General features: G+C 36.4%; 2 protein-coding genes across 7 annotated transcripts; one reads left to right on the top strand and one right to left on the bottom strand.

Annotated features, from left to right (window-relative positions):
- The first annotated feature begins 14,672 nt into the window (after positions 1-14,672).
- On the top strand, positions 14,673-39,986 carry LOC104893576 (uncharacterized). 4 transcript variants are annotated; one of them, XM_057395118.1, is made up of 13 exons: positions 14,673-15,038; positions 18,924-18,992; positions 20,375-20,470; positions 23,381-23,499; positions 26,877-27,072; positions 28,681-28,856; positions 31,963-32,092; positions 34,288-34,448; positions 36,116-36,142; positions 36,231-36,329; positions 36,794-36,870; positions 36,953-37,055; positions 39,445-39,986. In XM_057395118.1, the coding sequence occupies exons 1-13, from the start codon at positions 14,769-14,771 to the stop codon at positions 39,665-39,667; spliced, it is 1,746 nt and encodes a 581-aa protein (XP_057251101.1). In that variant the 5' UTR covers positions 14,673-14,768; the 3' UTR covers positions 39,668-39,986. The 4 variants fall into 4 exon arrangements, with proteins under 4 accessions (XP_057251101.1, XP_057251102.1, XP_048500482.1 ...); XM_057395119.1 differs by lacking the exon at positions 18,924-18,992; XM_048644525.1 differs by lacking the exon at positions 36,116-36,142 and having other exon boundaries at positions 14,674-15,038.
- Positions 39,987-56,948: 16,962 nt separating this feature from the next.
- Positions 56,949-63,509, bottom strand: LOC104893577 (hypothetical protein). 3 transcript variants are annotated; one of them, XM_057395116.1, is made up of 11 exons: positions 63,322-63,508; positions 61,846-62,033; positions 59,927-60,022; positions 59,705-59,789; positions 59,404-59,525; positions 58,860-58,884; positions 58,665-58,748; positions 58,527-58,556; positions 57,880-57,985; positions 57,723-57,787; positions 56,961-57,637 (listed from the first exon to the last, which is right to left on the bottom strand). In XM_057395116.1, exons 2-11 carry the CDS (start codon positions 61,933-61,935, stop codon positions 57,633-57,635), a joined length of 708 nt encoding a protein of 235 aa, XP_057251099.1. In that variant the 5' UTR covers positions 61,936-62,033; positions 63,322-63,508; the 3' UTR covers positions 56,961-57,632. The 3 variants fall into 3 exon arrangements, with proteins under 3 accessions (XP_057251100.1, XP_057251099.1, XP_010678008.1); XM_057395117.1 differs by lacking the exon at positions 59,927-60,022 and having other exon boundaries at positions 56,949-57,637; positions 63,322-63,509; XM_010679706.4 differs by lacking the exon at positions 63,322-63,508 and having other exon boundaries at positions 61,846-62,308.
- Between the last annotated feature and the right edge of the window lie 8,580 nt (positions 63,510-72,089).

Genomic DNA, 72,089 nt, shown 5'->3' with positions numbered 1-72,089 from the left:
AAAAAATTAATTTCGGACTTATACGTTCGAGAAAAAAAAATTTGATTCTCAAAGGAAAAAAAAATTCGAGAATGTTTCAAAAAAAAAAAATTCGAAAGAAAAAAAAATTTTGAACTACATTTTTCGAATATAATTTTCGAACTTTTTTTTTTCTTTTTCGGACTTTCTAAAATTTTCGGAAAAAATTTCCGACTAAAAAAAATATTCCGAACCCAAAAATTTCGGAGAAAAAAAAATTTTCAAACCTAAAAAAAATTTTCGGACATAAAATTCTAGTTTATAATATTATAATGTAATATATTCCTATATAAGTTTTCAAAATGAATAAGTAAGAGCAATCTAAAGTTTCCTTCAAATAACTAGTAAGCTAGTTAGTTAATTAGGCGCCTATAAGTTTTAAGAAAACCTAAAGCTCTGATACCACTTTGTAACTCCCCGACAATTCTCTCTTTTTAGAAAATACTTTTATAAAATACAAGTACAAAATTACGCAAGTATTATCGCCCGTGTGATAACGTATCGGCTTATTCAGAATTTTGCAGCGGAAAACAATTAACTAAACTTTAACTTTATTAAAACTCAATAAGTAAATAAACAAATGTTTATGACTTAAACAAACCAACTTAAACAACTCAAATAACTGAAATAAAACATGTTCTTAATAATGCAGAAATTAAACTATGCTAGTTACACAATCTCTCCATTCCAGATTCTCAATGATGCACATCTGCGAACTTGTAATGTCAATGCTATACTGACTCTGCTCACCATAAGGATCATCATAGGATCAATAAGGCAAAGTCATGATCACACACACAAACAACGCATGCAATCAGCAAAGCTGAGTACTACATATCAAACATAAGCATTCCTAAACATGATACTAAATAATAACGTGCATAGATAAATAATAATATAATCATACAATATTTTGCAGATAACTTTTACTGAACTAAACTCTAAACATCATTTCTCACTTTAAATGGAATAGTTATTGGAACTGAGTTGTCTTATCTACTAATGCCTTCACTAAGAAGACGAAATACTGACGCGACTCCGTATTCCAGAATGACCTGCGATATCGAGGAACCTTTGAAATAAAAGAGGGATGGTGATCAATCCATTCCTAGAAAAGCCATGGGCTACCACCATGTATTCCAACCCTTAATGTCCAACTCTAGACGTGCACCAGTCTAAAGTCTATAACTATTCTCGTTACACTTTACGTTATTTACATATTATCACTTGTGTTGACACACATAAATAATAATCAAACAATCACAACTGAACTTCTTTTATCTTTGGATTTAACAAGTGATCACAACTTACAATCCAAGAATACTTTCCTTTTTAATCTCAACTTTCTTTACTTGTTGAACCTAGCTAACAATAATCTTACCTTTATATAGGCATAACTTGTAAACTTACCAAATAAGGTCCACAATCCTCATAAGATAATAAAATAATACTCATCAAGGAATACAAGAATAACATGATTCAATTTCTATAACATATATTAATTCTTCATGCGAATTAATAAATAAACTTTCTTTTCATGCTTGCATCAATTATTCCATACAAACATACAATCTAATATTCATAATAAATCTCAAATCACATGCTTGCATACAGGCATAAAACATGTAAATCAACTACTAGAAATCACATATATATGAACCAAATAAGTCCTATACATGATACTAAAATTTAATCCTCCTTAACACATGATACTAATCACATAGCACGTAATTATGCACGTACCTTATGTAAACTAGCCTCTAGGCCACTTTTAATCCTTTAAAAGTCTCCTACGAGATATTCTCCGCCTAGAAATCAAGATAATCGAAATTAATAACCTTAAATAAAAATTACAACAGCCTTAAAGTACTTAAAACCCCCTTTAAAAACGTGTAAAAGTCGATTTTAACAACAAATTTGAATTATTTTTAATTCCTAGCATAGTACTACCATACTAGCAATCAAAAACTCTTAAAAACTCTATAAATAAACCCTTTTTGAAATTACAGCAACTTTAAAAATTAATAAACCTCCTTAAAATATGTATAACATATTTAAAATCACATTTTAAGTTAATCTCATAGTATCTAATATGCTACTATGATTTTCTAGCAATTTAAAACCCTAAAAATTCATGTTTTCATGATTAAAACTAAAAATCTAATCATAATAACAAATCTGAAATTTTCTTATAATATAAACTATAGATAACCGAAATTACTTATTTAAAATAAAAAATTAAACTAATAAACATGATTAACAATAATAAAAAAAATTGTCTTTAATGGAATCTTAAGAAGGCAGAAAAGAAAACAACCAACAAAGAGGAGAAGGAAGAAGGCGCTGGCAAAGAACAGTCTACGGCAGCAACCCTCGTGCTGGTTGCTCGGTGGTTTCGAACTTTTGTGACATTTCTTGTTGAGCAAGAAACGGTACTTGAACAAGAAGAAAAGTGTTTGAGAGGAGGAATAAGGGACGCAAAAAGAGGAGAGAGAAAAGTCAAAGAGGGAGAGAAAAACGTGAATGGCGTGTGAAAGAGAGGAGAAATATAATTTGTGTGGGATAAATTAATTGGGTAATAAGGTATTTATATAAAGGCTTCCTTTTTGGGCTTAGGAAACAGAGATAAGGTTTAATGAAATTTGATGATGAACAAGATAAATAACTTAAGACTTTCATCATCATAATGACTCTTTTTCCTTTTTATCCTTTTAGGATTTTTAGGTTCCCCAGTTCCATTAGACTTCTTTTTCAATATAAATTAGTACTTAAAACTTTTATCAAAACATGCTTAATTAAAATATTCTTAATTTCATTAAGCCATGAAAAATAATTTCATTTGACTTTTAAAATAGTCAAATCATTTTAAAACTAACTTGTGTTTAAATATAAATATATAAATACTAAAATATATTTATGAAATCCTTTAAAATTGTGGGGGATTACAATAGATCAGCCTCATCCTTCAGATACAGCACAGCCTGACCCACTCTCATATTACCAGGGCAGTTAACAACCTCAAACAATTTCTCGAATTCCCTAATCCAATTCTCTAAGAAGGTCGGGTCAGATTGCCCCTTATAGTAGGGTGGCTTAACTTTCGCTAGTCTTTCAAACATTTCCCCAGCTGTCTTAGAACGCTCAGCTCTCTCCTGTGTCAATTTATCTGCCAAGAGGCGAGTAGCAGCAGCTAGATCAGTATTATTAGCCATTCTACTCCGGAACCTGAAAGTAATATAACTCTACTTTAGGTTCTAGCATAACTTATATGTTCATCTAATAAGGCAATATTTGATTTGAACATTAAAGATCGCATCAACAAACAATTTCTCAGCTAGTTTCAAGTTCACATGCATTAATGTCTAATAATCGTATAACATCCACGTAAAATATATCCACATTAACATGCAAGTAGAAATAAGCAAGCAAGAATATAATCACATAATGAAAATTTAAATAATAAAAATACTCCCATCACGTGTCCAGAGTAAATTCTTACTCGCTCATATAAACAAATAGAGAAGGTATTGGGTCAGACGCGTCCGACCATAATATTTGGTCGGACGACTTTCAGTTGGTTTCAATTTTTTTCAGTTGGTTTCAAATTTTTTTCAGTTGGTTTCTATTTTTTTCAGTTGGTTTCATTTTTTGTTCAGATGTTTCAATTTTTTTTCAGTTGGTCCATCATTTCTTTCAGTTGGCCCATTATTTCTTTCAGTTGGTCCATTATTTCTTTTAGTTGGTCCATTATTTCTTTCAGTTGGTACACATATTACGAAACAAAGTCCAACTGAAACAAAATAATAACTAACTGAAACAAAACAATAACCAATTGAAACAAAAAAATAACCAACTGAAAATGAAAAATAGGAAAAGAATGGAGATTGAGATTAAGAATTTCATGAAGATCTGGTTATCGAGCAGCAGTCCCGCTCGACCTCCAGCAACAGCGCGAACCTCCGGCGACGTGAAAGGAAGGACGATGAACTCCAGCCGACGTATAAGGAGAGTAGAGTAGTGTAGGAGAGAGAAACAGAGGAAAGAACCAAAAGGCTGGAGAAAGAAGATGACGTGAAAGAGAAAAGAGGAGAAAGAAAACTCTTTGGGGTAAATAAAATCTCACGGCTGAATGAAAGAAGTTAGGGTTTACTAATATTTTTTTCATTTGGGTCAGTCCGTCTTACAGTAAGTATTTGGTCAGATGGTTTGACCCAATACTTTCATAATAAATAATGGCTTTTATTCCTCAATCGATAATAAGAATATTTTTCAATCCAAAATAACCAACTTATTCCTCAATAATGTAAACATGCTAAAGAAGGAAATTTAAACCATTGTAACTTGACTACTTTCCAACAACTAATTTTAAAGCATAAATAAATACTCTTATGGAGTTCATTGTCTTTCCTATCCTTATTTCCTTTACACTTTTATGGAGTAACATTTCATCTTCAAAGTCTCTAGATAGAGTCTTCACTATAATAATAATAGTAATAATAATAACTTGAATTCCTAGATCTAGTATATCTTCAAATTCTTTTGGGTTGATGTCCATTTCCATCCACCTTTAAATCACTCACATCGTTCAGATAAGGTCTCCAAGTAATATTATAGATGTCTTTTCAGGTTTGCGCTATAGTACGATCAAACCCTCGAATTACCTCATATATCGCTAATAGGGATGCCTACTTTTAACACATAATGCATAATGATCTCCAGACTAATGTAACTATAACTTCCAGGCTCATGACATCGAACATTCTCATCATCACTCAATACAATTGGGTTATGATGCCTTCCTACTCTATTAACTTGTCTGACAGACATGGTTAGAGATCAACAACAAATAAATCTATTCAATAAATATACTTAGTACTCTCCTTGAACACATTCCCAACAATAATAATAATGAGTAAGCACCACATCATAGGCATGAAAACATAACATTTAGCACACAAGAAAATATAAACAGCTAGCGGGGAAGAAAAATAATCATGCATCCTTTGCAGGGAAGAAAAATAATAATGCATCATTAGCAGGGAAGAAAATTAATAATGCATCATTAGCAGGAAAGAAAAATAATAATGCATCATTAACAGGGAAGAAAAATAATATTGCATCGTTAGCAGGGAAGAAAAATAGTAATGCATCATTAGCAGGGAAGAAAAATAATAATGCATCATTAACATGAAAGAAAAATATAATGATGATGAACTAACTATTCAATGCAGACATATAATATTTCTATTTTATATGCCTTTCCTAAACTAACCATTCTCACAATGCAACACTTTAAACTTTAAAGGCATGAAAAATAATGCAAGCATCCTTTAAAAATAATATTAATGAAACACCGAACTAAAATTTTCGACTAAAAAAAAATTTTCGGACCTTAAGAAATTCGAAAAAATTTTCGATTCTTAAAAAAACGGTTTTTTCACCATATACCCCTAACATTTTTTTTTTGCACCGTATACCCTTTCAAATTCACCATATACCCCTCACGTTTCAAAAAATACATCAACATGCCCTTATGACTAACGGTGTTAGACTTCCGTTAGTCATTATACCCTAACCCTAATTAACAAACCCTAAACCTAAGCTAAACCTTTAACCCTAACCCCCTAATTAACAAACCCCCTAATCAAATAACCCTAACCCTAACCATCCTAACCACCACGCCTCCCCCACCCCTAGCCACACACTGCTCCACCACCCAGCTCCCCTCCCCTCCCCTTCCACGACCAGTCGCGCCGCCCCCTCTCCCCTCCCCTTCCCCGCCTGTCGTGCCGCCCCCCTCCCCTCCCCTTCCCCTGCAGTCGCGCAGCACCCCTGTCCTCCCCTTCCCTCGCAGCCATAGCGCGACCCCCCTCCCCTCTTCCCCGGCAACCGCCGCCAACCCCCCTCCCATCCCCTTCCTCCGCAACAGTTGTTTTCGAATTTTAGGCGTTTTCGATTTTTATTTTTCATTTCAGGGGAAGGGGAGGAGAAGGGGGTTGCCGACGGTTAGGTTGCAGGGGAAGGGAAAGGGGAAGGGGTCTACGGGGGGTGGGGGAAAAGGGGTGGTGGTGGTGGATGGGCTTCGAAAAACAGAGGGGGTAGGCGAGGTTACGGTTGGGTTGGTGGAGGAAGCCGAGGTTGCGGCTAGGGTGGTGGGGGTGGTGGTCTGGTGGGGGTGGGCAAGGTTGCGGCTAAGGTGGTGGTCTGGTGGGGCTGGGGTTGTTGGGGGTGGTGGGCTGAGGGTGGGCTGGTGGCCTGGGGGTAGGGGGTGGCCTGGGGGGTGGCCGGGATGGTGGGCTTTTAGGGTTAGTTAGGTTTTTAGGGTTTGTTATTGTTATTAGGGTTATTTAGGGTTTAGGGTAGTTAATTAGGATTAGGAGAGGATTAGGGCCTAATGAGTAACGGAAGTCTAACACCGTTAGTCAAAAGGGTAAGTTGATGTATTTTTTGAAAAGTGAGGGGTATATGATGAATTTGAAAACTTGAAAGGGTATACGGTGCAAAAAAAAATTTGTCAGGATATATGGTGAAAAAACCGTTAAAAAAATTCGATTTCTTTAAAAAAAAATTCGGATCATTCATCCTTTCGAAAAAAAATTTCGATTTCATTTTTTAAAAAAAAAAAATCGGACCTTATCCTATAAAAAAAATCGGACAACGTTCAAAAATAAAACAAAAATTTTGAACTTCCTCTACGAAAATTTTCGGTCCTAAAAAAAATAATATAATAATATATTCCTATAAGTTTTTCAAAATGAATAAGTAGGAGTAATTCTAAGAATTTCTTCAAATAACTAGTAAGCTAGTTAGTTAGGCGCCTATAAGTTTTGAAAATAAAGGTATTTATGAAAAGAGAGAATTACCGGGGTGTTACACTACGTGCTACTTCAATGCCAAGAAAGTAGTTTAGAGAGCCAAGATCTTTCATTTTAAAGTAATCACTCAAATAAGATTTGAACATAGATAATATAGCAAAATCATTACCAGAGATAATCAAATCATCAACATATTCGAGAACTTTGAGTTGCACATTGTTTTAGCAAACTAATTGTATTATTTTCCCCTATTTTATCCTCATTTGTCAACTCTTATATACTTTATCATTATCACGTACACAAACTAATATCATTTATAAGAGAAATGAAATTATTATTACTCAGTTTTATGTCATTTTTAATTAACCTTTATCATTTTCCCTTATTTCATAATCATATGTCAAAAATGATTAGTATTTACTCTATTTCATAATCATTTGACAAGATATATAAGAGCATGTACACGGGGATCTTGGAAGGACTTTCCAACTAGCTCTGCAAGGAGATAGAAAATGAAAAGCTACTTCTTACTCAACAATGGGGCTCTTGGGTGGGTCTTGAGTGTATCTCCATCAAGGCACTAGTGCCTCTTGGAGGAGATACCATTTGGGAGAGATGAGACAATCAGCCATATGAGAGTTGAATTGTGGTTGTCTGGTGATCAATGGAGAATCTCTTGGGTTGTCAATGAGACCAAATCAATCCCATTTTATACCTACATCTGTCCGTGGCCGGAGGAGAGAGAGAGAAAGAGGGAGTTTTGTAGGTTAGGAATTTCGCACGTGTGAATGAAATGCTACACCAGTACTTATGTTGTAAATATTACACCCAAGAATTCTGAAAAATGTTACAAAGTTAGACTCCTTTGGTTTACTTTTTGTTCTTCCTATCTAATATTGGGAAGAAAAAATAAGAAGCGCCATATGTGGGAATGAATCTTGGTATAAACTGTATACTTTTTGCTTTATGATAAAGTAAGAGAGAGTAAAGTGTAGTAAATTAGATAGTTGGAAAAATAAAGATTACATATGGGCCCATTTTTAAAACAAAAAGTAGGAAAAGTGTAGTAGATGTTAACTTCAGTGACGACATTATAGAAGAAGGAAACCATCCAAAACAGAAAAGATCTAAAGTAGGAAGAAATTTTTAGAACTGCCTAAAATGAAAAATAGGAAGAATAAAAAGAAGTAGAAGGTGGTCAAAAAGTGTAATAAATGTTACCAAGTCATATGCATGCTTTGACTAAAGTTAACATGTAGTCAACTAAAACCCTAATTTGTTCACCAATATCCAACATTATATTAGCACCTAGACCTCATTCACCAAAAAAAAAGTGAGGATTCCATTTGATTATAATATAACGTGATATGGGTCTTATCAATTACATTGCTTTTGGTTAATTACCGGGTTTGGGTCTCACCAGTTACATGAACTTTTGTCAATATACAACTAAGACTAGTATGGAGCTCATAACCTAACATTGATCACTTATAATTGTCAATGATGTTTATAGTACTTTATGATCTCATTAATGAATATGGCATCCTATTTTCTAGAAAAAAAATTGAAAAGGATTAAGAGCAACCTATTGTTGCATAGCGTAAAAAGGCTACACAATATTGAGTGTATGTGGTATGTGGGGATCATATTCTGCCACGTATTGTGAGATTATTGGCTACTAGATTTTGGCTCTCATTTTCCTTAACTTTGATTTTTTTAAATCTAAATTCAAATGAATATTTTGAATGAAATAACAAATTTCTACATTGCTATATTTTTTTTAGAAATAATACGAAAAGGTTAAAGTAAAATTTGTGAATAATGTCAAAAGTCAGTATAATATAACTAAAAGATAAGGAGGAAGTATAATATTACTATAAGGGGATGTTTGGTTGGAAGAGGAAAAAGGGAAAGGAATCAATTAAGAATTAGGAAATGAAATAAACCTCAAATCCTCCAATTTACCAAAATGTTTAGATAGGCAAGACTCAAGAGAAAGGGTTACAAAAACTGAACCCTTCTCCTCCTTCTCTCTTTTCCATCTCCCTTCCTCTCTCTCTATGCCATCTCTTTCTCTCACTAACATCGACACCGGCGTCGAGTGCAAGTAATTGACGCCGGCACCAACGTCCACCACGTGACCGCCGAACTTCTTTTTTTTTTTGTTTCCCTCCCGTTGACCGGTCGAAGGGTTTCAAATGATTTTTTTTTTCTCTTTTTTTATAGAGTCGATCATTTCGAGTGTGAGGTTGGTGTTTTCGATGGCGGTGATGGTTGTGGTTTCAGTGGGTAAAGGTGGTGGTTTCGGCGGGTGAGGTGGGGTTTCGGTGGTAATGGTGGTGGTTCCAAAGGCTGGGATGGGTTTGGGTGGGTAAAGATGGTGCTTCTAGAGTTTCGGGATTAGTTGGGGGTTGGCGGGGTTGGGGTCAAACGGTGGTGGCTCAGGTGGAGGGTGGTGGTGGCGGCTCAACTGTAGGAGTGGTGGCTTTAGTGGTAGGGTGCAGTTGGGTGTTGTGAGCCTGATGGTCGTGGTGATGGTGGGATGATGGTCAATAGTGGTTATGTTGTATTGGGATTTAGTATAAAACGTTCTTCACAACACATTATGATTGTCACAAGTTTAACAATATTGGTTTCATAAATACATAAAGTAATTACAAACTTGTTAATGTAAGCATATATAAAACTAAAACTTGTGAATCTAATAAGAATATTGTGCAAGCTAAATAAAGGAAATAGAAGAATTGAAATCATTCATGAAACCACCCTTAATATAATGTTTTATTGTTGAGATATTATAAAATAATAGTTACAACATCAAAATATTAAAAAACTTTTACAACTTATTTTATCACTTTCAACTAACACATTATCAATTTCATCATATTTTCATCTAATGTTGCCAAATACTTAAACAACAATTGTATGTGTATTCAATGTACACTTAATGTATATAAACTTAATGTAGTATGTTTAACATCTCGAGAAAGTGCTGGTAGTAGACGGATGGAGTCCCAAAGGGATTCAAACATCCAAAAAAAGACAACAACTATATAATGTGGGGCTGCAACAAAAATCTATGCAGTGAACATAATTGTAGGCGTGTGGCTTTATCTCCCCAAAATACATCGAAAAACATTTGAGTGGGACAATAGTGAAGAGAGAAAAAATAATGTTTGCTTTATCATCCAAAAAGTGGTATTGTGGCTAATTAGAGGCTAACGGTTTGTGAAAGTTACACAATTTGTAAATATGCGATTGAATTAGTTTGGGATTTATTAAGTCCATTGGTAAAATTTAAAGACGTGAATTGCGATAATGGTTGGGTGATATTTGCAATAATGTAGAAAGTACTTGAATTGCAAAAACATATGAACTATGTCAATTTTCTAAGTAAATTGTTAAAATTTGGAAAGCATTGAATGATAATGGTTGAGTGATATTTGCAAGAATGTACATAGTACTTGAACTATGTTAATTTTTAAGTTAAAATCAATAATGATATTTGCATGAATGTAGAAAATAGAAAATACTAAAACTTTTGTCAATTGCTATGTTAAAAGGAATTGTTATGTTGGAATATTTAGCGAATTTTTTATGTTGATTGCAAATGACACCAACTTAGTAAATTGATGAGTGCAATTGGTTTATGAAATTGACACCATTATGAACTTGGTTTTCATCTCCCTTGTCCGTTTTCGTTGTTGCTGGCATGCGCTTGCCACCACGAAGAGCCATTGTTCCTGCCCTCACCGGTGATATGTAGTGGTTCGAATATCTAGGAGGTCAGGGAAGGAGAGAGTAAGGTAATGTGAAGTGGTGGTTGGGGTAGATAGTGGAGGGTGTTGAAGTGGATGATGATTTGATGGACAAGAATAGTCGAACGTCATCGATGCATCGGCTGAATGCTAAATGGTGGTGGGATGTGATTGTGGCCCGAGATTTTGGAAAGGTGATAGAGAGAAAGGTGATAGAGAGAGACATTAGGTTTGGTCACTAGTAGAATAAATGATTATTGTTGCGGTCATTAAGTGGCCTATTGCGGCGGGTTTGGCCGCGCAGCAATTAAGGGCGCATCATTAGGTAAGTAATGTATTGCTGCGGTTCCTAGCCAAAACCGCAACAATAGGTTTATTTTTTATTAAAAAAGTACAATGTATTGGTGCGGTTTTGACTAGCAACCGCAACAATAGCTTGACCTATTGCTACGGTTGTTTCCCAAAACCGCAACAATAGGTTCGTAATTATTTTTTTTGCATTTCGCAATTAAATTTGAATTATTAAAACCAGACAACTAACCCATACACTATCCACCAAATTTCTAGACAAACTGAAGATGAAATGAAATATGAATCTCATTAATATATAAAGATAAAAAAATCTAGTTACATAAATATTACAAAAGATCAAAAAGTAAAATGAAAAAGCAAATTAAAAAAAAAACAGTTACAACTAAATGACTAATTACAAAAAAATAATAAATACAAAAGTAATAAAAACAAAAAATATACTAAAAAGAATAACAAACTGAAAATAAAAAATAATTCTTAAAAAAAGAAATCTAGATCTTAAAAAACGAAAAAAAACAGAAAGTTCTGAAAATGAAAAAATCGAAAAAGAAAACAGAAATTCACGTATTTTGATTCGTCGGAGGCCGAAAATGGAGGCCGAATTGCTGCGCGTTTCGCTATGGTGAGGATGAAAGAGAGGGAGAAGAAACGATTTCACCATGGTGGTTTCTCGTTGAACGAAGAGAGATTGAAGAATGAAGCGCCATGTTGGTAGCGTCATGGTCGATTGAAGAACGACGACAAGCAAATCTCGAGACGAGCCAACGCCGGCAAGCAGATGAAGAACAAGCCGCCGGTTCTTTAAAACCGTCGACGAGAAGATGAAGAACAACGTGAGCAGATGTCAGCGAGAATTGAGAGGCGTCAGAATTGCGAGGATGAGAGGCGTGTGAGAGAGAATGAAAAAACCCTAGCAGGCGTCTCAGAGGCGCACAACAACAATGATGTTGAAGGTTAGAGAGATGGGCTTATAACCCTAGCATCTTTAAATACTTTTTAAGGACCTATTGCTGTAGTTCTGGAAAGAATCGCAACAATATATTAAAATAATTTTTTTATATTATTTTAATATATTGCTGCGGTTCATGCCAGAAATCACAGCAATATGTTTGTGTAACAGCCCGAATTCTCCCGACCAGCTTACAAGGATTAAGCACAGCGAAAGAGACTGTAGTCGAGATAACCCGAACTATTACCATCACACTCACCGAACTACATCGGAGAGTATGGAACTCAATTCCCAACTCTATTCAAATAAATTAACTATTATAACTATGCTCTGATACCACTTGTAACAGCCCGAATTCTCCCGACCAGCTTACAAGGATTAAGCACAGCGAAAGAGACTGTAGTCGAGATAACCCGAACTATTACCATCACACTCACCGAACTACATCGGAGAGTATGGAACTCAATTCCCAACTCTATTTTATAAATTGAAATTACAACAGGTTCATATTATTTTTCGCTTTAGCGTTGTCCTATTTTCAAAGGAAACTCTGCCGGATTTTCTGTAGAAATTCATGAGAATAGAGTCTGAGAATCAGAGCATAGTTATAATAGTTAATTTATTTGAATAGAGTTGGGAATTGAGCTCCATACTCTCCGATGTAGTTCGGTGAGTGTGATGGTAATAGTTCGGGTTATCTCGACTACAGTCTCTTTCGCTGTGCTTAATCCTTGTAAGCTGGTCGGGAGAATTCGGGCTGTTACAGTTTGGTCAAATAATAAAAAAAATTCAAAAAAATTTCGTCGAAACTATATTGCTGCGGTTTCCGCCCGAAACCGCAACAATATGGTTATTTTATATTTTTTCTTTCCTTTTTACGTGATATATTGCTGCGTATGGGTAAAACCACAACAATATCACCGCAACAATAAGCAATTATTTTACTAGTGGGTTAAGGTAGGGGAATGGTGGCTTTGTGGGGGTCTATTTCGGGGTGGCCATGTGGACAAGGAAGGGAAGGGGTGGCAAGGGAAGGGGTTCGAGGGAGGAAGTGGAAGGAGAGGGCTACTGGTGGCAGGAATGAGGGAGGGGTGGTCCTGTGGTGGTTTAGAAGAGTTGGGGGCTTTCGTTTGGTGGAGAGACAGTGGTGGGGGCAGGGGTAGTGCTTTAGTTTTTTATGTTTAATTATATGGTTAGGGTATTTAAATTAGAACTTTGTTACACAATTAGGGTATTTGACCTGTATTTACAGGTTACGAAAAGTAATAAGCTATTTTGGGCAGATATGTGTCAAAGTTGGGATTATTCTGGGATTGTGAAAAGTTGGGACCATTTTCAGAAGAATTGATAATGGTGGGATTATTCCTATCAATTAATACTGGATGCTCTGTTGAAATTGCATGGTACCATTTTTTTCAAATATTTTTCTACATTGGTACCAATTGGTGGCCTTGTGGAAAACAAATGATAACAATAGGTACCACTGTAAGAATTTTAAGATACCAATGTGTACTAGTACAAGGTTCCATAAGTGTGCTAGTTTCTAACACTTCACAACCTTTTTGCATGTTTATATGAAGAGAGTAGGTTCCTGCCTACATCAAACATTTTGTTTTGGGTTTGTATAGTAGAGAGTATTAATAGTTTTTTCAATGGCTATCCTGACAAGTATACCCGATCGTATCAGTTTGGCTCGGGTTATATGAAAGTGAAGGAGTCAAGGGTAATGGGCACCTGGTGATGTGCTTGTTGTAAATATGTCAAAGATACATAAACTACCCAATATAGGGCAAGTAAAGAGTTCGAATCCACAAGGAAGCAAGAACCATGCAAAGATTAATTCACTAATTATGATGAGCTAAATATATTTTTGGGTTTTTGAAGGATTAGTAACTAGGTCTAAAATCTATGATAAATAGAAAATAAATAACTTCAATTAGCAAAAACAAATGAGGGAGATAAATCAATGATAAGGAATTAGGAGATTACGAAGGTTAAGCAACTAGTGGAAAAAAACGCAAGGGCAACGTTTTTAAAAAAAAAAACGCAAGGGTTGCGTTTTTTAAAAAACATTGTAGCATCAATAATTTAATATGAACAAAATATCTTGACTTTTTTTAGAAGAGAAGATGGTATATATGGCGTCCACATGAAAAGTCTGGAGTACTCACCACCTTTATACTCTTTAATTCAGTAAAACCAATTTATTATGTCTATTCTTTTTGTTCAAAATTCATTGACATAAAATTAATATTAAAAATCACTCACAACCTTTGTTATTTTTTTACATTAGCGAATTAATCTATCTAAATTCATGTAAACATTAATTTTTTACTTTTTAAGTGTAATCATAACAATCATATATATAGAGTGCGTATTAGAATAACAAGCTTATTTGAAATTAGAGTACGCATTGCGTGCATATAGCCTAGTTGATTTTAATGCGTAATGTCATTGGTATCTTAAAATTCTTACAGCTCCTTATTGAAACTCGTCCTTTAAATTAGCTTATATGCGTATTAGAATAACAGCTCCTTATTGATAACAATAGGTACCACTGTAAGAATTTTAAGATACCAATGTGTACTAGTACAAGGTTCCATAAGCTAACTTGATTTTGTTAGACCTAGTTAGACTCTATTCTTTTGGATTGAATCAATAAGAATTCAGTTCAATTTAGTTTAATTTAGTTCAATTCAATTCATTTCATTTCACTTCAATTTGTTATTCAATTAGTTTTCTTTCATAATTTTCATATCAACAACAAACAAAAAAATCTGCTCTCTCGATTTCAAAATATCGGTTACAATTCCCTTCTCGTACATCCTAGATTTGTCCTTGCCCTTTCACATAAAAATTTAGAATCATATTTGGAAGTTCTTCGGAGTCTTCAGATAAGCGGCAAAACACAACACAATGCAGGCACTTCACCTTGGCTGTTCAATTCCACCTTCTCTTTCTCACCATTTTCCATCAAATTCAAGTTCCATGAATCACAACTCTATTTACCACCACAAACCCAATAAACAGCACCAATTTCTATACCCCGTTATTCGTTTCTCGCGCCCCAAAAAACCCGGTATAATCACGGCGGTCTCGAAAGTTGATTATTATGATACTATGCATGTTAGCAAGAATGCTACCTTGGATGAAATTAAGACCTCTTACCGAAAGCTCGCTCGAAAGGTTTTTCTTTTGTCTTTCTCTGCTGTGTTGTTTTACTAGGAATTTATCACTTGTTTCGTGCTCCATTTTTTAATGGTTTGGATGATAGTAGTAAATTAGGACCGACAATCAAGTCGGATTGGGCTGGGTTTGTGTTTGGATTGATAATAAATGGGTTAATAAACAGATTGAAAAACTCAACTCTAACTTGATTTTGTAGATATTGGGGTTTAAGGTATTGTGTGGAATTGAATGTCTTGTACTTGCTCCTGGATCAGACTCGCATGGAGAGATGTTTTAAATGCGTAATGTCATTTGAAACTCGTCTTGTTAGGATGATACTATCAGTTCACCAAGACTTAGATGCTTAAAAAACCATAATTTCATTGGGTTCAAGAGTTATGCAGCTTGGCTGTACCATGCTGGCTCTGTTTATATATATATATCCGTGTTTTGAAGGCAAGTTCTGTGAGTAAAAGTTCTGGACTCTGAAGTGGTATCCTTACAACAATTGTATTGAATTTTTCCCATCAAGGAAGAGCAGAAGGAAACCTGAAGTGAATACTTAAGACATTCTACTGAAAAATGGCTATAGAAGGCAATAGGAACATGTACCCCTTTAGCTGTTTCTATGTTGTCCAATCAGCTCTATGGGTTTGTTTTCAGTGCTTCGATTTAAGGAGCTGAACTTGATATATAGTATAGTTGAAGCTATATTCATCCTTTAAATTATCACAGTAATAATCAACCTTTACAAGCTGAATAGAAAAAAAGAGCATCATATTGCCTATTAGAGCTAAATTTTGTCAAGTTGCTCATCTAGTAGCTCATCAGTGCTGGAATAGGGACTTTATCAGGGGCAAGGAATTTTTTGAATGCTCTATACTCCAAATAGAACACCAGGATCTATCCTTTCTCTTCACACTATGAAACCTGGGCTAGGCTAGAAACAGACTGCTAGACAAATGTATTAACCCCTCCATCATGCCGTGGACTAACATCTCAATCTCATCTTTTAGGCTCCAAGGAGTAAGGATATCTATAGGGTCTACATTGATCGGGTTAGTGTCCTCTTTGGGTGTAATGACATGCTCGTACCCTCTAGTTGGTCGTAGTCATTAGGCATCTGGAAACGCCCCTCGGTACTGGTACAGATTGGTACTTAAAGAATTTGGGAGCAGTTGCTGAAGGGCTTAATCTCCCCATTTCTGTCATCTCGTCTCCCTTTTAACCCCTTGAAAATCTTCAGGATCCAAGTGAGTGAAAGGCTTTTGTTTGATGTGCTTTCAAATATTTAAAAAGCAGCAGTCCCTTATCTTCTGAAATTAACTTGAAAGATCTAGATTTTAACCCTTAGTCCCTTACCGCTGCTTCAGTTGCTAGTAGGTCATAAGAAGAAAAAATTAGAAGGGTTCGAGGTACTCCAAAGGTTCTAGAGAGACTAACATGGTAATTAGGCATTTAGGATGCAACACATAGTGGAAGCTTTAATAGCTACTAGTAGTGGCCCCCACCATCAACGAGAACTGCCTAGAAATTGTTTTTTATGGAAGACTTGAGGTTACAACAACTACAGAAAGTATTGGTTCTTAATGTGTGCAATCCAGTGAATGATAGAGACATCAGTCAGTCTTTGGTGCCTGAAAAAGTCGATTGCAGCATAGTCTCTGGTGACAAGATGATCTAAGGGGGATCTAAAAGCAAAGCACTTGCAGCCACACAACAGCCAAAAAAGGAACACAGCTGACAGCAGATTCATAGGAGTTTGTGAGAAGGCTAGAGATTGAAAGAGAAAGATTTCCTAGAGTACACCCTGCTTAATTTCTATAATTAACAATTTGTCGCTTGATACCTTGTTTCCGTAGTTGCCATTCGTGTTTCTGTCGTAAGTTGAGCGTAAACAACCCTTTAAGCCTTTGACCTGTCTGGTGTGCTCTATAGGCTTGTTTGAAAGCTAAATGTTATATGCTAGGTTTGAGAAAAGCAGCAACTAAACTCAACAATGGAGAAAACTAAAGGACAGAATAAAGGCAGCAGCTTTCAGTAGATAATTAGAAAAGAGAAGAGAATAAGGATAGAAGAAGAGGAGAAGAATAGATAGGGCAAATAGTTTGTCATATTGATTAAGAATTGTAAGTTTGTAACCAAACAAATTCCACAGCTTTCAAGAGGCTCGGGTTCTCCCTTACAATGATATAATTACTCTCAATATCTCTGGATAATTACGTCTTCCCACCTTTCCCCTATTTATTTTAGTGCTGAAAGCTATGTCTCATTCTCTAATGGTCTCTTGTCCTTTTTCTGAATTTCTCTCACGTTCCCTCATGATTGCAAGATGTCCTTCTAATGATGGACAGGTGTCCTCCTAACCCATTCTCCCTTTCACGATGACTTCATTGCCCTTTTTGTGCTGGCGCGTTGTAAATCTTATGGGTGGTTTGAGTGGGTTCATTACACTAGAACCACAGTTCTTTACCTTGGTCTTAGTGGTGTGTCCTTTAGAGAGTGAATTGTGAACCTTAGTCAGTCGCATTGTACTAAATCTCATTCATTTCCTTTACGATTCAAGACTTTGATCTACGTTCCTCCTGTTTTCTTCTGTCTACTGCTTAATTATATAGAGCCAATATATAATTATTGTTTCTTTTCTTACCTTGGTGGAAAATCTGAATCTTGCTTTTTCCATATGCATCACGAACACTAGAAGCTGTGGCTTTCTACATTGATTCCTTTTCCTAACAAATTTTTCTTTCTTCTTGTCAAATGAAATCTTACTAAATACATGTATGATTGTTTCAATTGATTGGCAAACTCCAGTGGCTCCAATTTGAAATATAAATTGCTAATGTGCAGTAATGTTTCTCATACTGCTTCCGACTCATAGACCTTGTGCTTTTTCTGTAGTTCCTTAGTGGATTATGCTGTTTGAAGGAGTACTCTTCTAAATTGTGAATCTATTTTATTCATATATATGGGACAGCTTTAATCTGAAAATAATTTGAACAGAACTTCTTAATCTTGGAATTTTTAGCCTTTCTTTCATATCTAGTCATACATAACAGGACTTGATCAACTATCATGTATTTGCTGGTTTACTTATATGCTAATATTAGCAAAGATATTCCACTAGAAACAAGAACTAAATTTATAAGAATTAAAATGGGGATACAAAGTCCTCCATACTCGACAGGAATCAGTAGAAAGGGTAACACTAGGGAAAGGCCCATGACCATGAGCCCAAACAGAAGCTGAAGATACTACCATTTTACATAAAGGGAACCGAAGAAGTTACCTGACCACCAACGATATGTTTCATTCTTCAGTGCCACATAAATACAGTTCATCACAAGCTGGCTCCCCAGTCCCTCCCTTTAGTGGCCTTCCAGACCTCATATACTTTCCTGTTGATGACCTGAACAGTATACGGAGCTATGCTAGTAACCCAGCCACACCAGAGAGCTTTTGGCAAAAGTAAAACCTCCATGTCACAGCAAGAGTAAGTTTTTCCTTGTCTTTACCCTCTCCACAAGCAAGCTATGAGATAGAAATATGATAATTCACACTTTCTTTGGCCTGTGAACCTAGAGATTCTCACAAAGTACTTAATTTGGCCCAAGTATATCATGGACTCATAGTGTGCTTAAGATGGGTAACATTGACAAAATATTAGTTGCAAACTCTTTCTTTAGCCATCAGACTGTATTATCTACAGCTCGGTCCTTCTTAAGGGGATTATCCTTAGATATTATTAACTTGTTAAAATATTCTATAACACCATGGCTGAGGTACCTCAGTCTGCACTATTACTTTCAGCTTAGACTCCTCTTATTATATAAAGTTGCTGGTATGTCAAATTTTAATGTGACGTCCTATTTATTGGTTGCTAAAATTTCTGTATGTAAACAGTACCATCCAGATATGAACAGAACTCCGGGTTCAGAGGAAAAATTCAAAGAGCTTAGTGCTGCATATGAGGTACTTTTCCACTAATTAATCTATTTTCCCATGGTCTTGGAATACCTTGGTAAAATTACTTTGTTAGATTTTATTAGGTTGTCTGATGTTTTGCTTCCCTCATTCTTTAAACTGTGAAAAAGATGCTTATACTTCCTTTCAGAGATATGTACTATGTGGTTGAACAGTAACAGAGCAATTTTGGTAGTGAAGAAAGTCGGAATGTATTCTAAGAGACTTAGATGTTTTTGTCAACTTCACTTTGGATATTGCAATTCATAAGAAGTGGCTTCTTCTCGAGTGTATATGTAATAGACTTCCCATCTACCTACGAAGATTAGTTAGTGTAGCTACAAATATTACTTTTTGTACTTTTGTGTTCTATCTGATGTATCTATATTGTTTGCTTGATAACTTGTAGTAGCACTTCGATGTATTTGCATTTGGTACGTGATGTATGTGAATCCTTCTCACCTGATCTCCCCTCTCCTCTCTCTCTCTATATATGCATATAAGTTATGTTTTGGTAAAGAAGGTTAGCTTATAGAAAAAATGTACTTTACCCTACTATGCCTTTGTACCAGTTAGCTTCCACTTTGCTACAACATTAAAAGGCCACCATCTTTGTATATGCAATCACTCTATGTATTCTCTCCTCTTTTTCACCATTTTGTTGTTGTAGCCTCGTAGGCCCATTGAACTGCAATATTAGGAAGACTAGTAGTTTTGAGTGAGAGGGAGTGTAGAGAAGAAAAAAGGTGGGACTTAATCTTACATGGTGCTTAGAAACAACCTTTCTGCTTAGACAAGCTTAAGCTCTTTGGGGATATCTGAACCTCTCTAGTATGTCATGATCTTTCGTTGTTGTGTAACACCTTTGACATTGTTATATTTGTGAAGTTTATGAAACCCTGTCATATTGAGAAGATAAGGCATTGTATTTTTTATGTCTCATTTCTTGGTGTGGCCCTATCCTTTAATCATTGCAGAGGGGACCCATTAGGATCTCATTTCATCAATATCTTCACTGATTATCATCACAAGATATGCTTTAAATTATGCTACTAGGTGAAACATTGAATGTGCTGTGTAAGTGCAATCTCTTAGTCCATATATTGTCAAAGTAGAGACATAGGATGATATGTGGGCAATATATTAGAGATATATCACTAGATTTAAGACTACTGAAAGTAACTTTCCCTTGAAGTGGATGTACCTATTCCTTTACTTAGCTAGTCATAGAACTAGGTAACTGTTTGAGCTCACATTTATATGGGTTTTGATTTCTCTTTATATGTTTGTTTTTTATATATGTGTTTTTGGAAGCGGATGGTAGATAATGAATGAAACGCTTCTTGGAAGATACTTGTTCTTCTAATCCTTTGGGCGAACTCTTTTGTTAGGTTCTTTCTGATAAAGAGAAGAGAGCTTTGTATGATCATTTTGGTGAAGCAGGCTTGCAAGGAGACTCAGTTGGCCCTAACTTTAATGTCGAAGAAGTAAGATTTTAGTTGTCAAATGCATTTCCTATGTTTACTACATTTTCTTGAAGTGTTTATATTAATGGATATTGGATGCCTGCGTAACAATTAGGAAGAATCTTTGTGCATTTATGGCACAATATGATACCTATATGTGTACAATTTCTACTAATTTAGTTATGATAATTTATACTTCATACGATAGTTGTGGAGGAATAGGATTGTTTATTTTACTTGTTGACTTTAGTAGAGTATGGGAACTTGAATCCATAATCCCCATAACATATTGGAATACCCATAAATACAAAGTATAAGGATGTGAATAAGTCTAGTAGCAAATGAGACTTTGTGATTGCTAGAAACAACTCTATTTGATGAAAATCTGAATCAGTCATTAAAAATAATAGTAATGTTAATGATGGTTGTGGTGTTGGTTTTTGTCCTGATGATAATAGTTCAATTTTGGCTGCAGTCCTTCATTTCATTCCTACAATGAGCAAGGTCATCATTTTTTTGTTTAAATTGATGACGACTATTGGAGGAAATGTTGTTGGCATGTCCTATTAGCCTAGACCTTTTTAGTGGACTCCACCACAACTAATCACTGCCTACACACCCTATGTTAGAAATACATTATTCTCGAACGTTTTAAAGACGTACAACAAAAAGGCAAGTTTTGGTTGAACCGCAGTGTGAAATGGATTTTCTTAAGAAACGCTTTTGGAAATGGATCATCAATATTAAACCTCCAAGGTTAAGATGATCAAGAACCTTCCTACAACCTCATTGTGGAATACCATTTACAAGAATGCATGGATATAGATTTGGTTCTCGTGAACTACACTCCAATTATCAGCATCATAATGAACAACCATGACGCCATCAATTTTATGGGAATGTAAACTCTCATTAACGAACATATTAAGGTGGTGACCGTGGTAGTTGGAGTCAAAGTGAGCCATCATGGTAGATGGTGCCTAGTCGTACGTTTTTGGGGACTATGGAATATGGATGAGTTGCGATGATAAAGGTATACAACGAGATTTGCCACACCACTCCTGTTTGACTTTTAAACTTTAAGGATTTAAATATTCGATTATTCGAAAACCGTTAAAGCAATTATTGAAATGGTAACGTTTAAATTTGTATCATGGTTCAAAAATACGGCCCAATCAATTAGGTGAGCTAATATTGACATGATTTTCACCTTTGGCGAACTAAATCTGACCGTTTCAAGCCGGTGGATTTAAATAAGCCAAAATGTCGAGCAAACCAACCTTGACAAAACAATTTCGCCTGAATTTGTCGTATCAAGACGCTACTTTTCAAATTCTTTCCCGGAGACGACTGCTCCCTACCGTTTTATTTAAATGAGTTTTTTTCAACCACTCAAATAAGCGTTCTAATACTTTGCACTTTTCATACAGTAACTTTGACCATACTTTTTCTATTGATAGATGAAAACAAATGTTTGAGTGTAAGATGTCACTTGTTTTATTTCAATATATACTACATTCGATTCTCAATATGTGACACACTTCCTTGATACTGAAGTTTCACAATAAATAACACTGACACCAAGCTTGAAATGGAAAAAAAAAAGAACCTTTTTTATTACAAATATGCCACTAAAGCAAAAGGGGACCACTACTTATTTATTTCGTCCCTTGAATCACCTTACTTCGTTGTGGTCCCAACTTTCTCTTTCGTACTTTCTCTATGTTTCGCTGAAATATTTTTCAAGATTTCACCTTTTTTATAGTTTGTAGTTCCTCCGTTCCTCTTTCTTCATGGGTTGATCCTGCTTTTTTAAATTCTACTACTTACATGGACAACCATAAGCAAGGGAGAAGTTCCAAAAGTAAGAGAGAGGTTTTAAAAAGTAAGAAAGAGAGTGCAAGAAGTGCATTCTCTTCCGAGGTTCTTTATAAGAACTAATAGCTACGGAGGGAGTACTAATTAAAGATATCAATCGTCAAAGTTGTGTGTTGGAGAGAAAGTATTTGACTACTATTCCCGTAAGTAATTTTACATATTTGATTAGGATTCAATTTCCCAGTTACCATTTATATTTTTATAATAATATCTGGAGTATAATAGCTAAAATACCTAATGAATACTATAATACCTAATTCATGACGTGACAATCGTATTATGGTCCTTGATCAACCTGTCATTTATGTTCCTGCAACACTACGACCAGATTTTGATCGCGACTGAAACCGCAGTTTCAAACCACTTTATGTACGCTAATCATAGTTACGGTAAAGAATTATAAGCCTAAGCATAAGCTTTCATTCGAAAAAAAAGAAGCTAAAAGGTGCTCGCTCTGATTGAGGATGTTCTTAGTAAGATATAGTTGGATTTGGATTTTGCTTGGCATTCGTTTTAAAATATTTTGAGCAGCTTATTGCTTATTGGAAACGATAACAATATGACGATCCAAGTCACTTTACTCCCATTATATTGACCGTAAATAGTTGAAGATCACTCTAATACATTGTACACCTCATTTATGGAAGATTGCTAAAATTTAGACGCCCTTAAGGGCTACTTAATGTCACTTGTGGCATATGGGAGTTTCTCACTTATGCTTCAGTTAATTCCTTTCATTAATAAGCTACCAGCTAAGTAAAGTGCTAACGAACATTCACTTTCACAGATCCTGATTTGGCAGAACCTAGCTTAGCATCTTTGTCCATTTTAGGTCCCGGCCTGTCATATGTATGCTCAATGCATCTCTGGCAGCGCTAACCAGTAAGTTTGAGTAAGTGTTTCTGTTATTGCTACAAATTATGAAGGAATCTTCGTGGTTATGCTGAGATATTTCTGTTTTTGGTTCATTGTTTGATGATACTTGTGATACTGTCTTTTGATTCGTTGTTTCTCAATTATCTCATTTTTCTGGTTCTCTTTTTCATGTTGTAGGTGGATCCTTTTCAGGTCTTTGATTCAATATTTGGTGAAGAAGGTGGATTTTTTGGAGGTCAAGGCATGGGTGTTAATTTTGATAGGAGAAGCAGAAGCAGGCATAATATTGATATTTGGTAATGTTGCATATTACTGTGTGATTATTTTCAATTAGACTCAAGTGTTGTTTCGTTGCATTTGGGAAGTTACACTTCCCTTGTCTATGCAATTCCTGTGTATTCTCACTTCCTAGGAATTGAGTAATATTGTTTGTCTAAGTACACGAAGTTGGAATGCCCATGGGAAGTTCTACTTACCTATGGGGGCTAGGTAGCAACTTCCCCCACTTGGTGGGAAGTAGAACTTTCTAGGAAGTGGTGTGGTTCTAACTTTCTAAGAAGTTAGACTACCCTATGAATTAGAATGTCAACTGAAGTACTAAACAGCACCTCAAAGTGAACATATACTTGAATTCAAGAGTAATATTGGGTTTAGCTTTTAGAATGCTGCGCTAGAAATTCCCTTAATCTTATAAGTGGAGCCCGTGCTTGCTGGAATGGATTCTTCAAGGTAAGAACCATGCTTTTTATAATGATTTTCTGCAGTTTGTATCCTCAACTCTAGTTGTGTTTTTGACTTTGATAAAAAGAAATTAGCTTAGAAAGAAGTCGAATGTTAGAAATTATTCTGATATATAAATAGAGATACTATTTCAGAATTCACTAGTGTTAAACTCATGTGACATTGGTGCTTAATAGATTTTTGTAATTATGTTAGCAAAGGTCATTGTACATAATATAGTACTAAAAGGTCGCATGCATTAGAGTAAATTTAACATTGAAGTAATGGTTATCTTCGCAAAAGTTTATAAGTCTCTACATAAAAGCAAAAGCTTCACCCGGTATGTGGATTATGGTGGCAATCTCGGCTTGTTGGGCCAAATAGAGAAAGAAATGGTGATAACCATTGTGCCATGATGATGGTTGGTCGTGAAAAATTATGGTTGATCAAGAGAGGTAGTATCTAAGAATGGCATTGTTGCTTTTATCAAATATCAGTTTGCCCTTGGTAGAGTTGAGAAGATGGAAGTTATGGTCTTTTGAATAAGGCTATGGAATTCATTTAGCCTTCCATCAATGTCCATTACATAATTAAGTACTACCTCCCTTTGTTATTAGTTGTTCCACTTTGTATTTTGACACGTCACATATTAGTTTGACCATATTCTATTACTAATATATGAAATAAATGTCATTATGTAATATGTTTTTTGATTTTGTCTTGACGTATAATTTCACAATCTCAACTCTGTATCATACTCCATCCGTCTCAAAATATAGTTCCTATTTCTTTTTGCACAGTCTCCAAGACGTACCTTTGACCTACGATATCTTCTATTTTGTATTAGTAAAAAATATAAAAAGTTGATATTATGAATGTACATATTGAGACGTATCTAACAAGACCCCACATGAGTATGTTTTCTTCTATACAATAATGAGTCTATTTGGTCAAAGTTTGTAAAATTTGACTCCCAAAATAGAAACAGGAACTATATTTTGGGACGGAGGGAGTATTTACTAAGAGATAACAAGATATCAATATTTAGACTTGTGCACTGGTGAACATGAAAATCAAAGTGGAACAACTAATAACTAAGAAAGTACATATTTTTGGACAATGACTAACATCAAAGTAACATATAGCATACGATCATGTGATGATAAGCAAGAGGTCATGGCTTGAAAATTCATTGTCCTTTTACAAAATAAGGAGACACTGAGGAAATGACATGACAAATCAAATACCTGTTATCATGCTATTGCTGAGACGAGCACTACGTGGCAAAGACTTGTGTGAAGCTATGCCTTTCAGTTGTAAAAATATGGAAACTACAACAGTTGCTATTATTTTGATTAGCTAGACGGAACTGTTGGTCATTGTTGCACACTTGCACCAGTTCCATTCGTTACTTGTACCTTCTCCAGTTTCTGGTTTATGTTGGATAGTTTAATCTTTCTTCCCCTACCGTATTGTACAAGAATAGTTTCCGGGCTTCTTTTTTGTCTAGATTATGTGATAAGCTATCTATGGTTGAATATCATATTTCAAATAGATTTTCCTTTATAAGATCTTCAAAAGAAAAATTATAAAGGGGCGCAGTGCAGACCTATGGATTTTCACAATTTTCTGGACTGGATCTGGTTGTCGGGAATTTTACACTTGCAGCTTTGTAAACACGTAGAAAATCATTACATGCCCCTTAAATATGCAGGGATATATGGAAAAATTCCTTTTAACATAACAACTTTCTTACCTAAGTGCTGTTTTGCTAAACTTGAATGAGATAGGATCTCATAGAGAGACAATCATTTTAGGGTACCAGTACGTAAATGGCTGGCTCCAAGAATTTTCTAAATGAGTTTTGGGATTAATACAATGACACTTCTCTTACGACTTCTGCTACATCATAATGGTCATCTGGATTCTGGTACCAGTACAGAAATGAGCACTTTTCCTGTGCTGTTGACCTTACTTGCTGGAGGCTAATTCCACTTGAAGGACCAGTCACCTTGATGAAGCAGTATTTCAGTCACCAGTGCTCGGGAAAAGGCTGAAGTTTATGAAATAAGAAGTTGAAGTAAATTGTCACCTTGATGAGAAAAGCTGCCATTATTGACTGTACAAAACAGATATTATTATGACTAAAATGTGGCAGATCACCTGGATGCCTTATCTCTTTTGGCCATTCACTTTTGAGTGCTCAGCCCTCACCATCTTTATGGGATATACAGCTGGATTAACGAATATGAAAGAAGGGAGGAATTTTCAGTGATCAGGAAGCTAATTTGATAGGGAGCCAGGACGACCAAGGTATAGAAGCTAATTTGAGAAGACCTATGGAAGGCAGGATATAGGTCGAGATTTAGGAAAGAAGTCACTTGTTGGGTAGTTCTCAATCATGATTTAATCATAGTCAATGTAGATTATTGTACATAGGAGCCAAGATACTGGACAGTGGCAATACCAGGGGTAAAAAGATGCCTCTGACATGCTTGATGTTATCATCGTTGATGGTGATGACTGTTTTGTTGGCTATTGGCATTAGTGTGTTTCTTTTGACCTCCGTTTCTATCTAAATGGCACACTTTGATTTTCATGCACTCCAACCCATGACTTTGACCATTATATCTATAGTTATCTATTGGTAAATTAGTTATAAATGTTGTATTTTGAAATATACGTTGAGATGGATCGGACATCTTAGATACTATGCTGTTTTTATATATTAATACAATAGTTCAGTGAAGGTTAGTATACGAAAGAAAGTTAAAGTGTTGCAATAGAAAAGATATGGGGTAAGTATGACTTATGGCCTTTTTACATTGGATATTTCTGATACTTGTTCATATTGGAGACTTCATATGCAAAGTATAATGTCCACCTTGTGGTTTTTTTTTTCTCTTTTTTCAGAGTCTGTTGCTTACTATCCTGCAAATTCTTTTCCCTATAGGTCTGATCTATATCTAACCTTTGAAGAATCAGTCTTTGGAGGAACACGAGAAATTGAAGTTCCCTGTTTGGAGATATGTGCTGTATGTGGTGGTACAGGAGCTAAATCGACAGCTTGCATCAAATCATGTACTGAATGTGGAGGTAGAGGAAGGGTGATGAAAAGTCAGAGAACACCGTTTGGTGTTGTTTCCCAGGTAATACTACAGCTTTGAGGTCCTAAATTAGTACAGATGATTGAACTCAGATCTGTAGTTTGTAAATTAAATCTCACAGTTGCTGGGTTCAGTTTTTGTTGCTACGTACTGGTAACTTATATATTACAGCTGACGTCACTCTCCATAATTATAAGGTCCTATATTTAACATTATCTGCTTTTTGACTTTCTAATTGCTTCATTTGTGGTTTTCTTCACCTTGGGGGGGCGGCTGGTGTAGGGAATAGGTTAAATGTTTTACGAAGAGACAAATTAGTCATATCAACAGACTGCTAGAATCTGCAGTTCTAATCTTTGGGTTAAGTTATATACCTTTGAGCATCCCTGGATTCCGTTTACTGCATCAGTATTTTGTACTAGGCGTAATTTTTTTCTTTAAAATAAAGAGTAGGTGGTTTGTATTGGATTCAGAAAGTTTTGCGATGATGCTTGACTTGCAAATCTTTGCATTCATGATTGTCAATGTCTGGTTCATATTTTGACTTCCAAAATATTGAGTTGAAATGAGAAAAAGGTTTCAAGGAAAATATTCATGAACTAAAACTCCGCTAATGCTTTGCCAAATGACATGTCTAAATACTTTTTTTCCACGTCATCCATATGTTATGATGACTTGCCAATGCAGATTTATTTTTTACTCATAATGTCTATTCTTTGGGCAACGTTGACCAATGATATCTTACTAATCAATTATGAAGGTTATGAAACATTTCATTAAATTATAATCATTTGCCAAATATCTAACCCTCTCTTACTACGACAGTTTTGGTCATAATATTTTTAAAAAATGAAAAGTGCTTATTTACGGACTTTTCAAAAGCTGTGGAGTTGGAAAAAGAAATAGTACATTTAAACTTGAAAAATTCAAATGAGATTAAAATTGCATTAATATGAATTTTTAGAAATTCACACAGCATTGGGTGTGATCCATTATTCCATTAAGCCCATTACAAGCCCCTTTTGCGACACCGTGACCCTTACCATAAACACGATTTTAAGTGCGCTTTTTCTTTTTTTTCTTGGGGGATATCATTCACTTAAATAAATTTTGTAATCTATGGAATTCTGAGTTTTGTTAATATTAGAAGGAGGGGACTATTAGAAATGATCTTTCTGCTAGTAGGTAGCTACTAGCTACTAAATCGAAGATTTATGGCAGTTGAAAAGCTAGTAGGAGATTTGTTGTAGAATCTATGAATTTGCTAGGATCAATGTAAGTTTACATTTTCGTAATTGGTTGAGCATTATTCTAAAATTTGATATGGTTAAGTTAACAATTTGTAATTTCACATCAATATCCTACCTAAGTCCGGAGATAGAAGGCCACTTCATATGGTTAATCATATTTGGCGTTGTGCAAATGGCCTATCTATTCTACTTGGCATCATAAGTGTCTTTGGGGATTCTGTGTAATGCCTGCAGAAAAACCCCAAAAAGCTTATGCTACGTTGTCAGTTCATTACATGTTCATTATTGGTGTTTAATCTGATTTGTGTATACTATTTATGTAATTGGTTGGCAATTGTTTATTCAGATTTGGAATTATTGTCTAGTCCCTTAGAAATTGCATGTTATATTCATTTTGTAGGTGTCTACGTGCCTAAGTTGTGCAGGTGATGGAAAGGTTGTGACTGATGATTGTGCAAAGTGTGATGGCCTGGGAAGCATAAGATCAAACCGGAGTTTTGATGTAGTTGTCCCGCCAGGTGTTGCTGATGGGGCCACTATGCAACTACAAGGAGAGGGTAACATAGATAGAAACAGGTCTAGTCTTGCCTTATTCTTTTTGATTATTTACTCTTTTTTTTTTTCTATTTTTTCAAGTGTCTTACACAGTGGAATTAGAAAAGTTAGATTTCGAGTAAGAGTTGACGTAATTTTCTTCATTACGAGAAATGATGAGTCACCATTAATATGGACACGTCTGAGATCACCATTTGTTCGGGAGCTCTTCTGTTCAATCGTTTTTTTTCCTCTTGTTGCTAGATTTCTTATTCATACACAACCACTCTTTGTTCTCGGAGGCTCTACATATAAAGCTTGACTACTGTGCTCTAATTCAAGCTCCAATGAGGTATTGCCACATGATATATCACGCAAAACTAAATTAAATTCGAAATATAAGTGCCTCATAATTTGAAACTGATATATGCTTGGGCCTTCTTCACTTTGGCTTTAAGAAAACAAAGCCTTTGTCCCAAAATGATATGGGGTCGGCTAACAAAAAACCGTCATAAGAACCCGTATGTGAAAAGTGAAACAAGAAAAGTAAAGGAATAAGTTAAAGCAAGTAAACAAAGATAAGTAAGAAAGTGAAAGTCAGGGAAGTAAGACGAGAAAAAACATTAGGAACAAGAAAACAAGGGGAGTGTAAAGTGGAAACCAAATATGATGATTAAATTTACAATTTTAGGAAGCTTATAAAATGCTAGTACAAAGCTAGTAAAATTCAGTTTCAATTAGTCAAATATATATTCTGGAAAAATCAATTTTGATTAGTGTATACCAAATAAATCAATTTGACTATTTGTGCTGATAATTGCAATAACCACTAGCTCCGTCCTTTTGAGTTAGTCCCTTTTGCTTTCAAAAGTCGAAGTTTTCTAAGCTAGACCGTATTAAGTAACTTATACTTCCTCCATGTCATATTAATTGCAACATTTTTAGATGTTTCACTTTAATTGGAACATTACTTCATTTTGGTAATATATTTCTCTATCTCTATCCTATAACATGGGCCCCTCTTATTATCTCTCTCTCTCTTCTCTTCTCTTCTCTTCACATAGCTTCCTTAGAAAGTGTGCTAACCCTATATCTTGCATTGAATATGGAACAAATGAAGTATATAAGAGAAGACATAGTCATGTGGGATGTTAGATTTTTCTCAATGTGTATTTTCAAAATATGAACTTCCATTACGTGACGAAGGGAGTACATCACAATTCCCCCGTTTCTTAAAACTTGGAAGTTGCAACATCTGTAAATGGCAATATCCAAGGAGGAGAAGAGAGAGTGAAATACGGCCCATGTGCTTGTGAATGATAAAATAAGGCTTTCTTTGTATAAAAGTTAACCAAATAGAGAAATGTTGCAAGTATTTTGAAACATCCCAAAAAAGAATATTTTTGCAAGTTTTAAGAGATAAAGGGAGTATTCGTTAGATACAACAATCCTACTTGATTAAAAAAATTTGATTTGCCAAATTAAGACTTAAATCAAATTACCCGTGATCCGAATAAGATATATATTCTTGTACAATCATATGGATTGAAGAATATGATTATTGTTTATGTGATCTTGTGGTTCCACTTCTGCGCTACTCAATCCCAAATAAATGCACTCCTGTTTTATGCAAACTAATTTGATTCATTATCAAAATCAAAACAAAATCTACAAAAAGTATATGAAGTTGTTTTGTACTCCCCCCGGTCTCTTATTAGTTTACCCACTTTCCTTTTTGGGTGTCTCTTATTAGTTTACCTATATTTTCTTTTTCTGTTTTTTGAATTGATCTACTAGTTTTATATTATTATCTTCTACGTAAAGCATCATTTTTCTATTTGGCAGTATCCTTCTCTCTCTTGGCTCACAATAAATTAATACTTTATTTTTCCCTTTAGGACAAACATACTATTTCTCCTAAAACTTTGAGGCCAAAGAAGTGGAGGGAGTATAAGTTATATTTATTTTTAACAAAGTGAGCAAATTGACATTATTGAACTAATCTACGAGTAAATGATATTGTCATTTTCATTATTGTCCCCAAAACAAATATTAACAGATCAGTTTATATAAGTGAAAATGAGCTCTCCGAAATCAGTCATAATTAGAAAAACACACAACTCAGTGAGAAAGAAGTTTGAACTTTGAAATTTGAATATGTAAAAATAAGTATTAATTAGTAAAAATCAGTTTGAATCTGTTAATATAAGTTTTAATCAGTAAAAATCAGTTTGAACCTGTAAAAATTAAGCTTTAATCAGTATAATTAGTTTAATAATGAAAAATTATATCAGTTTAGTAGAAATTAAGTGAAGTGAAGAAGGCCTGACCTTACTAACTTTTCTGTACAAGTTCACTTATGTATATCTTCTTGCCTCAATCTTTATACTCCCTTCATCCCAAGAGATCTTAGCACTTGTTAGGACACGTAGTTTAAAATGATAAATTGTAGTTTGGTTATCAAATGTTATTTCATTTAAAAGTGGATGTGATAGGGGAGTATTTTTTATTGGAATAAGAGAATGTTGGGTATTTTTTATTGATAGAGATAGAGTGTAGACCAAAGAGGTATTAGTAAATTAATATAATAATAGTGTGACCAGGTTAAAAATGGGGTGCTCAAACTAATATGAGACAAATAAAAAAGGGAAGTGCTTAGACTATTATGGGGTAGAGGGAGTATATTTTAGGGTGAGTTGTGACAATATAAATTGGTGCTAGATGCCTAAGACAAGATAAAAGCGGAAACGTGCTTTATCACCAATGCATATATGGATAAAATTATGTAGGAACAGGCATTGCAGCCTGTGTTAACGGATATTGCACCTTCAAGCTAAAGAGATCCTTAGCCACGGAGTTTCTTTGGCAAAACCATTGGCGTCTTCTCTTTTCATAGAGGGATGTGGAACCTAATCAAGGATAGTTATTTGAAACTGGCTAATATTGGTTAGATGCTTAGGTTATTTCTTGACCATGTGCTCTGCCGTACTTCAAGATTTGGTTGTGAGGAGTTGTATCCTGATGTTGAGGGGAATATGTAGTTTAGGATGGGGATGGTTAGCACTGTGATGCCGATGCGAACTTAAAAAGCAAAAAGAAAAATAAAGAGCTTAAATCGACATAAAACCTTTTGTTCTGTTGTTTGCAGGGGTATATGTGGAGATCTATACTTAGTTCTCCATGTTAAAGAAAAACACGGAATATGGAGAGAAGGTCTTAATCTCTTCTCTAGAGTCAAGATCAGTTGCACTGAGGCAATATTGGGAACTGTGATCAAGGTATGCCACTGTTCAGATTTTGAGGAATATGAATCGAGAATTGATGTCTCATGTCTCTATCTACCTATGTATGTATGCTAATTCACTGCATCTTACGAAGTATCTCATATGAGACTAAGAACTTCAATTGAAAGAAGTTTAGATGAAGAGCCTAATAACAATAAAGTATTAGCGCTGTTCACAAAAATTCTAGCTGCAACAATTGGTTTTTGGCAGATTTCTCGTTTCATACATTAAAAACCTTTAAGAATTTGTTTCCCACGTCCTCTTTTGTTTATCCCGTTAGCCTGATAGTCTGATATAATAAAGTAGACATGGGCCAAAGATTTTTTGGGAGTCATCCACAGAGGAGCAGTCTTGTTTCATTTCTTTCTACATCAATGTTTCTTAACGTTTTTATAGCATGCATAACTTGGTTATGGTCTTATGAAATGTTCTTTCAAGAAAAAACCTACAAGTACAGGAAATCGGACAGTTCATATATGTCAGCAATGTATCATTCCTATTCAGTATTCAACTGCATATAACAATTAGGCTAATTGATGTTCAGGGTTCAATTGAGGTATCATGTAACTAGTGTGCTAAACTATACACATTGTCCACTTTCAATGTGCTTCTGATTTTCACTCAAATGGTTGTATATGACTTGACACAAATAAGAAGTTCTTAGGTCTGTTGCTAGCTCTATAGAGGGTCACGTCTTAATCGGGATAGATCAAATGTTTAAAGATGTGATTAGGAGTATTAATCTGGTTGAGGTTTAGCAATCAAGTTGTTTGACCTGGACTCTGTGGCTTAGAAAAACAATATAACTTGTGTTTTTTATTTCACAACTACTTACCCCCATCCCAAAATATAATGCTTGTATTCCGCTCCGGGTGTCCCGAAATATAGTGCTCGTTTCTATTTAAAAACATTTTTTTCCTGATATACCCTCATTGCAAAAAGGTAATATCTCTTATGTCCTCATTTTATCATGGAAAATTGTACCCATATTTAATGTTATTGATCTTCAACCGTTTTCTTTAAATTTTATCTTTCCATAATCCTCCTCATTCACTATCATTGGCTGTTTAATCGACATATATATGTTTCATTGTTTTTTTATTTAAATAAAAAAACACTCTTTACATTCCTCTTAGATTCTGCTTACCTTAATTCCCGTGAAAAAAAAGCACTATATTTGGGACGGAGGGAGTAGTTATAGCCAGACTATAAGGGATGAATAGAGCAACATCGAGGGACTATTGAAATTTCATGCTAGATCCAGTCCATCTTTCTAGATTCTCATATATATGTGATTGATTTGACGCACTTGTGGATTTGCTGCCATTTCGTCTTTCACTAAGGAAGTTAATCTGTCATTATTGATAGATAGTCGGTTCATACTTCATAGTAAAGGCTGAAACTCACTGGAGTTCGGATCTGATAATTGGGACATTTGACTCTTTGGTAGTTGCTGCAAATCTTAATTGTTTTAACAATAGCATTCTTTAGTGAATTCGTTGTACTTTACTGTCGCACTTTTTTTTGGTGTACCACAGTGAGAATTATCTTCAAAAAAGAACTCTTCATGGCAGTAATGTCCAAACTTACATTGTATCTTACCTAATTTCCAAATTTCATATTACCTCTTTAATCTGAATGGCAGTAGGTCTTATGTGATCCAAGAGTTGTTCCAGAACAAATTTCTGAAGCTGGATACGATTAGGAATGTGACAGTTCATCAGCTCCAAATTTTATTTCTTGTGGAAGTGAAAAGTTTGATGACGTAAGAGATCTTAGTGGTCTACAGATCCACTGGAAGATGTTCAAGTGTCTAGGTCCTACAATGTTCTTGAGATTCTCAATGTGGATTCAGATTGGGTTGATTTTCTAGATGAGCAAGACCGTCCATAACCCCCCCCCCCCCCCCCCCTTTAAAAAAAGGTCATAAGAAAGGTTCCAAATTCTCCCTAACATAGCTAATGTATGAACAATGACTTTGCTTGATGTTCAATCTGAGTCCAATATGTTGATTTGACAAGCAGATGTATTTGAAGTATTTTCTAAGCTATTTGTCCTTTAAAGCTATAAGATTCTCCATTAGTAGAATCCTGTTTACTTTTCTAGAAATTGAATGGTGTTATATTTGTAGTAGGCTTGTAGCTATCTGAATTATTTGAAGTGATGATGATTATGCTGACGAACTTCAGGTGGAAACTGTAGAGGGCTTAAAGGAACTTCATATTCCTTCTGGGATTCAGCCGGGAGATACTGTAAAATTACAAAACATGGGAGTCCCAAAAACTAATGAGCGGTTTAGAAGGGGTGATCATATCTTTATTGTCGACATCCAAATCCCCAAAAGAATCAGGTCTGGTGCCTTCGTCATCCTTTCTTTCCTTTCCTTCCCAGCCGTTGAAAACTTAATTCTAGTTATTGAACAGATATGGAGAAGACATGGCCAAATGAAAAAGGGGAACTTTATTCTGAAATCTCTTGTTTAAAGTTGAACAGAGTGAAGAAGTATTAACGAATATGAGGGATTGTTGTCTTTGTTTTATTAGCTAATGAAGGCTGAAAGCTCTTTATTTCTTTTAAAAAAGAATTGGTAAGGATAAGGACCCTACTAGATTAGTATTTCTTGCAGGTTAACCTAGTTCAGCCTAGCATGTCTGAACCTTTTGGGGGATCCCCACCCCAAAGAGCCCTTATTGGTGTTCGATCCTATGACCTCAAGGTCGTGAGTAACGTCTCTTATTTATAGGCCAAGTACTGCTTTGTAAGGATTTTGATTGTAGGATTCTGTTATGATTTGATTGTCAAATGTAATAGCTGGCACCAAGACACCTGCTTAACTGTAACTGTATAATAGTGGAAGCCCTAAAAGCCGAGGCGAACTGTTACTTGGGTCTCCCAAAAGTCTAAGCTTAAGAGGAGCATTTCACAAGATACGACTATTTAAAATTTAGTTACAAACAACTATCATGTACTTTAGATATAGAAATATTACAATCAAAAATACTATGTCGTTTCTAAAAATATTTTCCAGCATAATTAGCATCAACTACCAATTCAAGACATCACATAAGCATCCATCATCCATAACAGCAACACAATAAGAGTCTTCATTTCACCAACTACCAATTCAAGACATCATATAAGCATCCATCACGCACAACAACAAAATAGAAGTCTTCATTTCGCCATCTCCACATGCTAATCTATGTAGATATACGCTGGGCAGTAGCTGCTTCCATCACTACACTGATGGCTACCTCATCCCCGGATCATAATGCGGGTCGCGCACAGTTTAACTCGCCTTGTTGACCCCAATACTGCGAGACCCTCCAGTCCTTGCTTCACATGTTCTCCTTGAAGTGAATTGCTTTTGATAGGAGAGCAAGTGAGACAAGGATCAGAGGGTCTAGTGCAGATGTCAGTCTTGGGGTCAATGAGGATAGTAGCAGTGTGTGTGACCCGGACTATGAGCCTGGGACGAGGTAGCCAGCACAAGTGGTGATGGAAGCGGTTACGCCCCATAGTACATTTACATAGATGCGCATGTGGGGATGGCGAAATGAGGACTTCTATTGTTTAAGCTTTTATTGTGTTGTTGATAATGGATGATGGATGCTTAATTGCTTATGTTTGTCTTGAATTGGTTGTTGATGCTTATTACGCTAGACAAATATTTTGGAACCCACCTAGTATTTTGGATTGTAATATTTCTAATTATGTAGTACATGATGGTTGTTTCGTAAATAAATTTTAAATAGTCTTATTTTGTGAAATACTCCTCTTAAGCTTAGGCTTTAGGTTAATCCAAGTAATAGTTCGCTCAAGCTTTTAGGGCTTCCACTATTATATTCTTACATATATTTAAGCATGTGACTTGGTACGGGCTATAACATCAAATCTGTTCCATAATGTTCTGCCCTAATTTAAAAGCTAGAAATTTCTATGAAACATACTCTAGTTGCTTAGCTGTATTTTTTTGTTTTTGTTTTCCAATTGTAATTGTTGGTTTCTTATTTCCAGTGAAAATTTTAGGGGGGTGGTAACACTGTAAGTCTATAACTAATGTCTACTTTCAGCTGGCACTTTTTTGAGCAATTCCTTCTTCATTTCTTTGATTTTTACATTCATCGTGCAGCACTTACAATGCAAATAAGTTCTGTAGTACAAAGTTTTGCTCTTTTTCAAGTAGCCAACATCTTGGTTCTGAATTCTGGTTTCTCACTCTCTCATTCAGGTTCATTTCATTTTATACACTCTAAAGTGCTTTTTCCATTATTTTAAACTTGTCTTAGATTTTCCTTTCCTGGATGTCCCAAAAGTTTGTCAACTGTCTGCATAACACCTCCGAACTAAATGTGATTTTGAGAGAGTAATACAATTAATGAAAATATAAGTATTGTAACCTTCCCTTTGGTTTTCTTTCCCTAGTTTGATGGATCTCTGGTTAGGGGAGGGGGGGGGGATTAACCATTCATGTGGTTTGTCAAGAGAAAGTGTTCACTTTAGAAAGTCTACTAGAGGGTTGAAGGTATCAAGTGTACTAGCGTAGACCAACCAAGTAAAGCATATTGCACCAGCATTGTGGTTGCACTAAATGCTCCCTTCCCTTTGAATCTATTATTATGTTTGTTTTTGCCTTGCATGTCAATAATTTAGGGTCGAATAATATGTATAATCAACTAGCATTCATGATGCCAGTGACAGAGAAAGGGAACTGGTGGAAGAGCTGGCTTCTCTCCAGAAATCATCAGAAGAATACTCAACTTCTCTTGATGGTAATCATAATTATGAATGTTGTACTACACGACGATGTTTTTTCTTCCTGTCTCAACTCATTATCTACTAAATGCATTCCAGGTGGTGTAAGTAGAAGTAACATGGCAAGACAGAACAAACACAATTCAAACCAGAAGGGCAAACCTGGTAGTTCTTTGTGGAAATCTGTAGGACGATTTCTTCGGTAAGTTTGAGGGTTACTTTCCTGTCTCTCTGCATGTCTCTGATTGGATGTTCTGTTAGTTATTGAAGAGAATTGTTTTTTTAAAGAGCACATTTCCTCTGTTCCGTATGAAGTGCAACATTTTCATCCTCTGGAAGTTCAATTTATTTGCAACATTACCTCATTTGGAATGGTTCTCTCTATCTCGCTCCTAGCACGAGTCTCTGTCTTTCTCTCCTCCTTTTCACATGACCTCCTCAAAATGCCTGTCATCCCTATATGTTGTAATTATGGAGCTTGGGAAATATATGCTAATATTCCTGTATGGGGTATACAAGTTTGCTTCAGTGGCTCTTATTCTATCATTCCTTTAGTTCTATAACATAAAGCCCCCACATATTTCAATGTTTGACCTTTAATTTATATTGATAAAAAATAAAAATCATGAAGAAAGTATCATTAATGAAAAATGTTGTTATGTCATGGTATGACATTTACCTTTATATTTTGAAACTATGGATAGAGATAAATATCGTAAAGCACGACTGCCCTGTACTTGAAACGAAGGGAGCATGATTTAAGTTAATGCCACATGCACCAAATACAGCAATCCAACTTCTGTTGAATATACTCGGACATATTAAAGTTGGTTATCGCACATGTATATATAGAAAAGTCTAAATTGGACAAGGGTAAGACTATACATCTGTATCTTTGTTTGGTGAGAAAGTGTGCTGAACACTTGAACTTAAATAAAGAAGGGGAAAAAGTAGCAAAGCTTGTAATGATGCTTGTTCAATCCACTTTGAAAAGTTGCGTCAAAGCCTTTATATAGACCAAGCGCATAACTGACAAATTAAAACTGAGGTACAACTTAGGAGCATAACTAGTGAGTTACTCACTACCTAGTATTCCACTGGACAAGAATTCAACTTAATAAATACATGTTTGTTAGACAAACCCACTAACTTGTTGCTAAAAGATAGGAATTCACTAGAATAATAGACAAACCCACTAACTTGTTGCTAGAAGATAGGAGTTAATTAGAATAATATTTTGGAGCATCAATAAACACTCCCTCGCTCCATAACATGTCTTCTTGCTAGACATCAAACTTTCCTTTTGCCACAGATTATGATCATGGAATGAATTGGAGCAATCAGTTTCTCTTCTCATATATTTTCAGTTCAGCAACATGTAGTTTTAACTTCAAAATTCATCTCTACTGCTATAGTTTTGGATTCACTATCTTTTATCAAATGAATTCTTTTGTTTACCGCTTTATGATAGCTGCTACGTTGAATTCTATTATTCTCCAAAACTATCTGCAACTTATGCTCAGTATCCTAGTTTCCGAAATTTTAAAGTTATACCTTGCAACATTAGTGGGCATGAATGGGCATCTGTTTAGTGGTGTAGTGAATGCTAAGCTCTGTGCCCATATTCTCTCTTATGTGTAAGAAATTGTGTGGTACCAATATCAATAACAATATATTACCAATAGACACGACACTTTAAAGTGCAAAATAACCTAAGTGCCAATATTTATGTAGAAATGAGATTTGTCATTGTTTTAAGTTCAAGGTTTATAACAGCAAATGGCCTAAAATTTCTCAGTTAACATGTGCAGTCCAAATGTTAGGATACATGATAACATCTGAATTTTGGCCATCGGTGAAGCTCATAACTAATTGTGTAAATTAGAACAAACTACTTATACTAATAATAATTATTGTATTAAAAAATAAATTTTTTTTTGGGGGGGGGGGGACATTTTCACTTAAGAGATTGGGAACTACAAAGTATCTGTAGCCTGTAGGTGTCCGAGAGAAGAAACAAAATTTTTCTATTTCCTTTTGTCCTTCCTGTATCCCCCTATAACCTTTTGTCTTCTACCTTGATGTCTATTCTATTATCACCAATATCCTTACTTTTAAGCATTTAAATACTCCATTGATTGGTGGGTGTAATTGTTCAGTTTTCAGGACAAGATTATTATTTCCTATGTCAGTATTTTGTATATCATTGCTCCACTTATACTTTTATGTTTGCCAATGCACATCTTTATCATTACTATCTTCAACTATTTTTTAGCAAATTTATGGAGTATATAAAAATTGGAATTTTGAAAATCCAAACCGAGACGAATCCATTAAGCATAATAACTCTTTTATATATATTAGTAAAAAGAAATAGTCAAAGTGAGGTATCTGAATAGTGCAAAAGTCAAAGTGGAGCATCTATTTACAAACAGAGGAAGTATGTCTGTGTGATGGCTTCGAAACCACAACATCCTTTGCTGCCACCATTTGATGAGTATTGGAAAGTCTAACTGGGTGTAAGTCATCGATGTTAGTTGTGTAGAGTTGCTACTATTGATTGTTAACATGTACCTGATGTTTATGTGCAGAAGAGGAGGGCAGTCACGAAATGGGTTTGCATCTGCAACTCTGGATATGACCTCCATATCATACAAATACAGCAAACTCGAATCTCCTGTCTCATCTTCTTGCTTAGCTGTAGTTTTCTTTTCCTGTATAATTGTGCTACTAACTATTTTTCGTAGGAAATCTCTTCAGGCTTATTTAACTACTAGATACTCACCAATTAGACCTGTTAGAAGAAAACATTGAATTTGTTGCATAATGTTTTGCTTTGCAACATGTTGACTTTTTTTTTGGAAAGGAGCTAGAACTCCCCTAGATCAGCAGCTATCAAGCATGGAAGGGGAGATGAAGAAATCAGGTCGCTGTAGCTCATCTATTCGACATTCTGACCTCTTTGATCTAAACATAATCAGTGTTTACTAAGCTTAATCAGCTTATCTGGTCTCTTTTGTTGTGATTTCAAATTTTTAAGAGCAATTTTTCTCAAGTACTTGTCCAGTTTAACCTAAATTTGTTATTTTGTCATGCATAGAATTTACTGCACTGTTCTTGCCTGATGGCTTTTCATACGTGAGTTATTCTTTACAGTAAAAATCAAATTGTCTCCAGTGATGGAATTACAAGGTTCACTACTGCCAAACTCTTTGCGATTTTTGTTTTCCCTTTGCCTGTTCATTTTTTTTCCCTTAGGGTTTGTATCAACTATTTATCAAAGGATTCTCTTAAAGTTTGGGAATATTATAGCAGCAACATTGGTAGACATGAATATAATAAGTTGATAATGCCATACCGGAAACAGGATTAGAGGAAGATGAAAGAGTTCTATTTATCCGATGAGGGTAATTGTTCAAAGTTCTAACTAGAATGAGGCTAACGTATTAATTTATTTTTTTTTTTTTTTTTTTGTGACATTGTGAAAGCGTACAAGAAACTAAATAGCTAAACTAGTAAATGTACCTTGTCTATTAGCTGTGGCCAAATCATGAGTCTTTCTTACTTGCTCCCTATGCACCTTAGTTATGGTGCATCAATTGAAAGTTGTTGCTCTCTCCTTAATGGCAACAATTGTATGACGAAGAGATATTTCAATAGAGCTGGACACCTTGAGGCAATGAACTAAAGTCAGCAAATTCGTGTGAATCACAACAATGTTAGACACTCCCTCTATGCCCACAGAAGGGCTTGGAGGCACGCCTTGACCTCTGTAGCTAGAGTTGATGATGTGTAAAAGTTGATGCCCTCACTGGCCCTTGGGTCACCTTGAACGTCCATGGCAACCCAAGCAGCACCTCTCAGACATGTGCGGCTGTCCCAAGAACCAACGGTTTGGATAATGGCCTCAGGCATAGAGTTGTCGATTGTACCAAAATTTGCCACAAGGACTCCTTGTGGCCGACTAGGATCTGGACGATACAGCGGATGCGAAGAGGTTGGAAGGCAAAAAGTCGCGTGTGAATCCATCCCTCTAGCCAAATGATCTTGGAATACTTCCAATGTAGCACGATGTTGACAAAAAATTTGTTCACTACGAGTGGTCCAAATAGCCTAAAGAACAACCATAAATTTACGAAGACGAGATTCATTATAACCATCCTCTAAACGAAAATTGATAATTTTGTCCCATAGTCACTTCCTAAAATTTAACTATGTATCACAAGTAATAAGCGGGATCAAATCGGCACCGTTTTACACTTCCTCTGCCAAAGGATAAAACAAAAAAAGACGCGATAGATTTTCCTCTATATGTAGTCAAATCAGACATTGAGTTGTATCCGTAATATTACGTCTACTCAGGTTTAAATTTGTACTATTGCACTGTGCCACAACCTCCATTGAAATAGTTTTCATTTTGGCATAATGTTTAAACCCGAAATGATGCGAAAAATTTCGTATACATGTGATCCTTCATGTTGTAGATATCTTTTTGCTGTCGGTGAATGAGAAAGAAATAACCTGATTTTGTTGAGTTTCCCCCGAACTTGTTAGAGGCCAATACTGTATGTCAGAAAATTGAAATTTGAGGGGAGTTTCACTATTCTAATCCGTCTTACACTAGAGGGGATGAAGTATTTAGAGAGTCGACGAATATCCCATATAATCCCATCTTCGACAATTAGATTAGCCACCTTTAATCTTGCGGCTTCTGCTAAGGAAATATCATCTTTGACAATGGGAGTGAGTGCATGCATCCATTTATGGCTTGAAGCAAGAAGTGACTGTCCATTACAAATCTTCCATGCAAGTCCCTTATTTAAACTGGACCTAGCTCGTTGTAAACCACACAGACCACAAGACACACCGTGACGCCTGGAATAAATGCGGTAAGAATAATTTCGTGAATCCTTAAAAATTCTTAAAATTAGTAGTTGATGATTGCTGTACATTCGTCTGACTTGTTTCATCAGCAGAGCTGAAATAGAAAAATTCAAGATTACTATTACCTAGGCTTCCCAAATCCTTGGGCAGTTGCAAATATTCTTGTTGCGCTAGTGAATACTCTTGGATTATGACGTACCGCAAAAGAATCTACTAAGCAAGCTTTCTATCTTTTGTGTAATGGAAAGATAGATGCGAAAAATTGAAAGGTGATGAACAATAGAAGCCACTAAAATAGATTTGATCAAAATGAGCTTCACAGGCTGAGATAATTTGCGATTGTCCCATTGAGCAATTCTTGTAGAGACAATATTTAATAGAAAAAATTGACGATAGAGGTCTCAACTTTGGGTGATAATTTTTAAAAGGTCTGAACTATTAATTAACCTGTATAGGTCCCAACTTTAGGGGGTATTAACTTTTAGCGGGCCTTAGTGACTTGAAACTGGCTTAATAGGTTATAACTTGTAAAACTTGGGTCACACCAGAAGGATTAATTGAGGGAGGTAAGTACGAACTAGGTGAGATTTAAAAAAAATCGTCAGTTTTAAGTCACCGAGGCCCGCTAAAAAAGTTAAGACCCCCTCAAGTTGAGACCTACACAGGTTAATCAATAGTTCAAACCTTTTAAACATTATCGCCCAAAGTTCAGACCTCTATTGTCAATTTTTCCTATTTAATAAAGGGGTGAAATGACGAATCCTAGTCTCTTGAATATCCTTGTCATACGCAACAGATCTTTATAATGTTGTTGATGATCCATTGGGATGTTGGGGCTAAACTTGACGAAAGATATTTGTCAATTAAGTACTTAACTAGAGATCTTACAAAAACGTGTCGCTAGCATTATCATTTCAGTGCAAGCTTACTTCGATGTTTTGAAGAAGAACATAGCATCATCTGCGAAGAACAAATGCAAAATAGTAGGACCATGCTTTCGTATATAAATACCTTGAATAAGACGGATATCCGCAACTAATTAACGTGGTCATCTTGAAAAGATATCCATGCCGATAGAAAGAGATAGGGACATAAGGGATCACCTTGACGAAGACCGCAAGTGGGAGTAAAAGCCTTGGTGACTCGACCATTAATGATAATTCTATAAGAAACTGTAGAGATGCATTCATTAACTAATCCAATCCAATAGTCAGGAAACCCATAGGTCTTTGGGTTCTTCAGAATAAAAAGCCAACTTACACGATCATAAGCCTTATTCATGTCAATTTTTAAGGTTGCGAGATGACGATTCCTTGATCAGTGCTTATTGATAATGTGCATCATCTCATGAGAAATTATAATATGATCATTCATATGTCTTCTTGGGATGAATGCATTTTGGTAATCTTCAACAATACAAGGGAGGAGAGGTTTCATTCGATTGACCATGCATTTTGACACACATTTATAAACAACGTTGCATAGACTGATAGAACATAAATGATTTACCTCTTCAAGAGGAGAAGACTTGGGGATCAGTACTAATAAAGTTCTGTTCCACTCCTTAAGCATAAATCCTGTAGAAAAAAACAGTTGAACAACACGTACAATCGATTCACCTAAAAGATCCCAACGCCGCTTAAACAACTCTGTTGGAAACCCATCTAGCCCAGGTGATTTATAATTTACGATATTGAAGATTGCCGTTTGATCTCTTCCGTGGAAAAAGGAACTAGAAGTGACTGCTTTTGTGCCTCAAAAATTAGAGGGAGATGAGACTCCCTTAAGACCAGATCAATATCTTTCGCGTGCTGATGTGAGTACATATCTCTATTGTTCAATGGCGAATATAATTGTGTAAAGTGGTCTTAAATCAGTGCAACAATCTCTTCTTAATTATCAAGCCATTTACCCTTATGATCCTTAAGTATGTAAATATAACTTCGCTCTTTATGTTGAAGAACTCGTTGAAACAAAAATTTTGAAGGTAGCTCACTAAGCGTGTAATATGGTCCCAAGTCCTTTTTGTCCAGCGCAAAATACCCATTGAAGTTTCCTCCGTAAGCCCATGTTTCTTGTGCATGATGGTAGAGCCTTTTTGAATAGTGTGGATGTTATCTCCGTGCTTTCATAGTTCTTTAAAAATTGAATCCAATTCACACCTTGAAATAAGCGCCTATCAAGGCACCACACCTTCATTAATTCTCGTGCAATAAAGAGCTTCTTTGAAAGTGAATACATAGGTGAACCCGAAATCTGTAATTACCACACCTCATTAAGAGTGTGCAAGATCCCAGGCAAATTCAAACACCAAGCCTCCACTTGGTACGGTCTCTTGAATGACGAAGTTGATGGTTCTGTTTGCAGTAAAATAGGGCGTGGTCTGATATTGTTAGGGGAAAGTTGCGGACAAAAGTTTGGGAATTCATCCAGCCAAGCTTGAGAAACATAGGCGCGCCTAACCTTTCCATAATCAAAACATCCCCCTCCCTCGTGTTTGACCATGTGAATCTAGGTCCATGGAATGGAACATCCTGCAAGTTTAAAGCATGTTTCCACGTAACAATATCTATGAAAGTTGAGTCCCCTAGTTCGTCGGTATACCAATTAACTTGATTGATGTCGCTTATGATCATAAATGTTGCGTACATGCTTAGGATACTTTGTAGATCATACCAAAGCTACTATCGATGTTGTTGTTGAGAAGCTCCTTACAAAAACATCATAAACCATATTTTACCATTACTAGTCGATATTTTACAAAAGACAAAATTGCTAGCACTAGTTAGAAATTACATTTATCCCAAAAGCACCCCAACAAAAAACTGCTAAGCCCCCCCCCCCCCCCCGAGTACCTTTAACATCAAAACTAGGAGTAGTAGACCTAAGTAAGCTATGTACATAGTCTATAGTAGTTTTTATTTTTTGTAAGGATAGGAAAGTAGGACAAAATTGCAAAAGGAGCCAGAAAGTAAGGAACTGCAGCATCATTACTGGCATTCCGACCGCGACAATTCCAGTATAAAAACTTCATATTGCTGGTGGTGGTTGCTTAGGGAGTAACCACTTCTTTTTCGACATCCTACTCGTCGGAGGTAACATAAATATGTTACTCAGTTTCCATGTTAACATGTTTAGCTTCTCGCTGCTGTTGGGTGGCACCTGTTATTTTGGGTTCACCGGACACTTTGTTACACTGGATATTCCAATCACCATCAGGATCAGGAATGGACACGGTAGCTGAATGCTTTCTTGGAATGTAACACCCCGACAATTATCTATTTTTCAAAATACCTTTTCAATATAAAACTTAGAGAATTATCAAAGCATTATCGCTCGTGTAAAAACATATCGTCTTATTCAGAATTTTGCAGCGAAATAATAATAAATAACTTTGAAAATAAAACTTAGTCAATCAAAATCAACTCCAAAACCGAAAAAAGTCAAACCAACACAAAGTCAAAATTCAACTATAAAAGTAAAAGTCGACTATAATATTGATAAAGTCAACACAAGCTCTCCACGAAATCCTGAGCCCATGATGTAGCATCTTCAAACATGGAATGGACGATGCTCTATTGATCTCGAGAGGCTGCTCACCAAATGGGTCATCACATGATCAATAAGGCATATGCATGATCAACATATAGACAAAAACCAAACTAGTCTAATAAACATGATACTGATAAACATTAAGCAGGGATAAATAATAATATAATAGCATAGCAGACTACTTTTACTGAACTTGACTCCACAAGCAATAAGTTAATCAATTTAGATGGAATATGCAATAGAAAGTCTTGTCCAAACCAAACCAGCCTTCAATTTAGAAGACGAAGTACGGGCGTGACTCCGTACTCCCCTAACCTACGATATCGAGGAACCTTTTAAATAAAAATAGGAGACGGTGATCAATCCAGTCCCAAGAAAAGTCATGGACTACCATATACTCTAACTCATACTAGTCCAACACCTTAGATGTGCACAAGTCCAAAACTTATTGCTATTCACTTCTCACTTTAAGTGATTAATCCCTCCGTTTTCCTAAAGATCTTCCCTCTTTCCGTTTAAGTGCGTTTCCAAAAGCTCTTCCCTCTTTTACTTTATTTCCTATTTGGAACTTTCCCCCTTTTACCCTCTCATGTTCCTATCATATGATCTACCATTACATTATTAATTTAATTTTACTCCCTTTCTCTCTCCTACTTTAACCCTTTTTATTTGTTTATTTATTTTAACCCCTTTCTTTCTCCTACTTTACCCACCCACACCCCACACAACTTGATTCTCATTGATATCTGTAGTAACAGTAACAAGGAAGATCTTTAGGAACAGAGGTAGTAATAAATTATTTACTTGTTATGATTCCCAAAGTAAGACAAATAATATAATCATCAAGGATACATAAACATCCATTTTTATCTTAGGATTAGATAAGGTGATCATCAACTTAACAACCCGATAATAATTTCATTATTAATTTCATAACCATTATTTATTTGTTGATCCAAATCAACAACCAACCAACCTTTCATAGGTGAATAACTACCAAATAAGGCCCTAGGTCCTCATAAACTAATTAAGTAATTTAAAGGGAATAACATGATCAAATCCATGATCCAATAACAACATAATTATTTATCCCTCATGTGAATTAATAACATAAAGTTCTCAATCACATATACTTGCATTGATCATCTATACAAACATAATATAATCATCATAATCAACATGCTTCACATAACGCCATAAAACATACAATTTCATTTGAGTATGAATCACATATGAATTATAAGTAGTTCCCTATGCATGATACTACACAAATACCATCCTTGAGACATGATACTACATAAATACCATCCTTGAGAGATAATACTAATCCAACCAACACATAGGTATGTACGTACCTTGTGTAGGCAAAATGCGAGGTCACTTTAACAAGTTTAGAAGTCGCGTAAAGAGAATTCTCTGCCTACCAAATATCAACATGACCAAGAATCAATACTCTAATCAATTTCCATCAACTTTAGAATACTTTAAACCCTATTCAAAAGTGTTTGAAAACCTTTTTAACCATTAAGACTTCAAATATTAATACTTCCTAGTACAGTATTGCCATACTAGTCATAAAAATACCTCAAAACTTATACTGTGACATTAAATTTCCACCATAAGCATAGTAATGAAAATTCCAGCAACTTATAATGTACTAAAATCCCCTTTAAAACATGACAATCATAATCATGAGAGTATTCAATTTTCATAAACTATAATATAATACTATAAAGTTCCAACTCATAAAACCCTAAAAATTCATACTTTGATACTTAAAACCTTAGTTTAAACATAACAAATAAATCTGAAAATTTTCACTATATAAATTACATAATCTGAAATATATATATATATATATATATATATATATATATATATATAAATACCCGAGACAAACAAATGTCATGATGCCACATGTACCCTTCCCTTCTCCATAAAACCAAATGAGACATTAAACAATAAATATTTATGTTTGAAGACTCGAACCCATGACCTCTCATTTGATATGCTAATGCACTAACCAATTATATTACAATGCTCATGTTGGTCTTTGTGGGGGAAAAATCATTTAAAGACATATATTTCTATATTTGAAAACTTCAAATGCACATCGATAAATAATCCGGGACGTATAGCCCGGGACAAGAACTTGTTTATATTTAAATCATCAAATTATAAATTTTAATCATGAAAACATTAAATAAATCTTTAAAAATAGAAACTTAACATTAAATAAAATAAAGGAGGAAGAAATAAAACAAAGAGAGGAATGGGAAGGAAAGAACGCCGAGAAGGGAGGCGCAACTGTCGTCGGCCTACTGTGGTCGATGCTCGGCGGCGGTGGTACGACTGATTGCTGCCGAAGAAAACCGAAGGAGGATGAGAAAAATCGGGAAAGAGAGAAGAGGGGTGAGGGCCTAAAAAAAAGAGGGAGGAGGAAGAGAGCGAAATTAAGCGTGGGGGAAATTTTTGCGGTTTTGTGGGTTTATATTGTTAACCCTTGTGGGCTTAGTGAATTGTGTTTGAGCTTTCAATAATCATTTATTGATTGGGTACTTGAGCATAGTTGGGTTACCCAAATCCATTTTAGATCCCTTTTTACTAAAGTCAAAGATATTTAAGCTATTTAAATAATTTTAAAAGTATGATTATATATAATATTTGATTACTTAAAATCATTAAATAATTCTTTTGACTTTCAGCTAGTTAACCTTTTAAGAAGTAAATCATTTAAGCATTAAAATATATATCAATATACATTAAAATGAATTTATAAAATTCATCAAATTATGGGGGATAACAATCTACCCCTCTTAAAAGAAGTTCCGTCCCGAAATTTGGCACAAAACCCTCACAATTTCAAATTTTTTGACTCAAACTTTTACGATGGAAAATACTTGTGTCACAACGTGTGCACACTTTTACCAACTTTAAAATCACTTGTGTTACCCATGAATACATTTTCCATGTGAAGAACCAATTTATTTTGTACCAACATGTGCAAATCGCCAAGACAAGCATAAAAATGCATAAAAAGGCAAAAAGCGCGAAATTCTATCGCATTCTACCCCCCTTAAAGAAAATAAGTTATGCCCTCGTAACTTGATAAGAGGTTTCTATTGTGTCGTTAATGCACCAAAAATCACTTTTCAAACAAAATTTACAAAACCTAACAAGCAATTACTAAGAACGTAGCAAAGGCAAGTCAAGAGTCGATCCACAGGAAAATAGGATTGATCAAAATTGTTGAACCCTAGTTTTAATGATGACAAAGAAACAAAGATGCAAACTAAGTAGTGAACTAATGAGTTATTTAAGTGTATGATGTTTAAGGTATCAATGAAAGGAACTGGGAGAATAAGAAGTCAAGGAAGAAGTCAAGAGAGATTTCAAAGGCTAAGTAAAGAAGTTTCTATAAGTTGATACTGGAGCAAGCATTGGATCAAGAAGAATAAAAGCTAGGCGTTTTATTTTCTAGTTCCATGTAAAGGAACAAAGTAAGGATGGTAAGGAACAGTGGCAGTTTTATTTGAGAATGAGAGTTTGTTCCTTTCTAAGGAACAAACTAAGTGGCACTAAAGAATTGTTAAAGGAATTGGTTTAAAAAAGGAACTAGACTTAGGCGTGCAAAAGTTAAACGGTAAATTATGCAATTGAGTAAGTCATGCCTAAATTATAAAATTAGTTTTATCTAATTTAAATCAGTTAATGATAAATCAGTTTTAATAAGAAAATCTGTTTAAGAAAAGATTTTGTTTTTCGGAAAATATAAAAAAAATTATCCGGTTTTATAAAAATTTGTTTAAAAGATATTATTTTCTTAAAGATTAAAAATTCAGTTTTAATAGATAAAAGCTGTTTTTATAATAACTGATTTTCGGATAAAGCTCAAGGAACTCCTATTACTTAGGAGTTGTGGCTAAAATATATCCACGTTCATATTGAGATCATGGGATCATGGGACATGATGAGAAACGTGTTCCTTAGGGGAAGGAACATCATGGGTTAATGGACTTAACATGTAATCGAGTTTTACTCCCACGTTCTTTGTGATTTCACTATAAATATTGAAGTCTAAATGAGTTCCAAATGTGTCTGACTAAGTAATTAAGTGAGTTTAACTAATTAAGTGTCAGTGCCTTCATTCTCTCATAATAGCCATTTGTTCTTTGCTTTCTTACTCTAATTCCACTAAGCTTATTTCGATCAATTGTATTTTGGTTTTTGGGGTAAGGGAACTTTGAGTGAAGTTCTGTAAGAGAGAAGCTTTGAGTGAAGCTTGTATGAGTGAGAAAACTTCGAGTGAAGTTGAGAGGAACTACTGTTAAGGGAACAGTGGCTCAGGAACTTGAGTTTAGGAACTCAAGGTGTGGCTCGAGTTAGAATTAGGTTGTAACAAAGTTGTTTGGCCTAATTAGTGAAAGAGTTGAGTTTAAAATCCCTAGTGGTCGAGGTTGTTTCTTCTTGTTGGGCCCAAGAAGTTTTTCCTCGTAAAAATCCCTTGTGTTCCTCTAGCTTGTTTATTCGTTTAAGTTTTAATTTCCGCAAAAAGTTACGTTTATTTCTACACCTACAATTCACCCCCTCTTGTAGTGTTCTTAGGGAAATAACAAAAATCAATCAAGTTTGGATATCCTAATTGAAGGGCTTTTGGGGGTTTTAATAATGATTTGGTAACAACTAAACTAACTATTATCAAAGAACTAGCAAATAACACAAGATGAAATATCAAATAGGAAGACACTAGAGTTAAGGTTACTAATATGGATCAAAGTGGACAACGATTATTAATGCAATGGTGATTCAAAGGCGACAATTATGCAAGGTTTAGTTTTCCTCTAAAACACTCGAGTCCTCTCTCGAATGGTCCTCAAGAATAATCACTTAATCAATCAATTAAATCCTCTCTCGAATGATCTTTAGTTAATTGATTAATAAATTCTATAAGTACGAAAAACCCTCAATAAAGGATCCCCTTAATTTCTACCCAATATCTTGGCCTAGAAATTCAGTTGATTCATGGGGATGGAGTTAAGGTTACAACTGGATACTAAACTTTGCCCTTTGTTCCAGTTTGGGTACTCAACTTTAAAAAGTTTCAGTTTGGGTACTCAAAATGGACGTCTGTTACTTTTAGGTACCGAAGTTTGCAAAGTACCGTTATCAGCCCCAAAAAAAGTGTGACGTGGAAATAACTACAAAGTGACAGTTAATTAAGTACATTAAAATTCAAAAAATGTAGCGAAATTCTTCAACGGTAATAGAATCAGATATACATTTACAAGATAGGTCAAACTGAACTATATGAACAGATATAATTGAACATCCAAAAAATCCAATCTCTCAAGAATTCAGGAGCAACATAAATATCAACTTCCACAACACGAAAAAATCCGATATTATTCATCAGCAGCAAAAAAAAATCAACTTCATCACATTCAATTAATCAGGTACAAAGCAACTGTATTAAGGAAAAATAAATCTAATGTTAATGTTTTTTTCCTTTTACTAATGTGAATTATAATTTTTAGTATTTTGTGCACCTAAGAAGCATAATGTCAAAAAATAGTTATGGTTCCATGCCCCCAATCCCCAAAAGATGTCATTGTGGGTTTGTTATAACCAAAATCAGAGCCTAGACAAGGGACAACCCTGGTAGAAGGTTTGTAGCATGCCATGACTATGATGCTGAGACTGATACAAGGGGGTGCAAGTTATTCAAATGGCGTGATGTTGAAGAGCCTACAGATTTGAAGAAAAATGTGATTTTGGGGTTGATGGAGGAGAAACAGGAGCTCAGAAGTGAAGTGATGTTGTTGAGGCACAATCTGGAGACAGCAAATGAAAAGGCAAGGAGGAATGAATCCAAATATATGATGCTTAAAAGGGTGGATTTATGAGTGTTAATGCTTGGATTTATGTACTCAATTCGCACTAGTGGGAAAAACCCCACTAGATGTAGTCAAAACTGGCCTTTTAGACGCGATTTTGGTCCGCATCAGGTGGGGGTGCAACAGGTCATTAATCATTTCTGATGCGGTCCAAAATCGCATCAGAAAACCATAAACTGATGAGGTTCATAAGGAAAACCGCATTAGTAAATTTGATTTAACTGGCCTATTAAATTCAAGAAGCAGTACATCAGCATAGTTGTACTACATTACATTTACACCTTTTTGTTTTTTTAGGAAACATTACATTTACTGATTAACACCTCTTTCTCTTCTCTCTCTCAAAAAATAGTAAACCTTTAGCTTCTTTTTCTCTTTTACTTTTTTTTTTTCAATTATACTAGAGCATTTGAAGTTTAATCTATAAAGTAATATTTCCTAATACTTAACTGCCGTGTCCCCGAGTCCATATCCAAAATTTGGACTCTTCAAAAACGAGTCCACGAATCCTTACAATTAGAATTTTGAAGGGTCTGACACTTGGACCCATACCCAAGTACAACACCCGTACCGGAGTCCGAGCATCCTAGTATTTAGGACTCTTATTGACATATGAAGATATGTACTAGCATATCATTAACTAAATGTAAGTTACCTTTGAACTAAAGTCGCCTTTGCATCCTTTGAGCCATTGCTAGGTCCTGAATATAAAGAAACTATCCCCTTCAAAGTCACCTCCAAATAAACTCTCAGTCAATCCCTTAGTTGCAGATACTCTCTTTAACATCTCTATTTCTTCCTCGTAAGACTGTTGCTTTTTCTTGTCATCACTCACTTTGGTTCTAGGAGTAACAAATTTATCATCATCCTCGTCTGTGCCTTCTGTATCATAGTCTATATCTACATGGGTATCATTATTTCTAGTATGGCCAATATTTTCAGGGACCAATGACTCATCTCCAACACACAACAATTGCAAAAATGACCCTTCACCACACTGACTTGACCCAACTCCACTCCTTTCATTACAGCTGCCAAATGGCCTAACTCTTGCATGTTCTGTGTACACATGTACAAGCTTGTACTGTAAAAGCAGTGCTAAAAATGGATCAAATAGTTGCTTAGCATAGCCCAAGTACCTAATTCCAGTACTAATATCTTTCCTAGGATCAACAAAATGAAGCTTAATAATGTCATTGTAACCCAAGTTCTCTATGATTTGTTTTACATATGAAGCATCAACATTATCAGGTAAGTTTTCATACAAACTTACTTGACCACCATCGTATCTAATGTCACCATTAACAAACCATTCTCCAGTATGGTGCACAATAATGCAAGGTTTTAGTTCTAGGAAAATTAGATTTTAATAATCCAACCTTTAAGCGGTCTTCTTAAAACAGTCCCACTTATGAGTTATTTTTGAACGATCCAATCTTTTGGTGCTATCTTCTCATAATGGTCCTTGACCTGTTGGAACCTGTATAACAGGTCAGTTATAACACGTGTCACACTCTCGTTGGTCATTCCATTTTCTCCCACCTATACCTCTTCTCCTCCACAACCACCACCACCTAGTCACCATTACTCCCACCCCTTACCCCTACCTCCTGCGACCCCACCCCACCCCACCCCCTTACATCCACCCCATCCCAAGCCGATGCAGCCCCACCCCACCCAAAGCCGCTGCATCCCCACCCCACCCAAAGCTGCTGCATCCCCACCCCACCCAAAGCCGCTGCATCCCCACCCACCCACCCCACCACCCTAAGTCATTGCAGCCCCACTGCCACCCGCACCCTAGTTCGCAGCAACCCACCCCCACCCCAGCCCGCTGCAAATCCTAAATCCACCCCACCCCAGCCCCCACCTGGTTCCCACCCCTAACCCAGCCTGCTGCAAACCCTGAATCCACCCCCACCCGATTCCCACCCCCACATAAACCCCTGTAATCCCCACCCTTCGCTGGTAGCCTACCCCGCCACCCTCCCCCCTTTCCCTTTGCCCCGTACCCCCGACATCCCTCCCCTTTTCTCTCCCTACATCTCTTTTATACCCTCTCCTCTCCCTGAGCTTTCGAGGAGAGAGAGAAGCGACGACAAAGAGAGAGATGGGGTAGGGGCCTGGTGGCTGGGCCGGAGCCTAGTGGCTAGTGCGGGGTCATTGAACGACCGACGAAGACGGACGAATCTCGAGAAGGAGAGAGACTGGAGAAACAAAAAAACGGCGACGAAGAGGGAAAGGGTCGATAGCGCGGCGGCTGGTGGAAGAGATCTGAGGGGTCAAACTGAACCAAGGAGGTGAAGGGGGAAGAGAGAGAAATGAGTAAGGAGGTGATGGGGGAAGAGAGAGAAATGAGTAGGAGGAGGGGGTAAAAATTACCTGATGTTCTGGTCACAAGTCACCTGGGACCATTTTGAGAAGATACCATCAAAAGGTTGGGTTATTCAAAAATAACTTATAAGTGGGACTGTTTTAAGAAGATCGGTTAAAGGTTGGATTATTAAATTCCAATTTTCCTTAGTTCTATACAATCTGTAATACAAACATTTATACATTAAATTAAATGCAAGGAATGTTGAAACAATGATATTATATAATCTTCAAATACTTTCAAATAAATAACCCAAATATATCATTCATACAAAATTTAGCAGGCTCCAACCAATTACATAACCAACATACTTAAATTTTATGGAACCTATATGCATATCAACAACAACAATAATATTGTCATAGCAGTGACAACCACCCTAAATAAAGCCAGTGGCTGTCACATTCTCCCCTAAATACAGCTATGATAGAGTCAAAAACTACCACCATTAACCTAACCACTAAAAAATAAGCAAAAAAACACAACTATCTTCATCTTTAATCCTCCTTGAACAATAGGGGGAATCCATCAAAGTAGACTGTCATGTCTTTTTTCAGCCAAGCATGGAGGTCCCTCCCATTGTTGTATAGTATATCATTCAAGATCAACATCTCAGTTTTCCTACACTCGTTAGGCCACACAACACCACCATAAGCTCTGAGTCTCCACCACAACCTCCACTTCTTACAGGTTTGCTCAACCATCAGACGATCCTCCCACCTTAGCCTAGTGAATATGTGGGTCACAAGAACGTCCTGGTTCGAACATAATGGGTGTGCATGCCACAACGCTTCCATACCTAGTAATTAACAAAAAAAAAAATTAAAATTAAATTTCACTATAACCCTAGTTTTTAAAAATTAAACTTTCACTTTAACAAACCAACTCCAACCACAAATAACACCCAAAAAATATTGCTTCTGCAAAACCCTAACCCCAATTAGGAAAAAAATCAATTTACTAATTTTACCCTAATTAGCAAACCCTAATCGTTATTAACATTAAGCAAACAAATCCAACAAAAAAACAGTTAAACTAGTTCCAAAAATCAGGTTTTTTAACAAGAAAGGAAAAAACAAACATTACTTTTTACTCGAGTGAAGCACAACAAGCAAAAAGGAAACCAAAAAGTACCAAAAAGGAAAACAAAAGACGTAAATGAAATATGTAAAAAAAATGGAGTAAATGAAGAATATACCTTATGTAGAAGTCTCAATTACTCTTGGGAATTTTCTTGGTGGTGATACTGGCCGCATGCCCTGTTAAAAAATGGAGTAAATGAAGAGGACAAAGGTAACAATGATTTAAATAAAGAGTGAGTGAGAAGGAAGTAAGGAGTTACTGAGTATAAGTACAATGAAAGAAGACAAAGAGTTGATAAAACCCACCAAATAAACCACATAAATAAAGATAATCATTAGGTGGCATTTCGTGTGGCACACGCGCCTAGAAAAACGCACCAAACGACGCATTTCACATAAATTTCCCAAAAAGTAACGGACGTCCATTTTCAATACCCAAACTGGAAGTTTTTAAAGTTGAGTATCCAAATTGGAACAAAGGGCAAAGTTTAGTACTCAGTTGTAACCTTAAGTCCAAAGAAAAATGATGGTTTTCAATAGTGATAGTAAAAGGTAAGTTGGGCCTCATGTTTCAAAGGGTTAAATTTTGTGAAGTGTTTATAGAAGAAGGGAAAAAAGGAAGACAATTTGGGTAGAATTAAAGTGGTAATTGTAATTAGGAGATCCAAAAGAGGGTAACCTCGTTTAATCTTACGAGTAAACCCATTTATTCATACTAGTAACCTAATTTAGTTGTACGAGTAACTTCATTTAATTATACAAGTAACCCCAATTGTTGACAACGGTAACCGCAATTTTTCAAACGAGTAACCCCTTTCATTCTTAAGAGTAAACTGAATAGTTTCTGATTTAGTCAGGTAAGTAATGTCGTTTAATCTATGAGTAATCACGTTTAATCTTATAAGTGATGCATAATGGAATGAGTACACCCATTTATTCATACTAGTAACCTCATTTATTTATACGGGTAACCTTATTTTATTCATACGAGTAACCCAAATTGTGCACAGAATATTATATGGGTAACATCATTAATTTTTTTGCATTAACCTCGTTTAGTTTTTTGGAGTAACCTTCTTTAATCATATGAGTAACTTCATTTATTCATACCAGTAGCCTCATTTATTCATATTAGTAACCTCATTTATTTATACAAGTAACTTCAATAAATCATATGGGTAACCAAATTAAATCATAAGAGTATACCCAAAAGTCCACAAAAGTAACCGCATTTATCCAAACGAATAACCTTATTCATTCATAAGAGTAAAATGATAAGTAACCTCATTCATTCAAATGAATAACCCCATTCATTCATAAGATCCCCATTTATTGATACGAGTAAGCTCATTCTTTCATAAGAGTAATTAACATCATTTAATCATAAGACGATGCTATTTAATCGTACGAGTAACCCATTTAAAGACATGAGTAAACTCATTATTACATACGAGTGACCTCATTCGTTCATAAAATCAACCTCACTTAAGTATTTAATCATACAAGTAATCTCAATTATTCACTAAACTAACCCCATTTTTTCATATAATCTCACTAAATAATAAGACGATCCTATTTAATCATACTAGTAACCTCAATTGTTCACAAAGTAACCTTATTTTTTTAATACGAGTAACCTCATTAGTATTCAATGGTAACCTTATTTAATCATAAGATGCCCTATTTGATCAAGTAACCTAATTTATTCACAAAAGTAACCTATTTTCTTCATACGAGTAACCTCATTCGTTCATAAAAGTAAACTGATTAGTATTCCTTTTGTAACAAAAGTAACCACACTTGTTTATAGGAGTAACGCCCTTTTATTGCTAAGAATAACCATATATTCATACAACTAACTCTATTTGCTCATAAGAGTAACTCAATTTGTTCATAAGGGTTTGTGCACAAGGGTCAATTTCAAAAGGTCATATCTCACATCGCACTTAATATTTTGGGAAGATTCAAGTTGAAGATTAAAATTTGGCTCGATAGTTTTTCAACTCCTGGTCAAAAGCTCGATTCCGATGAGAAACAAGTGAGATATGACCATTTGAAAATGACCTGACCCGATGAATTATCAAACATTATTAGACTTAATTAACCAAGTTTTTTAGTGCATCTAATATGAATATTTAAAAAAAACTTAATTAACCAAGTTTTTTAGTGCATCTAATATGAATATTTAAAAAAATTATAATATACGCTACAAAGCTCCCTCCAAAAGCTATTCAAACAATAATGGTCTCAAACAATATAAATCACTCTCTTCTCTATTGTTCTTTTAACATGGGACTACCCATAGGCCACAACGGCCCCAACACCTATGCTAAAAGATTGATTCAACGGTTTCAAGATTATAGAATGATTGTTATTAACAAATATGATCTGCCAACATCGTGCATTACATCATCTCATCTTATATTTTCCTCTAGTTTTCTTACTATAAAAATAAAATTATAAATATATAAAGTAGGAGAAATTTTGAAAAGTAAATTATTAAAAAAAAAAAAGTTCTCTTTACAAGTATGGAGAAGTGCCATATTGAATCAAAACGAACCCTATAGTATCAACATAGCTTAATTATACAGGTATGTGCCTTTAAAATACTTGCAATATTATTTGATCCGGCAAACTTATAGAAGTCATTGTGAATGCAAAGCTCAAAAAGAATCTGTTGCGAAGATTTAGTCTCACATTGAATCCTTAGACGTGAATGATATGGTTCTTCTATGTGCACCATGCACATTATATTCCAAATGAATACTTTTTATTTCTAATGAACATGCCCCATATTGTTAATAACATTCCCTGTAATTCGGTATTAGATCAAAGCATATCTGCATATGCATGAACAAAGAGTATTTTTTTTTATGAAAATCAAGTATACAATAATTGTTCTACCCCCGGCCCCTCCCCTCTTCCCTTGTCTTCTTCAAGTGTGTAAAAAATAGCTATATTTTATAAGTTTTAACCCTGCACTCTGGTTCTTCTCAACCTGGACATATGAGGAAAGAAAATCAAGGTTGCGAACCGCATTCTGATTAGAACACTGAACTCAAATGAAAGTTACAGTAGATTACCTGATGACAGGATTACGAGGCCTAAATACATTGATATACATAGAAACAGTATTGATATTATTCCCCTACAGTTGCAAATAGGTAAGGAATGATATTATAATGCAGAATTAAGTGATTACTAATTCGAAATTGATTGGTTTGATAAAAAGAGCTTTACCAAACGATACCCCATCCCACACCGTTGCAAAGGCAAGGACATTCTTCAGCGAACTTCTCTGCATCACTAGTGTGTTCCCTTCGGGAGATTAGATCACCGTATATATCTGTAGTTTACAAGTCCATCAAAAGCTGCACATCAGCTCTACATGAATTTTAAACGATCAAACCAATTTGTTTACACTCGCACAAGGAATATACTAATCCCTGTATTCCTAATTAATAGGCTACATTTGATTGAGGGCTATATTACTCCGGGGACTTCATTTCACAACTCATACATGGTTCTGAGACTTGGATACTAAAATCTTGCAAAATTTACATAGGATGCTCATGTCTAAGTTCTAACACTTGGACACTTACTCGCGTCTGAGCTGAGTCCGAGTAACAAAGATTGAGGGTAATTTTTTGTGAACCGGATTAAAATACACAACTGTCGTTTATTATTTGAATTTTTATTTTTTACCTCTTCCCCACACCAAAAGCAAGTCTTTTTTTGATATTCATTTGTAAGAGTGTCATTGACAAGTGTCATTAGAAATCCAAACTTTACTAAATTTAGAAAGCAGCTACTATTTGGGATGAAGTAAGATAGAAAGTGTCCCATTATTTAGGGACAAGGGTGGTAAGTTTTTTCCGTGGACATACCATAAATTGAGAACAAGCTGTTCATTATACCTGCAAATCAGACAGTAGATTCATAATGTGAAAAGGATTGATAGGGCTTCTTCATCCAGTGCATGAAACTGCCAGAAAACGAATTCAATTTAGATTGGAGAAAGTTACCAATGAACATAATCATATAGCGGAGGGCATGGATTTTTGTTGTTTCCTGCAGGACCCATATTACAGCAAGTAAAATAATGAACCCTGCAAAAACAATGGCTTATAAGACATTTTAATTTGCAAGTGCATGCTTCAGATTAGTTTACTGTCATAAATGTAAAAACCTCAAGACATGTTCTGATGTTCTGAACATACCGATACATAATCCACGTAGTGTCCACTGCAGAAATGAGAATAATTAGTAACCAATTCAAGTGTCATTTAGGGTGCATTCTCTTCATCTTGAAAATTAAGTTTCAGGTCTAATAAGTTCAGATAAGTACCAATACGTTCGCATAAGTTCAAATGGGTTCCAATATGTTTTAATAAGTTCAAACCCCTTATAAAAATAAGTTTCAATAGGTTCCAAAAAGTTCAGAAAAATAAGGTGAAGAGAACACACCCATCACATTGTTCAATATTTATCAAGATAAATGCCTAAATCTGCCTCTTCATAGAAATAGAAAATGAGGTTCTCACAGGAGAGCAAGCTTGGTAAGCAATATACAGTGCAGGACTTTGATCAACAATTTATAATGAGTCCATTAGATAATCAAACTACTAAATTTCTTTAACGTTCCATCAGACACTACAACAACCACCTTAACCTAATATTCGAAATCAAAATAAGGTACATTTACAGGCAGAATCTGAAACCCACAACTATCACTTTTCTTCATTGAAGTTAAATGTTACTCACATTTTTGGCAACAAAAAGAACGATAAATAGAGCAAGGGCTAAACATCCTGCAGCAATTCTCGCAGTCAAAAGATTTGTTGATGCAAGTATTAAAGCCATTCCCCAGAATGATGAGCCTAGATCTAGAAACAACAGGAAACATGATTCAATTTGCTTGCAGAATATCAATTGAGAACAATGAAACTGCCTAAATGAATGTTTGAAGCAATAAAACTCCATTAGAGGATCCCATGAGAACCCAATATCAAAAAGATCATGATTCTCATTAGTTAATTGTTTCAGGTTCTAGTAGTGCAATTACATCCAGCAGGTAAGATAAACCAATAGACACCACCACGTGTTGTCGTCATGCCACCTTCGTTTGCATGTACTTGCATCTCCTCTACCTGTACAACAAATCAAATAGATTTCAGCCAAGATTTTCACTGCAGAAAAACTAACCATTACATGCAGGGTTTAGAAGTACTTGATATGACACTAGAAAATGAGTACTTAATGAACACGTCGAGAGAATCAAACTCACATGGCCACAAGTAAGTTTGCAAGCAATAGCATGGCTTGCTTCATGAAGGAAAACAGTCACAAGCTTAAAAGGCATCAGTAAGACCGTTCTCCATAGCTGCAAAATTAACAAAACAAGAAGCATAAACTATCCCCGACTATTAGCTTTGATAAACCAAAACCTCCACTGCTTGCAAGGACATAAGACGTTCAACCAAAGACTGGAACAACCACGTTCACAAACTAGAATTAGCTGAATTCTTCAGAGACAACCCTTAGGCTTAATCTACCTTAAAAATGCAACTGAACTGAAATCTTCACGATTGTAAACTAAGATAGCGAAACTACCAACTACTATTACTTTTTGATAATAACTCTACCGTTAACCAAATCTCCTTTTATATCTCAAGTATCATTCAATGTAATAGCAGATAGGTCAAATTACCCTTTCACTGGTATATTGAAACACAACCTTGCTGAACATTACTTCACAAGTTTATAAAGTATTGAATTAGTCAAAATGCTACTTGTTGCATCTCGCTAAACACGCTCTTAGTCATAGATTCTCATTCTATTTCAAAGTGAATGAAGAGTTTAAGTGATGGTAGAAGACTAGAAGGATGATAAAGCATATAATCCAAGGACCGGGAATGGAAAGAGGAATTATACCCTCGGTTGGAGGCAATGCATTACCCTAGGGGGGTGGTAGTCTGGTAGATAACTCTTTACCCCTAGATTAAGGGTGATAGTTTCCCAATTCCTTCCTCACCTTTACACAATCACTACCTCATGCCACCTACGACCACCTCCATCTAGCTTATCTCCTTGTTTTTTCTTCTATTACCACCTTAGTTCATTACCATGAGTTCGAACATGCCCTAAATCCATCATCTTCTAGTAACACAAAAGTAATTATAACAAGGAAAAATTGTGAAATACTACCTATATATTATTTTTCACTACTTGAAAATAACTACCAAATATTTTTTTTATAAACACACAAAAACCTACTTTCAAGCTATTTAATCTGTTAGTTTTTTCCAGCCATTTTGGTAAACCACCTATAGATGCTTAAATTTCAATATTGTTCCGAGAGAACAATAGACATTATTTCACTTCCCAAAATGGTAGTCCCTCCGTTCCTTCTTATTCTTCCTATTTCGAATCTTAGCACTATTCAAAAGTTGAGAGAATATTCTAAATTATTTCCAGTATAAGTCAAGACATAATCATGTGGAGGGGAGTATTAATTTAGAAATTTATGTCTAAAACTACGCTTGGATCTGTACTATTGATGATTATTTATTGCTTAGTATTTCTACAGAAATTTTACTTTTAACTTCTCATATGCCACCAATGCTGAAATTCTTATTATATGAATTTCTTATTTCTTGTATGGTTCTATTCCAATCATTATATTCATTCACAGAAAAATGAGAAAATATGAAACAAAGTTCAACACTAGGCCGCACCAGTTGAATCTCCAAAGCCACACCTAGAGGCTAGACTATACCTCATTGAAATCCAAAGAGCCTCAATCAGTGTACTACGAAACGACAAAATAAAATTAATAAAAAACACAAATCAAGAAATCTTTCTAGCCAGGATTGAACTTTATGACGATTAAATTCAACCACCAACTTAAAAAATACTCCTACTAGTATTTTTTATATCACTGACAAGCATCAGCAAATATATACTGTATATAGTCCACCATAACACCTCATTCTTTTGTACATTTGCTACTATAATGTAGCAAACAACTCAAATTTATAATTCTAGATCCGTATTTCCAAATCAATACCATCAATCTCCAGGAAATAACTAACATAAGCAAAATAAAGAATAAAAATTATAATAAAGTAAAAATGAAATGGTGGGTTAAATTAAAACAAAAAAGACAAAGATAGAAGGATTGATGAAGAAAGGGGAAAAACATACCGCAAGAATGACAACAGTGCAAACAGCAGTTGTGGTTAAGAAAACAAGTTGTTCATGATTGCAACATCTCTTCAGCTCCCAATTTGCCATCTTTTTTGATGGATTTTTTTTATTTACTCTGTTGTGTAGTGAGTAACTGCTTATTCTTTAAAGTTTGAATCTTTCATAAATTGGGCATATAAATTTTAGGAAAAATTCACATAGATAATCCGAACTATGGCTAGTGTTTCAATATTAATCCCAATTATGGATTATTCTAGTATAATCCTAACTATTGAAGGACCTTCCTAAATTGAACCCTGATGACCTACAACCTGTTAAACAGGTTAAATTTTAAGATTTTCGTATTTTTCTTTTTTATTTCTTTCTCTCTTCCTTTCTGTTCTACTGACCATCACTTTCATCCATTGAAACACCACCGGTACACCCACTCACCCTATAAAACACCAACAGTACACCCACCCACCCTATAAAACACCACCACCAATCTGGAAATCATCCTATTCTTCCTGAAAACCACCACCATCAACCTCAAATCCAACCCCACCACCTCGAAAAACACTTCCGTTCACCTGAAAACTACCCCGACCCCTAGTCACATGCCCCCTCACAACCATTTATTCCCCTTCCTAACCCATACACTAACTCCACTATAGTATCATGCCAACAAACTCCGCCACCACCACCAAACCGGCACTCCTCCCCACTCTATCTCCTCCCTCGCGTCACCATCGGCACCACCAGAGACCTCCTCTCTTCTTCTTCTTTTTGTTTCTGAATGGGTTTGAATGGGTTTTGGGGTTGGGATTCGAATGGGTTTTCGGGGGTGGCTGGGGTTGCAATGATGTGGTTGTGGGGTTTGAATGGGTTTGACGGTGGGCGAGATTGGGGTTCGAATGGGTTCGACGGTGGGCTGGGTGGGGGTGCGATTTGACGGGATGGGGTGGCGGTTTGTGGGTTCGATGGGGGTGGGGTGGTTTGAAGGTGTGGTGCTGCGATTTGAAGGTGGAGGTGGTGCGATTTGAATGGGTGGGTTGTTTGGGGTTGATTTGGGTCGATTAGAGGTGGTGGTTCTGTGGGGTTATGGGTTCGATGGGGTGGGGTTGATTTGTAGGAGTGCGGCGGTAGGTGGTGGTTCTGATGGTGGTTAGGGGTTCGAAGGGTGTGCGGTGCGTGGTGTCGGCGGTGTGGTTGGTGTTGCGGTGGTGGTGTGTGCTGGTGGTGTTGGTGCGTGGGGTTGGTATGTGATGCTGGTGCGTGGTGCAGTGGTTATTATCTTTCAAAAAAATTATAGGAACCAATGTATGCAAGACACATGCCTTAAGTAACTTGCTTAACCGGTTTCTTCAGGTTACAGCTCATTAGGAGAAGATACCCCATATAGTTAGGATTATACTAGAATAATCCATAATTGGGATTAATATGGGAAGATTGCCAATAGTTCGGATTATTCATGTGAATTTTTCCTAAATTTTATTAGTAGGAGTATAAAACTTGGGGACTGAGGTGGAGAAGCTACGAATAAAATATGGAATATGGAGAAGGTGACATTAGATTGCAACAGGTACCAATGGTCAATGGATGCTTCCTGCCCATTTCTCTGTGTTTTTCTCTCTTTCAACTTAAGCGGGAGAAGAGAAAAACTCAAATGAGAGAAAGAAGTAATAAGGTGTAATGCCTATTTAAGTAACTGACGCACTAATTGAAATTTTTTCCCAATCTTTTTTTTTTTCCTATTCTATGTGAACTTTTTTTCTTATTTTTTCTCATTAACCTTTTTTTTTCTTTTTTTTTCTTTTTTATTTTTTTTTATTTTTTATGCCTACAATCTCAAACCACTCTTTTTTTTTATTTTTTTTTATTTTATTTAATGGACTATGGTTGAGAGAGTTTTAAGGTAAAAAGAGTGGTTTGAGATTGTAGGCATATCTAATTAAAAAAAAAAAAAAGATTGTAGGCATATTTTTATAGTTTATGTAGTGTGAGCGTGAATTTGACTATCTCATTTAAAGATTTTAGTTTTCAAAAATATTTTAAAATCGCCAACAAGTCTTTAAAAGAAAACTTATAAACCTAATTGGATATTGAGAAACTATAAAGATAGTTAGTGATTTATTCAATGTAGATTTCCCCGTCATAACTTTATGATTGGTTAATAATGAACCAAAAGTTGAGTTTGGGGGTGTGAGTACAAACATGATCATGAATCATGTTCGCCCATTGCTCACATCTACATAACATGATTCATAGACTAGTTTTATGCAATTGAACAACCTAATACTTCCTCCGTTTTTTATTAGATGTTACACTTTTCAAATCACGGACTCCTAGGTAATTTTTGGAGAGGAGAGAGATAGAGAGAATGAAAAACAAAAGGGTCCCATGTGAACATGTGATAGGAGAGAGATAGAGAGAAGTTATTACCCAAAATAAAAGTGTAACATCTAATTTAAAACTTCCTAAAATAGAAAGTGTAACATCTAAAAAAAACGGAGGAAGTATTTGATTTCAACACCCTAAAAAGATTAATGTATGTTGGTTTATTAAAAATGCAAAAAGAAAAAACTAACTTTTTAGTGATATGTTTATTCATCAGCAATCAAATTATTGGGGTTCTAAAATCAATCGTCCACATTATCTGAGTTTATTGTTGGAACATTACTTCGGTCTTTGATTAGCAATAATAAGCATGTGAGGTGATGAAAGCAATAAACATAAAAACATGAAATATGTACAAAAATATTAAAGACGAGATTAGGAAGTAGAATATAGAAGAGACATGAATTTGTTTAAAGATCTACATCATAAAAAAATATGTTAGTAACTTCAAACAAATAAATATGTAAAGAAAGATTAAAGACCCAAAGGAATATACCTGTGTCGCATGGGTCGTAGATTATAACAACATTCGAGAGGAGCAATCATGGAGCTTGCAACGAAATTAACAGAGATTGAGAAAGTATGCAAGTGTTTGAGGTGTTTGAGAGTTATATACTTGGAGTATGTGAGGTGAAATATCCATGTGAAAGTGTAGACACATAATTGTGTCTCTCTATATGAGTACCCAATGATGATATTGTTACTTTAGGGAACACTATAAAGGAGGGGTGAATTGTAGTGAGAATTACTATTCAAAACTTTTAACTTTGATTATGGAATTTATAACTTTAAATGCAATAGGAACTTAAAGCATGCAAGAGAGATTTAGCGAGGAAACTCCTTATCTCAATATAAGGAGAAAAACCTCGACCCATTAGGGATTTTCAACTCTTTTACTATAACAGAGGAGCACCTAGTTACAATCTATTATAGACTCCACGACTCAAGCTCCATTAGGAACTTAGCTACCCACAATGATAACTTTATCATTGTCCTACTCTCTCTCTCTGTCTCTTAATACTTGACTTAACTCAAAGCCTTGCAAGAGTTTGCACAACTTTTTTTTTCCCCAATTACAACTCTGTAAAAAGAAAAACTCTAGTGTTTAGAAGATTAAGCAAAGTATTAGGAACTCGAAACTGACAAGGAAACTTATGGATTTTCTTAACAATTTTTTCAGAGTGGGTCAAGCACCGAAGCAAGGGGTACGTGAAGGACTTCTTATATAGCTGATTATCGAGCTATTGTCTCCTTCTCTTCTTGGCTTCTAGCTTATTTTTGGGTAGCATGTCATCCCTAGGTCGGCCAATATCCTTCCCATCCAAGTGGCGCTCTTGTCCAAGGTCGATACCCCTCTGTTATGTTGGGCGTCTTTAGCACTTCCCACATTATGGGTCGAGGTGTTAGGTCCTCGATCGAGCTAGCCATTCTAGACAACGCATTTGCTTGCTAATTTTTTGATCGAGGGATGTGAGTGATGTTAAAGCTTGTTATATCTGATACCTCTTGCTTTACCCTCATGAGGTACATCTTTATGTTGTCTTCTTTAGTCTTGAACTCCCCTATGACCTATCCCACAATGAGTTGGGAGTCCCATTGAGCTTTGATTTTTTGAGCCTGACCGTTTTTCACAGCTGAATGCCAAGTAGCAAGGCCTCGTACTCGACTTCGTTGTCGATGCAGTGAAGTCGAATTTGACAGCATACTCAGTTATATTCTTCTAGGGATCGACGACCAGCAATCCAACGCTGCACTCGGCCTTTGATGATGACTCATCAACAAACAATTTCGAGGTACCTTCTTCATTTCGCTCGGGTTTTGAAGTACATTCGACTATGAAGTCTGCCAGGGATTGTGCTTTTAATAGCTCGAAGGAGCTCGAATTCCATCCTGTAGTCAAATAGTTGGTTGGCACAGTCATCAACTCGACTAGATTGATTCTTTCCTTCAATAACCTTTCGGAGAGGTTGACTTGTAAGAATTTTGATTGGATGAGCCTGGAAATAGGGCTTGAGCCTTCGTGTCACCATGACCAGCGCAAACATCATTTTCTCAATAGGGAGATATTTTGCTTCTGCACCTTCCAAGGCGTGGCTCAAAAAATAGACTAGGCGTTGATATTTTTCTCGTTCAACAATAAGGAAATTGCTGAGGGCATTCTCCAAGACGGCCAGATATATGAATAGCATCTCCCCCCGGAAGAAGGTGACGAGCTTTAGGAGGCTGGCTAGATGCTCTTTTAGCTAGTGCAAGGTGTCTTCCACCGCGTTGTCCCGGTGGAAAGGTAGTATGTTTCAGTGTCTTGAAAAAGTGTAAGCTTTTGTTAGTAGAGATCGAGAGGAAGCGGCCGAGGGTTGCCTTACAACAAGTTAGGTGTTGTACTTCTTTGACAATTCGAGGGATTTTCATCTCAATGACATCCCGAACTTTGTATGGCATCCACTTCTTTTAATAATTTTATTTTCGGATTTTCATTAATCAGGCTAAAGCCAAATCATCGGTTACAGACAGAATAAAGCGTTGATCAATAAGTAAGGCTACAATACAGACTTGGACTACCAAAGGCAAACATGAGCAAAAAGTCATAAGGGAACATTATACTCTTTCTAACTCTTCAAAGCCATACAACGAATTTGTCTCTTCTACTCAAGCCTTTCTTGGCTAATGAGTCTACTATCATATTTTTACCTCGTCCCATATATGAATTCGAGACTCCAGTTTTAGCTTTTGTTGATTTGCGAATGAAGTTTAGGATAAAACAGGTTCCATGGGCCTTTATTCACTGAGTTACACCAATTGAAGGCGTTCAATGAGTCTGAGTCAATGATAACGTGGGAGCCATTAAACCGCTCAGAGCTTGAAGTAACTTTTACCCAATGAATAGCTAACAATGCCGCGTTATTAATCTCCATGAATGCCATTCGATTCAAGAACATACATATGAAGTTGCCACAATGATCTCTAAGGACTCCACCAATGAAGGAGCATAATAAGGAGGGGCTAACCGAAGCATCTACATTGCACTTTAAAGAGCATTGAGGAGGGGGGAGCCAATGAATCACTACATTAATGGAGGGTCGAGCTTTGGAGAAGGCGGGAAACACGTACCACATAAGGCATGAAGGGTTCCTTAGAATGCCACCCGATTTATAGGAGAAAGGGTCACCCCACCCTTTTATCCACCAACTCATTCGTAATAGAATTAGGTCTTAAGTTTGGGATAAAGAGCAAGATTTACCTTCAAAAATCCTTATGTTTCTTTCATTCCGTAGAGACCACAAAATGATGAAGAACACAACTTGCCAAACCTTCTTAAAGAAGCTGCCCTTTCGAGGGAGGAGCCATTATCATAGACCTCCCATGTTGAGGAAGGAAAGGTCCAAGATAGATCCCATAAGGCGAGCCACCAAATGCCATAATTTTTGAGTGAAAGGACAATGTAAGAAGAGATGGTTAATGTCCTCAAAACTATTGTTGTTGCAGAGAACACAAGAAATTTTCGAGTCCTGAATGATATTCATACGCGAAAGCCTAGCTTTTGTGTTTATTCGACCAAGCAATACGAACCAAACGAAAATTTCAATTCGGAAGGGAACTAAACCTTTCCATTGTCCCTTAATGATATCAAAATTGGCGCTTTTATCAATATTGGCCAATTTGGAGGAGAATGATTTAACCGAGAAAGTGACAGTTTTTGAAGGGGTCCAAACCCATTTATCAGTTTTCGATTCCCCGCTTATCCACCAAGTAACCGAGGCATTTCTCTCCTCAAATGACTAAGACACACTTCTTCGGGTTAACCTTCATGTTGTGGGCGCGTAAGGTGGATAAAGTATCTCTCAAGTCTAATGTGTGATCTTGTTTCTTGCTCTTGACAATCATGTCATCAACATATACTTCAACGTCTTTTCCGGTCTTGTGTTTGAACATTTCGTTAACAAAGCGTTGGTAGGAGTGTCCAGCGTTCTTTAAGCCGAATAACATAACTTTATAGCAACATATATCACGAAAGTCGTGATGAAGGCAATATGGACTTGATCTTCCTTAGCCACGGGGATTTGATGATACCCTACATTGGCGTCCATAAAGCTGAAGAGTGCATGGCCTGCGGTCCAGTCTACCAATCTATCGATCTTGGGCAAGGGAAAGTCGCCCTTCAAACAGGCCTCGTTCAAGTATGTGAAGTCGATGCAAATCCTCCAAGTGTCGGATGCCTTTTAAACCAATACTAAGTTGGCCAACCGTTCAGTATATTGGCTTTCCTTTATGAATTCTGCCTCCTGTAAATCCTTCACTTCTTTAGCGACGACTTTACTTCTCTCGACCCCCTGGTGCCGCAGTTTATGTTTTACCGGGTGGTGTCCCCTCTGACACCATGATGTAGGTGTCTATATCAGGCATCTCGTCGACGTTATAAGTAAAGACATCTCTAAATTATTTGACAACAACGATGAGTTGTGACCTGACATTGTCGGGTACTTTTTTCGCAATGCGTATTGTCCTTCCTTTCTCTTTAGTCGATGTAGATATCTTCGTCTCCATCCACCGGACGAGGCCTTTTGTATCACTTTGGGTTCTTAAGAACGTAAAGCCCATGACGGGGAGAGGCTTTTCACATAATATTATCTTGAAGTGCTCTAGTCACCGAACAGCTGGACAACCTTTCCATCGTCTGCCTGAAACTGGAGTAGGTGTTGGTTAGTGGATATTGCAGCTTTCACTTGATTGAGAATGGGTCATCTAATGATAACATTGTAAGGAATATCGACATTGACGATCAGGAAGTCGACAAGAACACTCATGTGTTTCCCTTTTTCTAACATCCGGACTGGTAGCCTTATTGACCCTAGCATCTACAATGATTGTCTGCCAAACCCGACGAGCGGCTGGTTGATGGTGTGAGATCACTAGCTTGGTACTTTAGCTTCTTGAGACAATCCATGGTCTTGATGTCGGCGGAGCTTCCATTATCAATTAGCACTCGCCCTACTCGCAAATTAATAATCTTGAGTTCGACGACTAATTGGTCGTTGTGAGGGGTTTGTCTAGGTCGATGGATGTCCTTGAATGTCATAGTGGGGAGTACCACAGAGGTTGTCATATTAGTTGTGACCTGTGTTTGAGGGTGTAGAGGTGTTTCTTTCTAGAGCGGCCAGTTAGGCCACCCGAAGTGTATCCTCCAGCTATGACATTAACAAACCCTTCTGTTTCATCACTCGACTCTTTTTCTCTTCAAGGTTCTTTCTTCTTCTGCGCCATATTCTCTAAATATCAATATAACTTTCCTTCATCTGCTAACTTGTCCAATGCTCTCTTAAGCTCTCGACAATTACGGGTGGTGTGTCCGCAATCGTGGTGGTACTCGCACCAAAGTTTTTTTTGAGCGGAAAAGGTAGGCCATAATATTAAGATACCAAATTCAGAGAGTCCGACACAATCAATCCGAGATCCAACTAGGACCTCCTACAAGCCAAACCTCATCACTAAAACTCGAGGTAGCCCATTTAGCAAGTCCGAGATCCAACTAGGACCTCCTACAAGCCAAAGTTTTTTGTCCCTTTGATTAATAGATGTCACCAAAGTTTGCGATTTGTAATTGCCTCTGGGTCGCCTTTGGGTACACCATCACCCCACCGATTGAAGAAGACTATAATTGTTGTTGTTTCGGGTAAACTTGTATTATGTGGGATGGATCGAGATTAAGATTAATGAGGACCGGATGCTCGAAGATTGATGGGAGACCTGCACAAGACGAGAGTTAGACTACCCCGGGGGTGGATCCGGGATCGCCCCTCCGACAATCAATTCAGTTGATGTGTATTGATTGGGATCTGAGAAGTAGTTTGTCTAGAAGTTATTACCTTAATAAATGGGAATCTGCTCCATATTTATAGGTGTTGACATATGTGAAACATGTCCTTGCAAGGCTGGCGCAGGATTTAAGACGGTGGGTCCCACTGAGGGCTTGCCATGCTGTCAGAGGGCTTTGGAACATGTGGTGGCCCACTAAGGCTAATGGGCCCAAACATTAGCCCCACGCGAAACATGTGGAAGAGGCCACTTTCTGACGCCACGTGTTTTTCTGAAGTTACCAGAATACCCTCCGTGACTAGGTTCTCGGTCTATCTCGAGGGACTGAAGGACCTCACTCGAGGTCTCCTAGGGCCAATGAGCCTCAGGTAACTCAAGCAAGCGAAGGACCTCGGTCGAGGTTACCCAGGGGTTAATGATCCCCAAGTAACTCGAGGAAATGAGCAACCTCAATCGAGGTTACCCGGAGGCCAATGAGCCCCAGGTAACTCGAGGAAGTGAAGGACCTCGCTCGAGGTTACCCAGGAGCCTTGAGGTTACCTAGGAGCCAATGAGCCCCAGGTAACTCGAGGAAGTGAAGGACCTCGCTCGAGGTTACCTAGGGGCCAATGAGCCCCAGGTAACTCAGGGAAGTGAAGGACCTCGCTCGAGGTTTCCCAGGGGTCAATGAGCCCCAAGTAACTCGAGGAAGTGAGGGACCTCGCTCGAGGTTACACGGAGGCCAATAAGCCCCAGGTAAGTCGAGGAAGTGAGAGACCTCGCTCGAGGTTACCCAGGGGCCAATGAGCCCCAGGTAACTCGAGGAAGTGAAGGACCTCGCTCGAGGTTACCCAGGGGTCAATGAGCCCCAGGTAACTCGAGGAATTGATGGACCTCGCTCAAGGTTACCCGGAGACCAATGAGCCCCAGGTAACTCGAGGAAGTGAAGAACCTTGCTCGAGGTTACCAAGGGGCCAATGAGCCCCTGGTAACTCGAGGAAGTGAAGGACCTCGCTCGAGGTTACCCAGGGGCCAATGAGCCCTAGGTAACTCGAGGAAGTGAAGGACCTCGCTTGAGGTTACCCGGAGGCCAATAAGCCCCCGGCAACTCGAGGGGTATGACACTACAGCTCTTGACGGGTGTCGATCTCGATGACGGTAGTGGCTGAGATATCCTCCACTCGATCAGGGTGAAGTGGTTAAAATGAAGGTCTTTGGCATCCGTCCGAGCGCAAATTACCCGGGGAGTTAGGGCTCTGGCAAGGAGAGGTTTTCACGATGGAGCAGCTGTACTCCAACACTGGATTCAGCTGGACTTCAGTCAAGTTCTGGGGAGGTTGTGGAGACTGGTTACTTTGGGCCTATTGAGAGGCCCAATATTTAGTACTTTGAGGGGTTTCTGAGCCCGTCGGATGTTAACCGTCCTTTTCAGAATCTATGCAAACAAAGGTAAGTACTTTATTTTTTCTCATTGCAAGCTCTGATCCTTTTAGACCTCCCCCTCTTCTTCGCACGATCTCGAGAGCCCAAATAGTTGGTTGCTATACTTCGAGTCGGGGACGGATCTCGAGAGCACTCTTTGATTAAGGTACGATCTTATCCGTTTGCTTCATTGTTTAACTTTCTAATGGACTGTTCTAGAGCCCCCTGCTGAAGGATACTAGGGGCACCTCATCTAGCTCGGGGACCCCACCTCCCTTATTAGAACCCTTGCTCGATGGGATATTGATAGGAGGGGTCCTCGTTGTGTCCGTGGCCTTCAAGTGTCCTGATCCCACTCAGGTCTTCGATGCTCTACCGTACTCGAATGACGGTGCGTCTATAGTTTCTGACCGGGGGGGGGGGGGGGAAGGGAAGAGTTAAATAACCCCCCTCACTCTGTCACCATTCCTCGACCTCGAGCCATTAGGAGATACTTAGATGATCTTCTTGATAGCCAGGTTGTTCGAGTGATGGATGGAAGCAGTAAGGGCAACTCTCTTATCACGAGTACGAGTGGTCGAGATGAGGAAGATGTGATTCTGCCTCGGGGGATAGCTCATTTCCACCTTCGAGGGCCGTTTATGGACTTTCTT

Source organism: Beta vulgaris, chromosome 5, assembly GCF_026745355.1.
Source record: "Beta vulgaris subsp. vulgaris cultivar EL10 chromosome 5, EL10.2, whole genome shotgun sequence".
Lineage (NCBI taxonomy): Eukaryota > Viridiplantae > Streptophyta > Magnoliopsida > Caryophyllales > Amaranthaceae > Beta > Beta vulgaris.
The sequence above is the reverse complement of the archived record's forward strand: the minus strand, read 5'-3'. Positions and strand labels throughout refer to the sequence as shown.

What these genes read in the sequence shown, in the direction of transcription:
- LOC104893576 (XM_057395118.1), top strand. Translation starts at nt 14,769, where the DNA reads ATGCAGGCACTTCACCTTGGCTGTTCAATTCCACCTTCTCTTTCTCAC. An exon ending in CGTTTGGTGTTGTTTCCCAG is followed by an intron (nt 27,073 to 28,680) that starts GTAATACTACAG and finishes TTCATTTTGTAG; the next exon opens with GTGTCTACGTGCCTAAGTTG. An exon ending in TTTCTCACTCTCTCATTCAG is followed by an intron (nt 36,330 to 36,793) that starts GTTCATTTCATT and finishes TCATGATGCCAG; the next exon opens with TGACAGAGAAAGGGAACTGG.
- LOC104893577 (XM_057395116.1), bottom strand. Translation starts at nt 61,935, where the DNA reads ATGGCAAATTGGGAGCTGAAGAGATGTTGCAATCATGAACAACTTGTT. An exon ending in ACTACGTGGATTATGTATCG is followed by an intron (nt 58,749 to 58,859) that starts GTATGTTCAGAA and finishes TTGTTTTTGCAG; the next exon opens with GGTTCATTATTTTACTTGCT. An exon ending in GTGGGATGGGGTATCGTTTG is followed by an intron (nt 57,788 to 57,879) that starts GTAAAGCTCTTT and finishes TTGCAACTGTAG; the next exon opens with GGGAATAATATCAATACTGT.